At 38.3% G+C, this 72,089-nt stretch overlaps 1 long non-coding RNA gene across 1 annotated transcript; it reads left to right on the top strand.

Moving 5' to 3' along the window:
• Positions 1–26,785: 26,785 nt before the first annotated feature.
• Positions 26,786–32,672, top strand: LOC124873678. The gene is made up of 3 exons (XR_007039599.1): positions 26,786–26,805; positions 32,338–32,406; positions 32,572–32,672. It is a non-coding gene; the product is annotated as an uncharacterized LOC124873678 (long non-coding RNA).
• The last annotated feature ends 39,417 nt before the right edge of the window (positions 32,673–72,089 follow it).

The raw sequence follows: 72,089 nt of genomic DNA, 5'->3' as shown, positions 1-72,089 counted from the left end.
GAATGGGGTATGACAAACACAAGGAACCAGCCACAAACAATGAGACAAAACCAACTAATATACTGAGGGATAACAAAGGGCAGATAATCAGAGAAAACAGGGAACAGCTGTGACAAGGAGGCAGGGAAGCAGAAGGAACAGGTGAAACAAATACAAAGACTGAGGATGGGCAAAGTAACTAATAAACAATAAACAGAAACACAGACCAAGCAAACCTATAGACAAAGATAAATAATCAAATGGGGAATAAGAAAAGTAGAATAATCATGACTAAAGTAAACAGAAACTAGAGGGAACATAGGAACAACAATAACAACCTAAGAACAAACAAAGAACCCATAAAGAAAACCTGAATACAAAAGTAAACAAACCTAAGAACACTGACTGAAATAACTGGAAAGGAAACAGAAAATAAACTAGTAAACAAGAAGAGTGCAAAGAAACAAATAATAAAACACAATTAAACACAAAGATACTAAAGAGAAATAAAACTAGAGAATCCAGGGAAGACCAAGAACTATAATAATTATAATAACAATAATAATAAACCATACAAAGTAATAAGAAAACAACCATAAAAGAACTTAAGAAGTAAACACTAGGAGGCGGAAGAGGGAGAAAAGAAAACATGATACAAAAACCAAAATAGAAAAAACTAAGCAAAAGGTAAACAAACACAAAGCCACAAACAGAGTCCAAAAATGTCACTCCGTGACAAATGTAGCAGAGAGAGTGAAAGTGGTCATTATGTCCTCCAGCAGCCTAAGCCTATAGCAGCATAACTACAGAGATACCTCAGGATAACCTAAGCCACTCTAACTATAAGCTTTATTTAAAAGGAAAGTTTTAAGCCTAGCCTTAAAAGTAGACAGTTTGTCCATCTAGAGCCCACTGATGGCCATTGTTATACTAAAACCACAACGATTGGGATACCTCTCTCTGTCAGACTGATTATAACCATTGGAAAAGAGAAGGGGTCATACAGGTAGCAGAAATGGAGGTGTGTTTGCACCTCAACCATAACTGAGCCGGTTTAGGCTAAACCTGACTCCCCCTTACTCCAACCAACAGGGAGGGAAGAAGATGGAGGTTAAAAATAAAGAAGATAGCTCAGGATAAACTAAGCCACTCTAACTATAAGCTTTATCAAAAAGGAAAGTTTTAAGCCTAGCCTTAAAGGTAGACAGGGTGTCTGCCTCATGCACCAAAACCGGGAGCTGGTTCCACAGGAGAGGAGCCTGATAACTAAAGGATCTGCCTCCCACTCTACTTCTAGAGACTCTAGGAACCACCAGTAAACCTGCAGTCTGAGAACAAAGTGCTCTGTTAGGAACATATGGACCAATCAGATCTCTGATGTATGATGGAGCTAGATCATTAAGGGCTTTATATGTGAGGAGGAGAATTTTAAATTCTATTCTGGATTTAACAGGGAGCCAATGAAGGGAAGCTAAAATAGGAGAAATATGATCTCTCTTTTTAGTTGAAGTGAAGGATGAAGAAAAAATAGTTTGGATTGTTGAAAAAACATTTTGCTGAGGCACATAATTACAAATTTTTTGGTATTTAGATAAAGCTCAATCTGATTTTCAGCTCAGTCCTTCTGACAAAAGTTGTTCTTAAACTCAGAGAATCTATGTTTACTGTGGGTCACAGCAAACACACCCTCCATTTTATTTTTATTTCACTTATTTTATTTATTTATCATTTTGTTTATTTATTATGATGAGAGCTTTCCAAATGTTTGATTAAAATGTTTCCTTCTTTCATGAACATGTTCTGTTTTACTGCCATCTTTCCATCCTTCCATTCCACTTATGAAGAAACAATTTTCATTTGGCCTGCCAAAAATAATCCATAAAACATTTTACTACACAAAACACAGTCTGTCTGTTGTCCTCCACTGAGCCATTAGTGCAGTCTTTACTATTTAACTAATATATAACACCTTGGATCTTCCTTGAACTCTCCTCTTGTCCTCTTATCAGGACTAATATTACAGTTATTAATAAATGTACACATAAAGTATGTATTTATGTAATTAAAACTGTATCCTTGTTTAATGAGTTTAGTTCACGTAATATTACACAATACTTGTATTATTCAGAAAAATAAAACAGTTTACTAGTTAATGGTACACCTGTGATTATTTGCTATGATATATCTTTGTTTGTTTGTTTGTTTGTTTGTTTGTTTGTTTGTTTCTTTCTTTCTTTCAACCACCCAGGGCTGTATATTTAGAGTCAGCACAGAAAATATGAAAGAGAAGAGCGAGGGTTACCTTTGCACCGTCTTTCTGGCACCAGGAGATATTTTACTGGTTTATTGAGCAACACTTTTTCTGTCTACATGTAAAACTGGACTAAAGGACCAGCTGCAGCAATGAGATGCAATGTGGTGATCTGAAGGACCTTTTAATGTGTTTCATAACTTTAGGAGTAAATGCTTTGCTTTTTACTGAAGATATTTTCCCATCGTGATCCAGATCCAGCTAGAAGCTCACAGAGATGGTTCCCACTATTTTCTATCATGGCCAGTTCATTTAACTTTACCTGTAGCTCAGGTAAAAGTCGTTCTACTCTCTTTTCCTCGTTATAACCCTGACTAGTGAACCTTCACTTCATCTCTTGCTGGGTGAATAAGTGATTAGCAGTAAGTTACAATTAGACCATTCTGAGCCAGCATTCAGGTTACCTCTAACTTCAGTTTTGTTTATGCCACTCTGCTTCCACCGATTCCTGTGCACACACATGCACCAGGCTCCCATTCTCTGTTTTGTTCTGCAGCTGCTCTGTATTGAGCCGTCTCCCCTATTGTAGTCCTATTTGAGGCACAAAACTGTGGTTTTTCAGGTAATGAACGAATCAGGCCGATGGCCCTGTACTGAACAGCCAATCAAGACTTCTCTTCTCAAATTCTGGAGAACTCTGCCTGTGGGAGTAGTTGCGGTGTAGATTGTGTGAAAAATTTAAATTTTTTAGGTCTTCTTTTTCTGTTGACTCGTTTTCAGGTTAGGTGGAACATCATTACAGCAAACGGTGAAGGCTCGGTAGAGATGTGATTTTATTTGGGGGGTTATTTTGACTGGGTCAGAGTTTTGGGGGGTCATAACCCCTCTAACCCCCCCTGCAAATTATGCCCTTGACAATAAAAGAATGTCTGAAGTTATGAAATTGGCACACACACAGTGGCTGTGTGCAGGTTTCTGTGTTTGTGCTGTGTTTCTGCCCTCCTACATGGTGTGACTGGCAGGTGCAGCTGCACAGGTGTTTTTCCTTGTGCCTAATTACCACGGCTTATTAAGGAGCTGGAACCTGGAGGGAGGTGTCAGCTGTTGTTTCTACCAACGTGGTAACCTGACCGCGTTCTGCAGTTCTCTGCATTTTCCTAAGCCTGCTCTAAAATAACTTATTGTCCTGCCTTGCAGATCTTCTCATTCTGGTGACCGAGTCCTGATTCCCCAATCCTGCTCTCTGTATCATGCTCAGGCGAGTTATTGGAACATCTCCCTGCTGCTCCTGCTGTGAATCTCCCTTCCTCACCTATCTCCAGCCCTGCATCTCTGAGATCACCTTGTGGAAACATCAGACCTTTGCTCACCTGCTTGTTCACTCTTCAATGTCCCTCCTGCCAAACCAGGCGCTGTGGGAAAGACTTACCTCCTCCAACAAACCATCATCCGCTGCCAACAGTAAGCTGACTTTGCTCCTGTCCCAGATAATCGGTAAAGAATCGGTAAAACTCAACATTATGACAAAAATAATATTTGGCAAATTTATTAGCTTTTATCTAGCCCTAATGGTTATCCAGACTTCACCAGACTTTCGAAAAACCTTGTATGAAATGATCTCCACTCAGCCCGACAGTATTTTATTTGACCTAAGAGGGAAAGGTGATAACACATTCATTCTTTTTAGTATTGTGTCGATCGCAAACACAACAGCTCTTAGACCCAGCTCTTTGAAGTGATCGACAGGAGCCGCATAAATAATTCTAAAATACTTTTAACTTGAAATCTATTAATTCAACCATGTCGACATTCTTAGCAGGATCAGCCAGCCCATAGTGGGCGATAGTGCACCGCTTCCCCTAAGCCACACAAAGACAGGCCTGAACAAAGACAGGTGTCACTGATATGCACCATCTTTCTGAAAAAGTGAGCAAACATGAAGCATCCATGATGCATATGGACAGCTGCCTAAAACTGTCCGCCTTTGGGAGTAAACATTGCAACACATTTTGATGAGAGCTACAGAATAGCTGTGCATTGTCACAATGATGGGGTGAGCAAGAACTGCCATATCTTTGGCCACCTTATTGACTGTGTAAGGATCTGTGGCATGTTTGAGTTAGCCCTGCGAGGCAAAGATGAAAGTGTTGAGTCCAGCAAGCCTGGGATTTTTTCTTCTTCACCAGATTGTTACACGAAGACTGCCAAGGGCATCATCCACAAGATGGTACTTTAACAGCAGGATTGTGAGTAATGTCTATGAGAACCTGGACGACCTCATAAAGTGTTTTGAGACCATTACCTCAAACAGTTCATTTGACTACACCACCGTGAGGTAGGCATCTGGCTTCCTGAAGCTGCTGCAGGATGAAGATATTCGTTTTTACCTGCAGTTGTTTTATCAAATCATGTCTCATGTTGACATGATGGAGGCTACCAACAGCTGTAGAAGAGGGACATTGACATGGTGTTCATCAAACGTGCCCTGCAGAACTTCAGCATTTAGGCCATCTGGTGAGATAATACACTATAGATAATAATGATAATACTTATGCACATGTTCATTAATAAATGTCTGCATGATTGCATTAGTGAATAGGAAGTAATTAACAAATTTAGTCATCTGCATTTGTGTGCATCAGTAAGTTAATCACACCCAGAAGCAGTCTTATTTTTTCCAGCCATTTCCTGAACATTAAGCAACACAGAGAGTTTTTGTAACTAATACCAATGGTTTTTAAGACAGGAATTATTGATAATGACAATGAGGTACTTTCTCAATCATATTCAAACAGGTATCTGCATTCACTGCTGACCTATGATGCAGGTATTCTCAATTGTTGGAACCAAGTGATTAAAAAATCTCCACCTCTGTTTTTTGAGATTGATTCAATAATGGATATTAGTCAATATATTACTCACCCAACACTTGTCCTTCAAACTCACAAGAATTCAGTGTCTGCATGAATAACAAAATTCATACTTTGGAACTTTGAAACAGTAGATACAGTAAAACATGGCCACATTCATGCCAACACCAGCAGAATGTGATTTTTATGTTGTTTTTTTTTACTGTTGTGTGTTACTCATTATACGTTTCTAAAATTGTAACAGATCTGTGACACAATCCTGGGTCATACCAGAGACAGGTTCTCCTTCACCAGCTACCTTGTGGGTGCTGTGCTGCTAGATGGAGAGCCATTTGACCTTGCATCAGAAACAGTCCCTGAAGAGGCTCTGAATACCTATTACTCATTGAACGGGTCATCTTAGCCATCAACATAACATTTGCCTCCCCTGAGAAATCTGTCAGGAGCCGCCACTCATTCTTAGCATAAAATGCATAACGATTGTAGCAAGTGTAACATCATCATTACTTATGACAGCTACAAATAATCCTAAATGACTCACTTTTTGTGTACACAGAAAATTATTGTTCTCTGTTATGTACACAATTATTCTTTTACTTCTTAATTCCTTAGAGACTAGACTGTTTTTGCATAAACTAAAGAATAAAATTGTAAAATTTTGATATAAATGATCAACTAATGACAACATTATAAAGTCCTATTAATACCATCAGAAACAGAGAGGATTAGTCCGTTTTCTGCCGCCGCTCACTCACATTTCATAGCAATGCTTACATGAAAGTCTGGCATGTTGTATGGTATACTGTAGATTTGCTGTACTACACTAGCTAATGAGTTTTCATTCAAACACAAATAATCCCGTAAAGATGAAAACAAGGGATCCTTTCTGATTTCATTGTAAAAACATGTTTAGACTCATTGCTCTTGTTAAAGTCACTCATAAGAACAGGTATGCCCATCATGAATTTGACCTTAACTTAAGGAACATAAACAAAATATCAAACAAATAAGATAAATATTAAATATCTGAAATTCTTGTGTGAAACATCCTTGTTTTTTCATAATAATCTGGGACAGAGGTTCGACATCCAGCAGGAAGACGACCCTAAACATACAGCCAGAGCTGCAATGGAACGGTTCAGATCAAAGCATATTTATGTCATGGGTTAGACTTTATTTATCATGGTTGGGTAGTTTCTTGCATTTAGAGATGTCTTTGGATTCTTTTTAGTAGCTTCCTGTTTATTTTTTTCCTCACCACAATAGTCTGGCAATTTGTTTCCTGCGTTCTCGTTACTTTCTGTTTCTGAGTTTCCCATTCTCCCATTCTAGTTGTGTTCTGTTCTTTGTGCATTTGGATTCACAATATTTCTTGTAGGTTAGTGTTAGCCGTTTTCCCCTTGGTTTGTAGTTTTTTTTGTGTCTAGTTCAGCTTCCTTTATGTTAAATATTCACCTTCCCTTAGTCTGCCTGTTTCCTCTCTCCCACAGTGGTTCCTAATTCTCTAATTAACTCGCGTGCATTAAATGTCATTCTCCACTCTTCCCTCAGTATATAAACTCAGTGGTTGTCATTGTTCTTTGCTGGTTCTTCTGCTCTACACTGTCCTGTGTAATTCTGCCTTTCATTATCTTCCCTCCACATTCCTGGTTTGTTTTTGGGTTTACTTAGTTTCATTATCTTCAGTTTACATTTTTGGGATTTTTTGACCTTAGATTTGTTTTTGTAAGTTGTTTTATGTCATTATTTTTGCTCCACTTCTGCCTCTCTTTTGCGTGATTTGGTTCCCTAACAACTAATACACACTTTCTGTAACACTTTATCATTTGAGAGATTATGACATGACTTGAAAATTGCTGACTCCATTCATCCAATAGGACTTAGCATGAGCTATATTTGGAAAAAGAATGGGTAAAAGTTTTAGTTTTAAGATGTTTAAAGCTGGTATTGACATTCCTATGTAAGTTCTACACCTGCAGTGTTGAACTTACATGGAAAGACAAAAAACTTGGTTTTTATAGTTTTGTGTTGATCTTGCACATAAAATCCCAAATAAACATTTTAAAATTTGTGGTTATAACATCAGAATTTGTGAAATTGTTCCAAGAGGTGTAAATTTGTTTGCAGTTCACTGTAGGTATGGTTTCTCTTAATTAATGCCTGATGAAAAATAAATATTGTTGACATTCTTCTACTTTTTAATAAAAAAAGAAGTCAACCTCACAGAACATCAGACATCAGGTGGATTACCTTTATTTGTGTAGCAACTTATATTCAAGTAATGCTCTTTCTAACTTAGTTATTACTTTAGTTTATTATGTGTGCAAAAATACCAGCTTGAAACTATTATTTAATCTTATGAAGCTTAGAACTGACTTCACTTGTTAAATTTCTTGTTCATTTTTAAATTCCTTCTGCAAAAGAATCTACAGTTTTACGTGAAATATAGACGAGTGAAATAGGTGTCTGTGTCGTCAGATGGTCGCTCTTATTTTTGTGCCACATGTGGAGTCAGGTGTGTGTTTGGAAGCATACAGACCAGGTATGTTTATCCAAAGCCACTATCAGCTGCAGACCAAACATGAGGCTTACCTGCTTCTCCTTCTTTCTTCCTTTTCAACCCTGTCCTTCTTCCTACCCTCATATATTTTTTTCTGAAGAGGCAGTGTGCCACTAAACACCCATAGCCATCAAAGACAAAGCAGGAAAGCAAGGTGGACAGGCCCTAATGAAAAGTGGAGGAACCTGTGTGTGTGTTCTTGTACTTGCTGCAGAGTGAGAACAATTTTTTGTATTTTTTCAGCAAAGTGAGGACCTTTTTGGAATGTGAAGACATTTTCCTTTTCCTCACTTTTTTAAATATTGTTCTTGGGTTAGGGGTTTGGTTTAGCACTAAGGTGTGAATTGAGTTTAGGTTAGGGTTAGGCCATAGAAATTGACTGAAAATGAATGGAAGTCAATGAAAAGTCCTCATAAAAATAGTAAAACAGAGATGTGTGTATATGCGTGTGTGTGTGTGTGTGTCTGCGTGTAAGCAGCCTCAGAAAGGATAAACGTTTTCAGTACCTCATCCTCTTTACAAGGTTTGCAATGAATAAAGACGTTCCTGAAAGCAGTTTGTGCCTGATAAAATAATTAAGGAATAAACACAATAGTTTGAATAAAAAAATCAAACAAACAACAACAAACGTGCAGTTTCACTATTCCTCTGCGTCTGACTGTTAAATAGAAGCCATTTGCTCCAAGTCAGAGTGAAATGAATTAAGCTCTGTTATCAATCGGTTCCTTAGAGTTAAGTGATATTTTAATCACATTTATATATTTAACTCGGATAAGGATTTACATTTTACAAAGCAGAATAAAAACCCTAACGCACTTTAAAAAAAGTCCCAGCCAATCAGCAAACACAATATGAAAAAAGAAAGATTATTTTGTGTTGTGATTTTTCAATTGTTTACACGTGTTCTGTTAAACTAAACACTTTTACATTTTGGCTGTTTAGCATCTTTCATCAGCTGTGAATTAAAACATAACCAGTTACTGATTTGTAAAGAAGACTCAACATACCTGAACTGAACTTCACCAGATTATTTTCAGTTTCACTAAAAAAATAAAGATATTTTATGAAACTTGCAGCATGGTCCAGTTTTTTGTGGCCTCCAAGGAAGGGGGTGTTGGTGGGGACAATAGTTACTCCTAAATATGTCCCCTTCAGGGCCCTCTACTCAGACGCCCCCTGGTCTGACAGTCCAGTATGCAAATTTTCTACGTATGAATTTAATAGAGAAAATGAGAAGCTGTATGAGTTTGCGGCATTCATCTATTTATTAATTTATATTTACAGTGTATGCTTTCTTTCTATCCTCCTCTTAGCCCATTTTTAGGTGTCTGTCATCCACTCCTGGAGCCATCCTCAAACGATGCCAGAATCCCATATTTAGGGAAAAGTTGCAGCATTTTAAAATCAAGGGCACCACTGGTACAATTAAAGATTTTAAAATTAAGAAACTCATATATTATATAGATTAATTACACATAGAATGAAATATTTCAAGCCTTTCTTGTAATTAAAAAAATTATAATGTTTTACACGTATAAACAAAATTCAGTGTCTCAGAAAATTTGAATATTCTTGGAACAGGTAAGAACAGAGTTAAACCCTATAATTATTTAAGGCAAATAAATCCTTGGGAAAGCTGGTGAAATATTCTCTGCTGTCTTTGATTTGTTGTAACTTGTCGTATTCAAAGTTCAAGTTTCAAATATACAGTAAAAAGTAAAAAAGAGCTTCATTACTAAATATCTGCTCTTGGTTTCTGGAAAACGTTTGTATGCGGACACAAAAGCAGTCATGACTTTTGGAAAATGTAAGTCAGGAAAAGTATGGAAATCTGTTATAAAACATTTGCAGGAACTGTGGGAGATGTTTTACAGGATTTTAGCAGGATTAGACAGGCTGTAGTTTTAGCTTTAGTACATTCAAGTCCATAAACCTTTTTTCAGTACTTTTTCACCGCGTTTTTGTAGTAATGTTCTCTACCACCAGATGGCGACAAATGTTCAGAAAAAGAAGGCCAGCATTAATACTGAAACCCCGATAGTTTTCATGCCGTTGCAAGGTTCCTTGTATTGTTTTTACTCGCTGATTAATGGAAGTAGATATCTGAAACTTCAAATATTTATTTCAAATGGACAAATATTGCGAATCCCTATAATATTATTTCTCAGCATCAACTTGGAGGAAGAATGGGTAAAAGTTTCAGTCTCTAGGACTTTAAAGCTGGTATAGACATACCTCAAAAACCTGTTTTTGGTGTTCATGAAGCAGATATTGTTACCTGTATGTTGTAGGCCTCCGCCTTTGTCTGCAGTAGTTAAACTCCTCCCAGTCTTTCAATCGTCCGCAGTTGTCAGCGTGCAGCTGTACGTAGTTGCTCTCTTTGCTTTTGCGTCTAATGTACACATTGCATAGACAGAGGTACACAGGAAATGTTCTTGTTTTTCTGAAGCAGCTGCTGTTTCTTTGTGAGGATGTTAATCCCAGGCTAAAAGTGAAAACACACAATATCCATGCAGCACCTTAATCTATGAAACACAGCAAATATTTGCTTTTTAAAGGCTTTAAAGATCATTGCTGCTTTTAGTTTTCACTATAACAGCTCTAAGCTGTTTGTATAAAACAGCTTGACGTTTTTTTTTTCTCTTTTGGAAAAAAGACATAAGAAAAGGAAAGAGGGCTGGTTAAAGGGCAGTCTTGTTTTGGACATTTTGATGGATGGAACCGGTTTTGATTTCACAATCGTTCTGCCACTAAATCCCATCCGTGCGTGTTTTTTCTCCTTGGCAGACTTTAAAAGTCTTGAAAGGTTTCCTTCCTTTGTGGTTGGATCACCCACTCAGCAAGCTGCGATAATTACTGGGGAGTTCACATATTTCAATGACAAAATTAAAACAGCTGAGAAAAAGGATTATTCACAAGAGAATATGAAGTTAGGAGGAAACCAAAAAAGAAACTGGTTAGACTAGAATTTATTAACCTGGATAGCTCAACCCATAACACATGCTCTGGAAAATGTCAGCTTTATGGTCAATAATTTTAATAATCCAAAGTGATGTCTACTCAACCTCCCACTGCAGTAGTGACATTATGTGAGTTAAAACCCTTTCCAAAATGGAAGTGTCTGCTTAAAAGCTTGTTTTTGTCTTTTAAGGTCAACTTTACTATTTCATTGGTTATGTTAAACATATTTAGATACAGCAAGTTAAAAAAATATTTTACATCTACTTTCTTCATCCCAAAGGAAAATCAAATGTAGCAGAAACTCAAAATGTTTTACTGTCACAGATGGAAAAACTGTACTAAAAGTCACTTGAGTGTTAACTAATAAAAAGCATGTCTGATTTGTTTTTTTTTTTAATGACTAAAATGCATTTTTTGGTCCTGCATTGGCCCTGTTTCAGTAATGTCTTGTTTTGCTTTGGTTATAGAAACAGCAAACAAATAGTTTTTTTAGGGTGTGGAGTTGAGAGGTCATCACTGCGAGTGAATGGGATATTGATAGATGTCAACATAGACGCTTCAAACTGTCATTACAGTCTAAAAAGCTGATTAAAGGCCAAGTACATCTTGAATTTTAACAGTGATTCAGATGAAATATGAAAGTTAGCAATGGAAAGAAATGCAACTGCTGATAAAAAACAAAATATTTTTCCTGAACTAAGAATCCCTTTGATGCACCTGAAGACGAATCCTATCAGAGCTCCAGCAATGTTCAAACCAATAAGGATGCTAATTACCTCCGCCAAGCAGGTGTTTGTCCTTATTAGGATCTGTACAGGTAATCAGAAATGTTATTGTACTGCTCTATTTTGCAAAATATCAATATCAAAAATGACTGCTTGGGTGTAATACTTGACAGAATATTGCATTTCAAGTGCAGTGCTTTCCCATCTTGCAATAGATCCTGCCTTAGATGGTAATAGCAAAGATGTGAAAGCTCAAACAGTGATGGTGACTTTCTGATTACAGGAAAAATGGGAAAGTGAGGGTTTATTACAACATCATCACAACACTGGACAATGATATTGCAATAAAAGAGGAGAAAAGGAGGAAAATATTAAATATTTGTCCATTTGGGTTCACTGCTAAACATTTCTAACAAAAATATGATGGGAGGACATCTTTGTTTGTTACTTGACTTGTTTTTTTTTTTTGTCAAAAATACATGTATATTTTTTGAGCTCTTGATGGTCAATTTAACTATTTGAGATTTACTCAGTTATCTCACATATTTTGTTAGTTGCAAATATAGAAATATTATTTCATCAATACAAGATAACAAATACATATCTTTTTAAGCTGATTATTCTCAAATATGGAATATACAGGTCCTTCTCAAAATATTAGCATATTGTGATAAAGTTCATTATTTTCTATAATGTAATGATGAAAATTTAACATTCATATATTTTAGATTCATTGCACACTAACTGAAATATTTCAGGTCTTTTATTGTCTTAATACGGATGATTTTGGCATACAGCTCATGAAAACCCAAAATTCCTATCTCACAAAATTAGCATATTTCATCCGACCAATAAAAGAAAAGTGTTTTTAATACAAAAAACGTCAACCTTCAAATAATCATGTACAGTTATGCACTCAATACTTGGTCGGGAATCCTTTTGCAGAAATGACTGCTTCAATGCGGCGTGGCATGGAGGCAATCAGCCTGTGGCACTGCTGAGGTCTTATGGAGGCCCAGGATGTTTCGATAGCGGCCTTTAGCTCATCCAGAGTGTTGGGTCTTGAGTCTCTCAACGTTCTCTTCACAATATCCCACAGATTCTCTATGGGGTTCAGGTCAGGAGAGTTGGCAGGCCAATTGAGCACAGTGATACCATGGTCAGTAAACCATTTACCAGTGGTTTTGGCACTGTGAGCAGGTGCCAGGTCGTGCTGAAAAATGAAATCTTCATCTCCATAAAGCTTTTGAGCAGATGGAAGCATGAAGTGCTCCAAAATCTCCTGATAGCTAGCTGCATTGACCCTGCCCTTGATAAAACACAGTGGACCAACACCAGCAGCTGACACGGCACCCCAGACCATCACTGACTGTGGGTACTTGACACTGGACTTCTGGCATTTTGGCATTTCCTTCTCCCCAGTCTTCCTCCAGACTCTGGCACCTTGATTTCTGAATGACATGCAGAATTTGCTTTCATCCGAAAAAAGTACTTTGGACCACTGAGCAACAGTCCAGTGCTGCTTCTCTGTAGCCCAGGTCAGGCGCTTCTGCCGCTGTTTCTGGTTCAAAAGTGGCTTGACCTGGGGAATGTGGCACCTGTAGCCCATTTCCTGCACACGCCTGTGCACGGTGGCTCTGGATGTTTCTACTCCAGACTCAGTCCACTGCTTCTGCAGGTCCCCAAAGGTCTGGAATCGGCCCTTCTCCCCAATCTTCCTCAGGGTCCGGTCACCTCTTCTCATTGTGCAGCGTTTTCTGCCACACTTTTTCCTTCCCACAGACTTCCCACTGAGGTGCCTTGATACAGCACTCTGGGAACAGCCTATTCGTTCAGAAATTTCTTTCTGTGTCTTACCCTCTTGCTTGAGGGTGTCAATAGTGGCCTTCTGGACAGCAGTCAGGTCGGCAGTCTTACCCATGATTGGGGTTTTGAGTGATGAACCAGGCTGGGAGTTTTAAAGGCCTCAGGAATCTTTTGCAGGTGTTTAGAGTTAACTCGTTGATTCAGATGATTAGGTTCATAGCTCGTTTAGAGACCCTTTTAATGATATGCTAATTTTGTGAGATAGGAATTTTGGGTTTTCATGAGCTGTATGCCAAAATCATCCGTATTAAGACAATAAAAGACCTGAAATATTTCAGTTAGTGTGCAAGGAATCTAAAATATATTAATGTTAAATTTTCATCATGACATTATGGAAAATAATGAACTTTATCACAATATGCTAATATTTTGAGAAGGACCTGTATTTATTAAATGTGGACAATGTAACAAATAGCTCATGTTTCAGATCTTTAACTCCGTGGTGGAAACGCTATTATTTTATTATGGTTTTTTTTTCCAGAACCCCAATTTATTGGGTCCATTTGGTCTATAGTAAATACTTTTGACTAAAGAGATATGGGTCTAGTTTCCGATGTTCTATCAATCTCAGTTTTATCGAATAAAATACACATTTATATCCCGTTAAATTAGAAAACTGCAAGGTATAGTGATAGCTCGAACATTGCGTAATCAGAAAAGCTGATACATTTTAAATAATTTATGCTGACTTTCTTCTTGTGAAGTGAACGGCTTCTCACACATTATTTATCCATGAGGCTTTTCCTTCCACCAAACTTTGTCTCACTTTTCAAAATGCTGATCGCACGGATGAAGAGATGAACCTGGAGGCTGAAGCAGGCAACATGAGGATACATTAGAGGAGGTGATTAAAGATAATGGTTGTTAAGGAGAAAGAAATGTCTCCCATTCTCTTTTTGCCTGTCTTACCACCATCTCACTCTGGGTTTTCAATCAGTGGGAGCTTTCGCTTTTCTTTGCATGATAAATATGATGGTTGTGTGTGAGTGTGTGTGTGTTTGTGTGGCTAACTCAATCCAACAGTTCACTCCGATGTATGAGAGATTTGGACTGTTGCCAGTCCAAATCCTAGCAACAAGATTTGCTTTGGCCTGCTGAGAGGGAGAGTTGGCATGCACACAGTACAGGCATATGGATCTTTGTTTGGCCGTTTTGGACCATTTAGTCATTCTGCCACTTCAACTGGACTACTTAGTGAATTGGTGCTACCTCTGGTCCCTCCCCCCACCCCGAAAACTCACACACAGACAGAAACACACAAACACGAGCCAACTAAAGCTTGACTCTGGTGCTTTACAGTCTGTTACTGTTCACAGGCCCTGAATGAAATTGAGAACCCTTTCCAATTAATCCTTTTAACCAACATGTGTGATCCCTGGCCGTCGCTGATGGGGCCTTCAAGCTGAGCAGATCCACGCCAAGTCCAGTCAGATCATGGCCTCTGGGGCTTTTCCTCTCCAACACAAATGATCTGCCATAAAGTTTGGTAGCTCCAGCATTGAGTCCAATCTGCATCGGAGACTTATTGCACTGTAACCCGTTTGGGATTCATCTACCAATGGGTCTCTTTTCTCAAGTGCATGAAACATCTGAAAAAAAACCTAATCACTTTGTTTTTATAAATCAATATTACATAAAAGCAACGGGATGTATTTTAGCCAGTATTAGGGAAACAAGGCAAAACTCAACTGCTTTCTCATATGGGCTGCAGCAGTTACATTTTCTAAACATTTCCTGGAACAGCTGCACATCAAATTTAAATAAAACAAATACAAATCCACACGTCAGTTTATGAATACAGCAGGTATTGTATTTTAAATTTAAAAATCATACTGTCACGTACAAAAATTAGGACAACCCATGTGAGCCTGTGTGTTTTTCTAAAATATTTAGAGATATTGACACTTAATTATACTTAATATGAATATGAATAACTTTACAGAAATAAATCAAGAATAGAAATAAACAAAAAGAAATTATCTTTTAAAATCTTCTATAAAATATAATAAAAAATGCAATTTTGACATGTCTCACCTAAAATGGCCAAAATTACACATTGCTGTGTTACATCAGATGCACATGATTTAGAAGGGTTTGTTTATGCCTCAGACATTTAGATTGTGTGCTCCTGGCTGTTGAAGTGACACTTAACACCAAGCTGAGATCCACAGAGCTGCCTGATGCCTTCAGAAAGAAAACTATAGTAGCTTATGATTCTGGCAGGACATTTAAAGAGGTCTAAAAAAAATTTAAATCAGCCATTCCTTTGTATGGAAAACAATCCATAAATGGAAGACCTTAAAAAAAAACTGCCAGCACACCCAGTTCTTACACTCCAAGCTAGTTCACTCTGAAAGTAGACTGCAGGATGCCACACAAAGTATCCAAACCCCCTAAAATGTCTTCTGCTGCTGCTGATGTAAACATGCATGCCTGTGCAGTCAGAAAGGGCTTGTACAAGTTCATCTTCCATCGGATGTCTGAAAGGAGAACAACGTTGCTCTACAAGAAATACATGAGGGCCAGAATAGACATTCGAAATTATACAAAGACAAATATCCTTCAACAAACACATTCAGACAGAACTGTGATATCATTGCTTCATTTTATTGGTTATGGTTGATTCTTATTTCTCTGTATTCTTAGACTTTTACTTGAATAATTTTTCTTGATAAAGTTTTATATTTTTGAAAGCTGTTGTTTGTATTTATTCTGTGTTTGTGTGCAGAGCTTGCTGTTTCGAACACCAGTCTTTCACCGATTGTTCAATAATATATTGGGCTCATTAGTCTGGTATTCACAGGACAATACTTGACACACCAAACTTTGTTTGGCTAGTATATAATTGGCTAATATTACAATTATTAATAGTTGCTAATAGCCAAACCAATCTCTACCAGTGAGCTTTGGAGATGTCTTTCTGCCTTACCATCATTTTCACCATGTGGTCTGAAGATAAATGTGTCTCCTTATCTAGTCTTGTTTCTCCTTCCAGATCAGCTATTGCTCTAAAATTAGATATGGTCAAGCCTAAGTAAGTAACTACTTTCTTGCAGACATTTCCTGAATTATGAAACAAAGAACATACCTGAAAAGCTGCTAAGACAAATTGGCCTTTGTGACATGTCATATGCCAAGTGGAATACAATGTCACTAGTTAAAAGTTCTTACATTTTCTGATTAGCACAAGAAGTAAAGTATAAATGCAAAAAAAATGCTTCTCTTAGGTTTATTTCATAGGAATTGTTAGGGGTGCCAGAGTTCAGAAGATGCTCAATGTTTATCCTCAGTATTGTCCAAACTATTTGTTAAAGTTGGGTAGCATTATAGACTGACTGGGATCCTAATGGCTTCTGGTCAATTTGCCCACTGACAGCAGCAAACCTTTCAAACTAAATTCTCTCTTGCATTCCCATTCCCACATCTGGTCAGAAGTAATATAGTGAGAGAACGTCTTAGTATGGATAGTATGGGACAGTGATCACCCCCAGGATTCCAGCACATTTAAACCTCTACAAGAATTGAAGCATTTTCAAATTAGCCTCGTTCAAAAATACTCTAAATCTGTCATGCTTTAACAGGGTGTCACATTTTCTCCGATTATCATCATTACAGTAATTAATGTTTTAATTATTGTGTATGTTTTGAAATGAAACCCAATGTGTGTAAATAATATGGTACTAATATAGTGTGGAGCATTTGGTAATCTGGCTCCCACATGTCTTGGATGTGCCGAGTGGGATTTATCATGCTGTAATTTAGTTCTAATGCTGAGCTGCAGTCAGTTAGGAGGAAAACAGACTGCAGACACAAATTATGTACAAAATGTTGTACGTAAGTATTTTGGGTTTTGTTAACGTGCACCAGGCAGTGAATGTTGGCCTTATAGAAAGCTGTATATGTTTCTGCAGATGGAAAGTTTCTGATTTTTCAGATTTACTTTCGAAATACAATCAGTTTCTGCATTTTTTTCTTTTGAGTTTATGAATTTGTGAAAAAATTAACTTCACAAAAAGAAAATAGCCTTGAAGTGAATAAAATGAATAAGCCCTTTTCTGGTCACACAGATGGATCGCTAACTAGGTTCCAGTTTCACATAAATGACTTAATGGACTGCACTGCTTTGGAGATCCAAGTGGCCTTTTGCAGGCAGGCCTAGCACAACCCTTGTCTAAAATATCCAGTTTGTTGAAGCACTGTTAGTGATGATGAGGCAGCTGCTACATGGTACTTTTAAAATACAAAAAAATATGAAAACCTTGTGTCAATCCCTACATGTAATCTTTCAGCTGTAGAGATCTGACTCCTGCAAGGCTTTGTTTGGCTGTGATGTTGTTTCCTCCTCGTATTATGGATGCTAACAGCAAACCTTTTCCGCCACTGGCTTCACATCTGTCTCAGTTTCCCTCTGATTGGTGCCTAACAACTTAGGCCACGGGTCACAGGTGAATAAGATACAACACCTAGGCATGCAGACTGCTTCTTCATCAGTTGTAGAAGAATGGGTCGCTCTCAGGAGCTCACTGAGTTCCAGCTTGGTCCACTGATTGGATGCCACCAAGTTCATGTCATAAAATCTCCAAGATACTAAATATTCCACAAGCAATTATCAACATCATAACAAAGTGGAAGTGATCAGGAAAGACAGCAACTCGGCAATGATGTTATAGGCCAAGTAAAATCACAGAGCAGGGTGAGCAGATGCTGAGGTGAAATGTTATAGAGGTCGTTAACTATCTGTCAGTAGCTACAGACCTCCAAACGTCATGTGGCCTTCAGATTAGCTTGAGAAGAGAGGTAGGAGAGTTTCACGAAGCTGCATTCAAGCCTCACATAATTTAGTACAATGCAAAGCCTTGGGTACAGTTGTAAAAAGCACACTGCCACTAGACTCAGGGGTAGTACAGATGCATTATCTGGAGTTATAAACTATGCCTTGCCGTCTGCAGTGCAAAAGAGGAGACTTGGTTTGGCAGTTTCCGGGACAGCCATACTTGGCTGACTGCATTGTGTCAAGTTTAAAGTTGGGTGCACAGCCCCTTAGTTTCAGTGAAAGAAACTCCTACTGCTTCAGCATATTAGGACATCTTGGACAATCCTATGCTCCTGACTGTGTGAAAGGTTTTATGATGGCCCCTTCGTTTACCAACATCAACCAACATGCACAAAAAAAGATCCAGTAAGAGATAAATAGGCTTTTTTTGTGGAGGTACTTAACTGATCTCCACATAGTCCTGACCTCAACTTGACAGCACTTTTCAGATAAACTACAGCGAAGACTGTGAGCTGAAGAGCTGAAGCTGTCATAGCTGCAAAGATGGGCTAATGCCTTTGCATAAAAAAAAAAAAATCTTTAAAGTTCATGTGTGCAACCCTTTAAGCAATGTGGTGTATTTATACTACAGTTGACATATATAATAAAAAAACCAAACAAAGTGTGGTTGGTATAAATGCTAATTAGAATGACAGCTCTCCCAGCTGAGTGTGCCCGACTCCACCTGCAGGTGGATCACTGACTTCCTGTCTGACAGGAAGCAGCGCGTGAGGCTGGGGAAGCACGTCTCTGACTCCCTGACCATCAGCACCGGTTCCCCCCAAGGCTGTGTTCTCTCTCCTCTGCTCTTCTCCCTGTACACCAACAGCTGCACCTCCAGTCACCAGTCTGTCAAGCTTCTGAAGTTTGCGGACGACACCACCCTGATCGGACTCATCTCTGATGGTGACGAGTCCGCGTACAGATGGGAAGTGGACCATCTGTTGGACTGGTGCAGCCAGAACAGCCTTGAGCTCAACGCTCTAAAGACAGTGGAGATGGTTGTGGACTTCAGGCAGAACCCAGCCCCACCTGCCCCCATCACCCTCTGTGACTCCACAATTGACACTGTGGAATCTTTCCGCTTCCTGGGAACCATCATCTCCCAGGATCTCAAGTGGGAGCCAAACATCAGCTCCCTCATCAAGAAAGCCCAGCAGAGGATGTTCTTCCTGCGGCAGCTGAAGAAATTCAACCTGCCAAAGACTATGATGGTGCACTTCTACACAGCCATCATTGAGTCCATCCTCACCTCCTCCATCACCATCTGGTACGCCGCTGCTACAGCCAAGGATAAGGGCAGGCTGCAGCGTGTCATTCGGTCTGCTGAGAAGGTGATTGGCTGCAGTCTACTGTCGCTCCAGGAACTGTACACCTCCAGGACCCTGAAGCGGGCAGGGAAGATTCTGGCTGATCCCTCCCACCCTGGTCACAGACTCTTTGAGACTCTCCCCTCTGGCAGGAGGCTGCGGTCCATCCGGACCAAAACCTCACGCCACAAGAACAGTTTTTTCCCATCTGCCACCAGCCTGGTTAACAAAGCCCGGAAACCACCCTGACATTCCCCCTTTCCCCCACACCCCCCCTTTTTTTGCTGACAGGACACCTGTAACTCTATGCGTTACATTAACGCTCAGCTTGGACTCCTGCTTACTTGCACTGCTTTACTTGCACAATGATCACCTGCACTGTTGTATTGCTCTTGCATCTTATACTGCTCTATATTTACTCTCACTCACTTAAAACTGTGCACTTATATTTATATTATATTGTAGATATGTTTGTACTGTTTAACTTGTACTGTATTGCACCGACTATGCCAAAACAAATTCCTTGTATGTCCAAAAACGTACTTGGCAATAAAGCTTTTCTGATTCTGATTCTGATTCTGATTCTGATTGTAAAAAAAAATTTTGTTATTTTATAATAAATTATGCAACCATCCATAATACGTAAAACAATAATAAACACACTGTCACAGAAAAATGCATCAGTGTGGGAGGTTTTGTTTGCTTCAGAAAGCCGACAACCGATAAATGAAGCGATTAGCAAGACAAGGAGCTAAACAGTTACACATGCACAGGGAGCATTGCCATCTTTTTACAGCGTATTGTGGATCTGAGTTTACACAGGCGTGTTCCTAATAAATGTGTGACTCCAATAAACAGTTTTCTGTTGCACAGGCCTGGTAATGAGCTGTACCTTTGATTCAGGTGTGTTGGACCAGGGACCCATCTAGAAGTTGTAGGATCCGGTTCTTGAGGACTGGAGTTGCCCACCCTTGGGTTAAGGTGTAGAGGAGAGCTGTCCATAAGCTGTTTTATTTGTCAAATTACATCCTTTGTATTGACAGCAACCGACAACCATCAGCTCACTGTTCTGTAATAATCTGGCATTTTTGTTTTGGAAATGTTTAGAGACAAAAAAGTAAAAGTCTCTAAAACACAACAGAAGAAAGTGGAGGTTTATTGTTATCAAATGTAGTTTGTTGGCTCGGCTAAAAAACAATGTTTGGGATCAAGAAAGATGTCGTCTTCCTGTTTAAGTGACAAACATGCACGTATGTTAAGCCACTGAGGCTTTTATATGTTAAAAGCACTCCAGTGTAGATGAAAGTGAATTTAGAAAATTCACAAAAATACTTTCCTTGAAATTGCTTTCACTTTGAAACAATTATTAATAATCAGGTGAATATTTATAAGTCACTAGGTGCCTCTTTACCTTAATCGTTTAATTATATTTTCAAAAAACTTTTATGTTTTTAAAGACTTTCATCCTTTCAAAAACATTTTGTTTTCCAGGAATGCTACACCTGCATTTTAGGAATATAAAATCTAATCTCTAGTGTCTGTGGAAATAATGTATTGATTAAAAATGATGATTGATTCAGTGCTTTAATTATGATTCTTTTGCAAAAGTAGAGTTGGATGCCTACTTCTAACAATTTACCAGAATCCAGTACTCCATGCTATTTATATTTTTAGAGAAGCATTTTTGTTGTGATAAACGCTCATCTTCATGTTGTTTGCTTATCATGGTTCACAGCCGATTTATTTTTATTTAATATGTACCCAGACTTGCATTTAGTTGATAACCTTAGGCTGCGTAGTCATGTTTGGCTGCAGTGGAACTGGAGGAACATTACTGGACATGGTCAAGGTGAGAAAACCTACAAGTGGATGTTCAAAATCTTGAATTTATTTCAATGCTGTGCTGAAGCTATGTTTTAGTGAACATAGCCTGGAAATAAGAAAAAGGTTTTGTCTTCTCCTACATCCTTGGACAAAACTCCTCCCCAGTTAAATATTTGTTAAATGTAAGACAGGCAGAAAACAACCTTTATAGTCAGTGTACATCAAGTGAAATGTCTTTAACCAAGAAAACAGGAAGTTTCCAACCTCTGCATAGTTTCTCCTATACTTTCCGTTAACATTAGGAACATACAGTCACATAACCATGATTTATGTTTAGGATTTCTGCTTCTGAGCAATTAAAAGGAAAATGACTCTATTACAGCGTTATAGTTAACGTCATCTTTTTAAAGTGAAATTCTGCAAATTGCAGTTATTTAGGACCATATTTCTTACAGATTAACGGCATTGGAGTGTGTAAAAGAATCTGCTCAGCATTTTAGCCACCTCAAGCTTTTCTTTAAGACATTCCGAGAGTCTTAAAAGCTTCAATCAAGAGTGTGTGATGAATGACCTTAACCAACTGGGAAGTATGAAGAACATTGAGCTGAAATGTGTGCTGAAGCATAGGATGAAAGAGTCTTTTTTTTGGGAAACTTAGAAGAAAAGGTAAACAAGCCACTGCAGTGTACATCAAGCGGCTGTTGGGCTGATAAGCCACTGTTCCACTGTGCAGGATCAACCACAAACAAATTATTTAAAGTCTTTCATAAAAATCACTTAGAATTGGCTCTAATTTAGCACTACGCATTTGCATAATTAAATATATGATCAAGATATTTTTTTTTTGGTAGATGTGAGACAGGCCGTTGTGTTCTTATGAGTCAGCAGTGGTATTGGCCTTGATGTCGTCTCTTTCTTATTGTTGAATCATGAACTCTGACCCTAACAGAGGCAGTGAGACCTTCAGTGGTTTAGGTTTTGTTGTGGGTTCTTTTGGGACCTCATGGATAAGTCATTTATGCACTCTTGGAGTAATTATGTAGGCTGGCCTCTCCTGGAAAGGTTCACCACTGTTCCCGTTTTCTCTCTGTATGGAAAATGAATCTCACTTTGGTTCGAAGGAGCCCCACAGCCAATAAAAATGGCTTTGTAACCCTTTCCAGATTGATAGATGTCGAGGACTTTGACCCCTATCTGTTCTTGAATGTCTGTGGATTGGGCCATGATGTATTGCTCTAACCTCAGAGGTCAGATTTAAGTGATTTATTGATTCTACAAATCAGGCAGCAATAAAGCCTGGATGCTGCAAATGAAACTGAATTAAACCAATGTAGTTAATCACAGTTAATTCATGATTTAACAAGGAGGGCAATTATATTTTCACATGTGGCCAGGTTGGTTTAAATAGCTTTTTTTCTTACTGAATAAAAGCTTAATGTAAAAACTGTATTCTACATTTAGTAGGTTATCTTTGTCTGAAAGAAAAAATAGTTTATAGATCTAAAACACAAAAGTGTAACACAAAAAAACAGAAGAGGTGTGTTAGGGGTGGGGGTGATTTTTTCTCTTTACTGTACAGGTACATCTAAAAAAAAATTTAGAATATTGTGAAAGAGTTCTGTATTTTTTGTCAAGCATTTAGAAAGTAAAATGATTATATAGATTAACATAGAATCAAATATTTCAGGCTCTCATTTCTTGTCATTTTGATGGTTACAGCTTACAGATAATGAAAACCCAAAATTCAGTGTGTCTGAAAATTCCAATATTGTGGAACGGTTAAATATTGGAAACTCGTGGTGTCACACCTTAATCTGCTAGTTGACTGGACTGGACAGATGTCCAGAACACAGTCACTGATGGAGGGTGAGCTACAAAAGGTCATTACTTAAGATGCTGGTTGTTCACAGAGGTATTTATCCAAGCATATTTACAAAAAGTTGAGTGGAAGGAAAACGTGTGGTAGGAAAAGGTGCACCAGCAGCAGGGATAACCGCAGCTTTGAGAAGATTGTCAAGCAAAATCCAATCAAGAATTTGGGGAAGCTTCACAGGGAGGTGAATGAAGCAGGAGTCAGTGCATCAAAGGATCCTACACAAAGGCTACAAAATGACTTAAAAATGTGCTGGTACGAGTAGTTTTACTGCACTGTACCTTTTTACTTCCTTGAGTAATTCAATTCAATTCAGTTTATTTATATAGTGCCAATTCACAACACATGTCGTCTCAAGGTACTTCACAACAGTAGGTTCATACATTCCAATTAATCCTAACCATTGAACAGTGCAGTCGGAGTTAGCTTTTTATTCAAATTGGATAAAAAGTTTTTCTGTCTAAGGAAACCCAACAGATTGCTTCCAGTCAGTGACTTGCAGCATTCACTCCTCCTGGATGAGCATGTAGAGACAGTGGACAGTCACTGGTGTTGACTTTGCAGCAATCCCTCATACTGAGCATGCATGTAGCGAACAGAGCAGAGACACAAAGAGAACAAAGAAGCACTGATCCAGGAGTACTTTCTATGGGAAGGAAAGGTAAATGTTAATGGATGTAGCTCCTTTAGTCGTTTCACCTAGAAAGAAAGAACAGATAAACTCTGAGCCAGTTTTCAAGGTTAGAGTCTGAAAGAGAGCACATAGAGTTAGTTACAGTTAAGCTCGGTCAATCGCCATGTCTAGGAGAGAGAAAGGGTTAAACACTGAAAGACAGGGCCATGTGGATCATTGCTAGAGGGTGAGCATTAAGTTGTTGCCAGCAGAAGCTCGGACAATTCCCCTCTCCAGAAAGGTGTCATAGGTAGACACAGAGCCAGGCCAGGTGTAGCTTCTAGGAAGAGAAAAGAGAGAACAAGGTTAAAAGCTGAAATAACAGCAAATAATGCAAAATTGGAGAGTAGTGTCAGAATGTAGCGAAGACGGTGAAAGTGGTCATTATGTCCTCCAGCAGCCTAAGCCTATAGCAGCATAACTACAGAGATAGTTTCAGTTCAGATTATTTAGTTTAACGGCGCTTATTTAGAACAGTGTCGTCTCAGGGCACCCCACAAAGGGTCCCACTGATGGTCATTGTTATACTAAAAACCGCAAGGATTGGGATACCTCTCTCTGTCAGACTGATTATAACCATTGGAAAAGAGAAGGGGTCATACAGGTAGCAGAAATGGAGGGTGTGTTTGGACCTCAACCATAACTGATCCGGTTTAGGCTAAACCTGACTCCCCCTTACTCCAACCTGATAACCTAAGCCACTCTAACTCTAAACTTTATCAAAAAGGAAAGTTTTAAGCCTAGCCTTCGACCTAGCCTTAGGCTAGCCCTATTAGCCCTAATATTTTTGAAGTAACAGTACTGTTATCTGAATACCATTTCTGGCTACTCTACCCACCTCAAGATACTTCACTGAATGACAAACAAACACATTTTGTAAACAAGCCTCATTGTTCCGGTTGGATTTTTCTATCTGTTGAGCCTGTTGTGCCATTCGAAGGTCAACAGAACATACAGTGAACAATAGATATTGTCACCGTAAGTACCAAAATGAAAGGTTTTAAGTTGTGGAAAACTGAGATATGGTTATGTGTGATTCTTCTGCCCTCATTTGTTATTTTGTAATGATGAGATTTATTTTTACTCATTTGTATTTTATTATTTTAAGTACTAGAACATGCACATAATTTTATATTTTGTCATTATGATTACATCACTTCCGCTAATTAAATCAGATTAAACAGTCCTGTCCAAGTACTGGACAGAACTGTTTTGGATGACTTTTTTTAATATTTGAGTAAAACTTGAGTAAGATTTTTGGCTACTCTACCCATCTCTTCGAACAACTAAAAGTAGTCAGCATTTGTTTCACCTTTAAGCTGTTTTTTTTTTAAAGTAATTTCTCTGCTTCGCTGGATTTCAGTCTGACCATGCTAGGCTTCATGATGTTTTGGTCCTTTTCCTAAATTGTTTTGGGCTGAGTGAGCGGCTCGAGGGAGCGTAGCCTCGGCTAAGACCTGAGGAATGTGATGGATACAAGTGGGAGATGTGTGTTCGGGTTTTCAAATCACACGCCCCTCCTTAACACCCATCACACAGCTCAATGATGCGTCTCGCTCATTATCATCATCACACACACACACACACACACACACACACACACACACACACACACACACACACACACACACACACACACACACAGATTTTTTGGGCTCTCATAGAAAACACTCAAGAAGAAGAAAGGGTTTTCTTTTAGTCGCATCACTTCTATAACCCTGCTGTAGGTAATTAGGTATTAGTTCTAAAAATGTTCTAGTAGAACTTAATGAATTGAGGTGTTAAAATAATTAAATCTTAGTCCTCACACTGTATAAGCAACAGAGGCCAACTTGTAGATAAATAATTGAAAAATTTCCTCAGCTGTTTTGTAATTAATTAAAAAACATAGCTTAGGGGTTATACATGGATGTTTCTTATGATTCAGTAATAGTTTGAACATTCATAGCCACTGCTAAAAAAAACCTCTCCTTACACTTTTTTGTTTTGTCTCACCCAAACCCACATGCATAAAAGCACAGACACATGCACTTTCACATGCACTTAGCCACTTGTACAGGCCTGATTAATGGTACCTAATTAGCAATGGTAATGACCAGGTGTCTGAGAACCAGCCAGCTTCTTCCAGTGCAAAGGGGCCAAGGGGGGAAGAAGTGTGTGTTAAATGTGATGGTGTGTTCAAGGGGGGGCTCCCAGAAAATCTATTCCCACTGGCTGTCACTCCCTCTTTCCCTGTCTGACTCTCCCTCTGTCAGGGAACCACACATATACACAAACTGAACTCAAGGCCAAGATCAATTAAGCTTTTGGCCAACCAGGATGGGAACAGTGCTGGAAGGAGCCGATGGTTGTAGCGGGGGAGTGGGGAGCTGTTGTTAGTGATAATGTCTGCATCTGAATGTGGGTGTTGAGGCAGGGGTTGAACATTTCAGTCAACCGTATCTAACAGCACAACATGAAATAGGAGCAAAACCAAAATGTTTTATTTTTTGTAGCAACGGATAGAATTTGTACCGTTTTTTGTGTGACTCAGTAAGACATGCAAAGTGTTTTTCCCTTGTTTGTCTATCTTTCTTTTTCTCTCTTTTTCAGAGCGCAAGCAAAGGTAATATATTTTCAGTTTTAGACCATAACCATAACTACAAATATTAAGTAGTTTTTAAAGCCTAAACATATCACCAAAACTTAATAAACCTTTAGGTTTTAGCAAAAGCAGAAATGAAAACGATAACAGCAACAAAAAAAAATCTGGGTCTGATTTCTAAAGGTTTAAAGGTAAACACTGTGTTTAGTGCATTTAGTTTATCCACTAATGTCAGCTGATTTTAAAGCCCTTCATTTCCTTTGCAGTTCTACTATATAATCAGACAACTGTTGCTATTTGTTGCACCAGCAAAAGTTGACTTTAGTTGTTGTTTAGAGTAGTCAATGTCTTACCAGCAGTAAGCCAGTGTTAGGCAGCTTATAAATTACAACCATAGCCTTTAAAACCTGTACAACTGATTTTTTACATGGTTCTATTTTGCCATCAGATACAATTTGGCTCAAAATTCTTCATACCACTGGCAGATAAAGATTGAGGCAGTTTCACACCTGTTTGGTAAGTTTTCAATGGAACATAAATTGTTTCCTCAAATTTCTGAACGAATAGGCTGTTCCCAGAGTGCTGTATCAAGGCACCTCAGTGGGAAGTCTGTGGGAAGGAAAAAGTGTGGCAGAAAACGCTGCACAACGAGAAGAGGTGACCGGACCCTGAGGAAGATTGTGGAGAAGGGCCGATTCCAGACCTTGGGGGACCTGCGGAAGCAGTGGACTGAGTCTGGAGTAGAAACATCCAGAGCCACCGTGCACAGGACGTGTGCAGGAAATGGGCTACAGGTGCCAGCATTCCCCAGGTCAAGCCACTTTTGAACCAGAAACAGCGGCAGAAGCGCCTGACCTGGGCTACAGAGAAGCAGCACTGGACTGTTGCTCAGTGGTCCAAAGTACTTTTTTCGGATGAAAGCAAATTCTGCATGTCATTCGGAAATCAAGGTGCCAGAAGTCTGGAGGAAGACTGGGGAGAAGGAAATGCCAAAATGCCAGAAGTCCAGTGTCAAGTACCCACAGTCAGTGATGGTCTGGGGTGCCGTGTCAGCTGCTGGTGTTGGTCCACTGTGTTTTATCAAGGGCAGGGTCAATGCAGCTAGCTATCAGGAGATTTTGGAGCACTTCATGCTTCCATCTGCTCAAAAGCTTTATGGAGATGAAGATTTCATTTTTCAGCACGACCTGGCACCTGCTCCCAGTGCCAAAACCACTGGTAAATGGTTTACTGACCATGGTATCACTGTGCTCAATTGGCCTGCCAACTCTCCTGACCTGAACCCCATAGAGAATCTGTGGGATATTGTGAAGAGAACGTTGAGAGACTCAAGACCCAACACTCTGGATGAGCTAAAGGCCGCTATCGAAGCATCCTGGGCCTCCATAAGACCTCAGCAGTGCCACAGGCTGATTGCCTCCATGCCACGCCGCATTGAAGCAGTCATTTCTGCAAAAGGATTCCCGACCAAGTATTGAGTGCATAACTGTACATGATTATTTGAAGGTTGACGTTTTTGGAATTAAAAACACTTTTCTTTTATTGGTCGGATGAAATATGCTAATTTTGTGAGATAGGAATTTTGGGTTTTCATGAGCTGTATGCCAAAATCATCCGTATTAAGACCATAAAAGACCTGAAATATTTCAGTTAGTGTGCAATGAATCTAAAATATATGAATGTTAAATTTTCATCATGACATTATGGAAAATAATGAACTTTATCACATTATGTTAATATTTTGAGAAGGACCTGTAGTTACATAATCTTTTTTGCTTTGCACACATGTGCCCCCTGACAGCAACACAACCAACATGACTCTTCACAACAAGTAAATTTCATCATTACTTAATGGATGTTGGACTGGACAAACCTTGATGCAGCCTACCAAAAAATATTTAAACTGGATTACCCTGAGAGGTACTTGTTTCTACACAAGGGAAAATTACATTGAATTACATTAACACAATGAAAAACCCTGGTTAGGATCAAAAGTAGAAGGTGTCTCCAGACTAGATGATGAGAACTTGAGTGAGCATCCCGTCTTGAAGCAAATATGTTCCAAAACTTTCCTGCACAGAAGAGATCTCTTTTCACGATGCAGGCCATGGTAGCCTGTATACTACAGCAGTTAGGTAAAACTAAAGGTAGTCTCCCTTTAATTGCAGAATACTAGCTAATTTTATCCTGAGATGCATGTTATCTTTGTTCATAATGCAAACAAAATGTGTAAGCCAAAAATATTGCAGTTAGGAAGACTTTAAATAAAAGTTTACTGAATGTCCAGTAAAGGGAGTTAGCAAGCTTTACAATCTTATTTAGCCCTCCGTCATAAGTTCAATTTATAAACATTTTAAAGATATAATTTCTTATATTGTTTTGTTTAGGTTTGAAGAATTGCCAACTTATTACAAGGTGCAAAGACATAAAGCATAAAACATGTTAAGCCTCTGTGGAGGGCTTGTAAACACGGTGGAAACTTAGACTTGCCATAATACTGTAAATTAGTGCTTTTACTCAAACACCAACAGAACAGAAACTAAGTGTTTCTTAATGTTTCTGCTTGTGGTTCTTTAGTCCTGTTCCTTAGAAATTTTATCAATCCTCATATGGTTCTGACCATCTTATGTGGAACATTTGTGAGATTGCTTCGTTCATCCTGAGCTGCAGCTCTTCCCCATTTAGTTTTTTTGTTGTTAATTACTTTAGTATTTTAAGCTACTCATAAAATAAGAATGTTTCTGCCACTCAGTGGGGTCCACTGAAAACCTTATGCCAATGTGAGATGTACATGATGATGTCAGGTGCATGAAGTCTGTTAGTAAATTACTTAAAACAAGCGTTTCCATGTAGCTGGTTGTCTACCATACCTTTTATTAAACTGTGATTTGGAGCGTTGTTCCAGTTAATGTCATGCAGTCTGAAAATATTTAGTAAATACTTTGAATTTAGTGTGAAACACTTTGTTGAAATGTGTAGTGTAGCAATCACAGTCTGGCGTAACCCTATGCCCAGTCCTTGTTTGGTCTTTCTTCCTTGTGAAACTCTGATCCATATTTGTTTTTCTCGGTTGTGAAACGTTCCCTTTTCTGTGTTGAATTTTCTGTTCACTGAGGTTATTCAAACACTCAGAAATACAAATGAACACTTACACTTAGCCAGACACACAAATTGCCCATTTTGCAAACACACACGCATTTGAGCAAACTTGTACAGACCTCCTGCAGTGTAGAATTTGATGATAACTAGTGTTAGGTGGACAGGTGAGAGGGTCATATAGTAGCAGTGGGAAAAGCTGTTATCAGCTTACTGTGTTCCCACACACACACACACACACACACACACACACACACACACACACACACACACACACACACACACACACACACACACACACACACACACACACATAAGGTTATCACCCTTTCTCGTTCCCACACACTCACCTTACATCATTACCTGGCTGTAGGAGCCAATCAGCCAATCGCAACCTGAGGCTTCAGTCAGGTGACCCGATCAGGAAACTCTAGTAGCGAGATGAGGTTACACTCACCCCTGCTCTGATAACAACTCTCTGTCTATCCCTCTCGCCCTCTTTTTCCTTTCCCCTGCTCTGCAATTTACAGATTCAGTTTCACCTTTGCTTTCATGCTAAGCTGTTGGATCCCAAAGTCTGATGAATCTGTGTGTGTGTGTGTGTGTGTGTGTGTGTGTGTGTGTGTGTGTGTGTGTGTGTTTGCTGTTCTCGGATTAAATACTTTGACATGTGTGAACAGCCAACAACAAAACTTTGCTCCTTATAATGTTTCTGAAGCCCTTATACTAAGCTTTATTTTCAGATAGACAAAGTCAGTCTTGACATGCAGACAAAATATGACAGTTCAGATCAGCGTGGGCAGCATTTTGTTTTCAAATGGTCATATAGATTTAATTTAAGTAGTTAATGTGCCATACACTAAATGGAAAAGAATATAAGACCTTTTGAAGCATAGTTGAGATGCTAGTTCTGCTTGAATGCGAAGATAATCTCTTAGCATGTAAAACTGAACTGACATGTTTGATAAGTTATTAAAATGTTCACGCGTGGCTCATTTACTGTTGATTCTCTCTTCAGGTGGATCTTCAGGTCTGGATCTGCTAACATGAACTCGGTTTAAATGAACTCGGTGACTAGATAAATCAAACTTAGTCGGAGCTGCTCAACCAGCAACAAACCTATAACCTCTGTAACTATCTGTCAGTGCATGTTTGTTTTCATTCTTTGCTGGATCAGTTTGGAAGTATAATGCAGTTACTGCAGTTACAGACGATTTACTTTCTTCCATTTTTATTCTTCCAAATTCTACATGCTTTACAATGTAAAACATTTTTTACTTAAGAGGCGTCTAATCATTTGGATAATGCATACAAATTCGAAATTCCAATTGTAAAAATACACAAAATTTATGTGATTAAATAAAATGTATTAAATTATTACTTTGAAGTATTCACAGAAACCTAAAATATGCTACATTTCATCCGTATTACAGGTCTAAGTTAGTGTGATTGTGTCCTATTTTTACTTACTCACTCATGACTTTCAGGATTTCTTTTATTTCTAGAGTCTCTTTTATTTCTGGAGTCTTGAATAAAGGTGCATCTTAGTCCTGGATAGGAACTGTGGATGAGGGCCAAGTTTGCTAAGTTTAATTAGCTTTGCATGTCAGGATTTGGGTGCCTCCTCCCTGTGAATATCATTCTAATGGTTGGAAATGTTTATTTTATTTGTCAAAATCCACAACATATGACACAAATCATAGGGCCCTAATATTTATTATTTATTATTATTTAATATTTGTATTATTTGACAACAATAAATGATTACAACATATTCAGTTGGTTCTATTTGTTTGTGATCATTCAAAGCTGAAGTTAAAAGTGAAAATCTGTATGAGATTCTGTAAATTTAATTTAAAAAAAACATTTAATTACGTAAAGTAAAAGTCCTAGGACTGTTCACAGTTTCCACAACAGTCATTTATTCTATCCTGAGTTTCTTTGATTTAAATTGTTTGTTGGCATTTGAGGACATAAGGTAAACTCAGATTGGCTCATTTTGTCCCCATCGGGTCAAACATAGAAGGAAATCATAATGTATTATAATGAATAATTTCTATTCTAATCAGCCTTCATAATTCTTTTTTCCAACTATTGTCCATTAGGATTTTGTTTATTTGTTTTGGGAAACTTGTTGCTGTGACAATATGTACAGTAATTTGAGACCTGCGCTATGCGTTCCTCAGGATCTTCTTGCATGTAACAATTATGAGCATATCAAACATTTTCTATCAGTCAGGGGTCAGTTAGCACTAGAGGGAGACAGAGGATGAGTTTGGGAGAAGGAACCCTTTAAATCTAACAGTAGCAGTTTGGGGTTATTTTATTCACATAACATGGTCTAAAGTGTTATATGTTCACAACCTGACAAAATAATAGACCAGAAAAAGAAGCAAGCCCTCTAGTCTGAGAAATAAATTTTCTATCCTGCTTATTTTGAGACATTGCAGAATCTTATCAAAAATATCAAAAAGAAAATGAGCTCCTTGACAAATTTGACTCAAAACAAAGGAAGTTTTGTCTTTGAATAAATTAAAGGTATAGCACTACTACCATAATATTTTAAGAACATGTTGTGTTTTCTGTCTAAGTTAACGTTCCTTTTACACCAGGACAGCCGAACTTCTAGTAAAATTTGGTTTTCTTTCTGGGAGCTTGGAGGCTCTAGCATGGCCATCATGTGCATACAAGGAGAAATGTTGTGTTATGGGAATACCTTGTACCTTACAATTCAAAATACTGTAATAGAACAACTTTAATGATGGATTTGACTGTAAACTAACTTTAAACCTACTGTGATTTTAGATGTTCTGACAATATTTGCATTATAGATATCTTATGTTCACAATTAGGTAAAGATTTCAAGACTTGCTGTATATCTGACGAACATTTTTTTAAGTGAAAAATAAAATAACTTCATACAAAAGGTTTTGATGGTCTTTATCTATCCAGTTTTTTCCTCTCCATGCATCTTTAAAGGAGATGAAGTTTCACCAGAATCTCTACTGTCATCCTCTCAAGGTCAGTAACCTAATATTGATCCATATTCCTGAATGTTTGCTGGTTGGTGGAGGTGCAGGTTGCAACGCTGAGAGATTTGTCACATAGGTGAAGGTTATGGATCAGTGCTGTGATCTGCTGACAGTGAGTGACAAGACTCCTCTCCTGTCTTATTATGTGTAACAGGACTCCAGTACCTGAGCGTAGCCCTGACCCTAAGACCTCTGACCCCACCTGCCAGGTCATTCTCATGCCACCTTAACCTGCACTGAAACCAGAGAGCGCTGCGGGGGAGAGGAAGTGAGTCTGCATCAAACGGTTAAATCCAGGTGTAATTAAACTTTTTTCTCTTGTTCATCACTGCAATATGGGGTTGGATTCAGTTAAAGGGACATAAAAGCCAACATGTGCATCTGTGACTGGAAAAGTTCTCCTTCATCAAACTCCAATGAAAGTTTATCATAAATCAAGTGCAGCTGTTGAAAAGGTACTTAAAACCATTATAAAGTATTTAAAAATCAGTCTCAAAATCCATCCAAATCACTTGTGTATTCAGGATTCTGACATTCTCAGTGTGTTGGTGAAGGTGAAAAAATAATAATACTGCTTATAATAAAATGTGTTGCTGCCTACATTAAACTTATAACTTTGCATAATTAGCAAACAGTAAAGATAATATAACATTTTCATATTGATATATTCCTATCTATATTATATTTATATTAAGTTTAGACATTCCCCGAGCAGTGTTCTAATTTTTGAGTTACAGAAAAAACCCCAAGACACATTATACTTCTCAAATATGCTGACAGTATAAATGTCAGTTGTGCTTGACACAATTTGGCAAAACTGATACAACTGGTTTAGAAATATTTTTTCTTGCAGGAGAATCATGATAGGAAGATGATTTTACAGTAAAAACAGTCATGATATAATATTTTTGACATATCGTCTACACTAAGGTGTTTCTCCTAATGATTTAACCAAGTAAAAAAAAAAACACACAAAAAAAAAAAAACAACAGACAGATAATTCCACAGACCACCACCACAGCTAAGAGGTGGGGGCTTTTTGACTACAAAAATTTGTTTTACAGTATTATCTAAACTGATGGTTGAATGAAGGTTTAACCTTTATCAAAACATTACCACCCTCTCATGGGTTTAAAAAAAGAGTTTTTTGGCCAAGAATTTGAGAATTTAGGAGAGAAAAACAGGAGCAAATTGATGTTTCTTAAACACCATCAATTTGTCCATTTTGCCAGCACCAGAAAACCACTTTATCAAAAGAAGCAGAATGCCTTACTGTGGTCCAGATCATGGTGTGTCATCTCTCTATGGACAAGACTGACTGTCTTGACCTGTTCTCACAGTCCTGTTTCTAAGCTTGGAAAACCTTGCCACAGCAGCTATTCAAAACATGCTGAAGATCACTATATGGCAGAAGAGATCAGATAGTATGTTTGGCCCAGGTTTGTGGTTGTTTTGGATGGCCTCCCACCTCAACAATCTTAAAAAAAGTCACAGAGTTTGCTGGAGGTGTGGAGGAAAAACAAAATAAAACTCTGCAGTTACTTAACATAAAAAACAGATAAACATAGAAAAGTATAAATGCAAACAAAACATTTATAGCAAACACATCTAGGAAGTAAATAGTTTTCAGTGAAAGTCACCACCAGCACTTTTTCCTGATTGCTTTTAGCTATCCTTAGTTTTTACAGGGAACGTTTCCTTTGGGGAGTTTCTGGTGAAGCAAAGATCAGTCTGCTTGAAGAACTAATCTTTTTGGCTGTTGGTGCTTAGTAGATCTACTTTTCATTAATTTAGTATTTCTTTTGCAAATCATTTTGCCCCCCATGACCCTGCAAGGAGATGTGGGTATAGGCAAATGGGTGGATGGATAAATATCTTTGCCAAAAGTACTGCTGAAGGAATCCCTGTGCCAGGACCAGTTGTGCTATTTTGTTGATGCTCTTTACTGTCAATGGCCACAGTAGTATGACATATCAGAACTGTCTTGTGTTAGAAAAAGAGCTTTTTACCAATTTCAACTTGTTCACATTCCCCTTTAGCAACATTTCACTTTGTCCCTTAATCCTTCAAGATTGACCTTGTGAGACCATAACCAAATATCCCCTGCAGGTAAGATCCCTTTTTTAGGATGACTCTGTGAGGTTGAGAACTAGTAGAACGGGTAGATTTGGTTTCAACTCCTAGCTAAAAAATAGAGAATAAGAAGAGATTTTAACTTGAAATGGGGCCCTCCTGCTTTTTAAATGTCCACTTTTTTAGCTTTTGGATGGCAGTTTGGGAAGCTATAAATAGTTTGTTGTCAGCAAGATGCAGAAGTAAAATGGCATCTTGCACGTTGAAAAAAATACAATGTTTAAATGATTTTTGACAATCCTGGGGTGAGAAGCAGCTGAATGTCTTGGAAGGAACTGTTTGCGTTAGCTTAAAATACAGAAATTGGTGTGGACAGGAAAAGTCGGGAACAAACAGATGCACAATATTTTTTCTTGGGTGCTGAAAGATTGAATTAAATAGACAAATAGAGCGTGCGTGTTAGCTTCAGTGCATGAGGTAGAGAAAAATGGCAGCCAACCAAGGTCGCTTACCCGTGGTGTTTATCAAAACATGCTGGATGGCTCTGAATGTAAGAGTAACCTTGCTGCTCGCTGAAGCTGCCAGCAGGAGATGGAAGATTTGTCTCTCAGAGTCACCAAGGACCAAGCTGTTGAATTCATCCTTGTTTTTGTATTTGAGTGACTGAGTGGGGGTCTACAAGGATGTCTGCCTCTCAGTCAGATCAGAAAGTGCTTCTGCATTTTAATTAGAGATGCAAAAATGACAAATATTTTCTACAAAGCCCTGAATCTTGCACAGTTAATCACGGATGGGAATGTTTTTATGTGACGCACGTTTCAATGTTGTGTGAAGAAATTGCTTTGCTTTAAATGCAGTTTGCATTGGCCTCATCAATTTATTGGCTGAATGTTTGATCGTGTCCACCATGGGAATGCACAGATGTTAATGACCTGTTTGCAATGGGCATCTTTATGGGTTTAATACCATATAAGAATGAGACAGCTGCAAGTGAGAGAGGAACAAGACCAGAGTGACGTTTCGTATCGAAAATACTTTAGTTCTCCTTTTAAGCATAAATGAGTAGCAGAGGTTGTTTTTGCTTATTAAACTGTCTTTGAACAAATAATCTTTGCTCCCATGTCTTTATTCTGAGGTTGGGTGGAGGGACATCTTATCTCTTTTGCAGCACCAAATCAACATTCAAAGAACTTGTTTTACAAAGACAGATGTATCCTTTTTAGTACAATTTGGAAGTCATTAACTGACCATTAACTGAGCAGGAACTACAAATAAATTTTGCGAACAAACAAAGTTATTTTTCCTTACATTTGGTAAATTACTTTTCCTTCCTCAGTGAATCTAAAATGGTGAAATGTTGTTTTTTATTGTTGATAAAAGCTGTTGTCTCTAAGCTGGTTTTCGCCATTGACTCAAGATGTGCTGCTGCTTCACATGTGATCTTTCACACACTGAATAAATCACTGCTGAATAAATCAAAGCTTATAATTTGGGTCGGGTATTTAAACTGCAAAGCATCCTGTTGGACTCTGCATTTAATGTGCTGCTTACCTGCCTACCTGCTGCTGTTACTGCAAGCTTCTCCTTGGTTCACTTCAGCACCTTCACCACCCTAGCAGCCCCTCTTGGGCTCTGAGGTCAGAGACCCCCGTATGACCTCTTGACACATGGAAGACATGTTTAGGTTGAGCTAATCACTCCATAACATGTTGAACATCATGGCCATGGAGTAAGAGCGGAGCATAGAGAACAATCTCGAAATTATACTACATTGGCTAATAAAAAGTTATCTGATTGAACTACGTATATTAATCACTTTACTTGTGATGATTGATCATTATACAAATATTTTTTGACCCATTTTATCTTGCTAGCAAGCACGGTAAACAAGATGTACAAAAATGTTCTAAGATAATAAATACTGAGAATTATTACAGTATGTGGAAAAGCTCCTCATGCTCACTGTTTGGGATGATGAAGGATCTGTGATGCTGTGGGCTTGTTCCTTGTCCAGAGGCCCTAGAAACCTTGTTAGAAAATATGGCACCATGAACCCTTTGAAATGATTAAAAATCAACTACTCAAAATCTCTTGACCAATTAGCATTTTATCATCAACTGAGTTTGACAAGAACTGCATCTGACTGTGACTGTATGATGTCACTGAATTCGAATGAGTTCGACTGATCTGAATAAAATCTAGGCCAGTTTCATCCTACATAGCTAGAAATTAATTCAGTCTATTTTATTGTGAAATGGCTTGAGATGTAAACTGGTGTTAAGTGAATAAACTGACCTGAGTTGCTCATTTCTTGCCCTCCAGTCATAGAAGGTTGATGAATAAAAAGAGACATAAGTACAATACATTTGCAAAAATATATGAAAACAATAAAATAAGAAAATAAAAAAACTTACATTATCACTTCAATGTGTATATTCTTGTTGTTTTCTGGGACAGGACAGCAGCCCAAGCTTTTATGAGAATTTCCCTCTGAGTGAACCATTTTTTTCTTGATGTTTTTTCTTGAAGTGTTTGTGTGTTTGCCACAAGGGTTTCCTGCCCCACTGACCCCAATGGAAAAATAACATGATATTATCAGGACTGTTCTCGCTTTCCCCGTCTCCCACTCAAACCTAACCTTCCTTCTTCTCCATTTGGCTGTGCATGGTTTCTGCTGGTCCGATCTGTCCTTTGTCTCTCTGTAACTAATATGACGTATAAAAGAACGCTGACAAAAGGAATGGTGGCCAAAAATCAGGCTTTACCTGATACCAAACCTTTACTCATGTGCCCCGGGGTGTGCGCACCTTCACTGGGAAGAAGGAGGAGTAGGAGGAGGCAATCATAGCTTACTTATCTTTTTCATGTGGCTTTTTCATTTTAAGAAGCTATCAGACTCTGTCTTCAGTAGTTATTCTCTTCAGGAGGATGTTTTGTTTGACAGGAGGAAAGCTTTAATACCAAGGCCCTTGGGGTTAATAATAGGTTTGACCTGACAGATAAACTTGTGTGTATGAAAGTGTTTGTACATGACTGTGTGCTCTGCCTCTTCTCGTCTTTAAGTTAAAAGTATCTGTAATAACTTGTTTTACAGATAATGCCAATTGTCTTTGACTGCAGAAGCTCTGCGATAAGCTGCCAAACATTGACGTGACTCTAATTGTTCTGCCTGGCTTGCTTTGGTACACATTATAGTTACGATTAAGGCTGGATACTGTTGAGTGTTCTCCCCTGTCAGTAAAGGGTAAAACAGATAGTACTTTCTATTTGTCAAATAAGAGGCTGAAATAATCTCTATGTTCTAGATAAATTAGCTGAAGTTAGCCAACATGTTAAAGAAAAAAATGTTGCTCCCAGAGAATTTAAGAGGATAGAAGTGATAATTGTAGTCTTGAAAAAATGTACAACGAGTACACATCCTGGCTAAAATGCAAGGTTTGTGATGATAAACCATTTAAAACTATTTCCAGACATTTATTCGCCACAATACAAGGAAAAACAAATTTATTAGGGGACAATTGTCAGAAAACCACCAGTGCACCCCTTAAATAATTTGTTGAAAAACCTTTTGGTTCAATTTCAGCACCTGGTTTGTTAGGATCACACCTGCCAATATTGAATCAGCTATTCTGTGGGATTTTCATGACATTTGGGCCATGTAAGTAAAGCTATAGTTTGCAGAGAAGTTACAAAGGACTTCTGTGCAAAATGATGGTGCAAAAGCATCAGTCAGTTGAAGAGTTAAAAAACAGAGATGAGACAGTGAGATCATAAAACCAGTCAAGATGAAAGTGGTCAGGAAGGCTGCCAAGGCGCTGATGGCAAAACTAAAGGAGCTAACAGGATTTTCTGGAAAGCATTGGTTGTGCTCTAATGTGACAGTGTGACAACGATTGCATGGATACGCTGTATTTCAGGACTAATAAGTAGGGTTGAAAAACAGAAGCTTTTTCCTCCAAATGAAATATTCAGGCCCTGTAAAAATCTTGCAAAATCTTCTGGAAGAATTTGTTGTGGTTTGATGAAACCAATTTCAACTTTAGGACAAAAAGTCCTTAAGCTGTTAAGGACAAAAAAACATTGCACATCACTGAAAAATGTCATATCCACATTTAAACATGGTGGTGGCAGCATTATTATCTGGGGTGACTTTTTGTCAGATTGAACTGGTTTGTTTTTCAAGGGGGGTTAAATTTTAAACATTTTTTGTCACAGACTATCTAAATTAACAAAAGGATGGCTTCATAGGAAGAAAATTATGTTTTGGAATGGTCTTTCCAGAGTCCACAACCACAGGATATATGTGTGGTCACCAGAAGAGAGCTGTAGACAAGAAATGTCCTCACAATATGAAACATTTCAATAACTTTATGTTGGTGGAGTGGAGAAATCTTGCCAAGTCAATGTCTGGGATGCTGATAGATGCCACAGAAAGACCAAATTTTGAAAGTGAATCAAGACGTCAGCCTGTAAAGCTTTAGTTTAAGGGTGTGCACACTTATGTATCCAGGTAATTGCTTTTTGAAACCTTTTAAAATGTTTCCCCTCACAGCAGTTTGTATTTTTGGTTCAATTAAAAAAGGTAAGTTAAATAAAAAACAAGTAAAAAGAATGTTCTCAGTTTTTTACACCACATAAAGCTTGCCTTTCAACAGGGATTCAAATGGTTCACTTTGGAGACCAAATATCACAAAATCAGTGTGCACAAAATTAATAACACAAAGATTTAGGATATAATCCATCGTAAAATGTTTTAGAAAGTAAATCACAGGTAAGGCCGTGAAGTCATTAAGAAACTGCATGTTTCCAATGAACCCAAAGCAGAAAGACATTTACACTGTTGCGTATTTGAATATTTATTGCAGGTTATATTGTTAATACCTAGCTGTATTGCATTTGGCACATTTTCCTAATATGGGGTAGCCCCATAGTCAAAACTGCCAAATAAACATCTGCATAGATCCTTGAACCCAATTTTATATTTTGGTCTCCCAAAATCCCATTTATGCTAAGTGATCATTTTAACCTAATAACAATGTGAGAGGGCCTTATCTGTTTTTCTTCTTGTCTTATTAAAGGTATGGAAAGCACAAACTGTACTCAATGCTGCGATTTAATCCAACAGTTCTTGGAGTAAAAGGATCACATCGCTGTCATGGTTCAAAAAATATTTTGGCTGTTCATTTTCCAAACTTGATACCAGTGTAATCCACAGTCCAAGCAGCTGAAAAATACACACAGACACGTTTGGTGAGCAACCAAATGAGGTTTGCTGGTGTTTGTCTCTGCTTTAACCTTTGGGGAAACAGTAATGAGGTGCCAAGACATAAGTCGTGTTATTTTAAGTGTGTGCTTGCTTGTGTGTTAAGTTGACACTGAGGTGGAGAGCTGAATCCTGTCCAACTGTGATAAGGCTTTTGATGACAGAGCCGCATTAACTTACCTGACACACACTCACATAAACACACACATACGGCTTGGTTTGGGAGGGAAAAGGGGTGTGTGAGAACATGCTGTAAGAAGCCTTGGTTCTCTGCGTCTGACACTAAGTCCCATTCATGGCAACAAACACACTGACAGGGCAGTAAGACTGAGGTGGAGGTACAGAGAGGAGGTTTATAACACACCAACGCAACATAGTGTAGGAGGATGAAGGGAGGAGAGTGTGACACACACTTGGCTGTCATCTTTATACCAGAAACAGCAAACATGATCATTGTCCAACTGGAAACTAAATATCAAACCAGGTTTCTAAGAATTATACCCAACCTGTCCTTAATTGCCATGTTGTTGCTTCAGGTGACTTTGCTTAGCCACAATGAAAAAGAAGAAAAAACAACTATGGTTAGAGAGGAGAATGTTTTTCCACCATAGATTTACACACTTGAAGGACAAGAGAAAGTATTTTTTATATGAATGTAACCTACAGCTTTGCCACTAGATGTCATTAAAACTTGTCTAAATGATCTTTAATAAAGAGGATGAGTCACTCTCATGTGTTTTTGGCAGGTATTGTTATTCCCCATATGGTGCAATGTTAACAGCTCCACCTGCTCCACTGAATGACTTGCCTCAGGCTGTCCCCTCCTATTGGTACATGTGTTGTGTGGATGTGTGGGTGTGGTGACCAGTTATCTATTTCACTTCACTTCTTACAGTTTGCAAGTGTGTAGAAAAAAAAAACAATTATTTTCTTTAATATCACTACTTTTTAAACTAAATACCTTATAAACGAAGCAGTCATGTAATTATAGAAGTACACACACGTGTATGTCGACTAAAAAACGGGAAGTATAATTCTATATTATGAAATAGCAGAGCTAAAGTAAAAACAAATATATAAGACAAATATGTCAAATATGAAAAAATTGCGTGCAGAACTGAACTTGCTTTTCCTTCACCTTTTATTTTGATGTACCTTATTGTTTAGCTTCTGCAGAAAACCGCGTTTTGTTATTGCCTCCATGTTTCTATCTATACGATCAGAGACAGGCAGGAAAGCCACTCAGCTAAACAGCTGTGAGAGACGACAGTTGCCAGGCTTAAACCTGAAAATCTCCTTTTGCATAATTTAGCCGTAACGGTCTCTCCTGCCATTATAAATATCAACATTTGGCTATGTCTGCATTTGTGCAGCACAACTGTTAGTAATATTATCTCTATGGCTTTTTGTTCATGTACAGTAAATGTTACTTGCAGCAAAGCTACAAATGTAAAATTTGTTTAACATTATTTTGCACATCGAGCATCCAGGAAACCATTTCCTTAATAAAGCCAAAAACAAATGATCAGATTATCAGAAATTAACAAGGTATTTTGAAAGGCATAATAACAGTTTTTGCAGTATTTCAAAATGTATTATTTTCATAATCTAGAATGAATGAGAATGAGAAACAAATACTGACACATTCTAAAAAAATATTTGTAACTTATGATGGCAGACCTACCAATGTCACAAAATCTTCTTTTTCCTGCAAAGTTGGAAGGTCATACAAGACAGCTCTTCAAAAAATGTTGATACACTAGTTCTTAAACGTTTTTATACCCTTTAACTTTTTGTCATTTTGTCTTTAAACAACCACAAATGTCAATAGTGATTGTGAGTAATATACTAATAAATAGTAGTGCGTTGTTCTAAAGAGGAAGCAGTATGATAGAGAAGGGAATGCTGTTTACATCAATTTTAAAACCTCACTACAAATTCTAAATTGGATTCAGGTCTGGACTTTGACTAGGCCATGGCGCAAATGTGCTCTGACCTAAACTACTTTATTGTAGCTGTACGTTTAGAGTTGTTGTCCTCCTGAAAGGTAAACCTCCAACCCAGACTCAAATCCTTAACCTCTAACAGGATATCACACAGGATTACCCTGAATTTAGCACCATGCATCTTTCCATCAACTCTGGCCAGTTTCCCTGTTCCTGTTGAAGAAAGCACCCTCACAGTGTGATGCTACCACTGCATATTTACCTATGAAGATGGTGGGTTCAGGGTGACGTGGTTACTTTTTCCTCAACATTCCTCCACCAAAAGGTTTCTGATCTCATCTGACCAGAACATCTCGTTGGAGATGTTTGCCGTGTCTCCTTTTGCAAACTGCAAACAGGACTTTTTTTTGACTTTCCTCTAACAATAGCTTTCTTTTTGCCTCTCTTCCAGAAAGGCCAGATTTGTGGAGTACATGACTTCACAGAGGTTCAATATATGTTCAGGGGACTTCTAAAGGCAGTTGGTTGTACTGAATTGTTTATGGGTATGGGATGTAGGGGAGATAAATATAAATGTTTGCCACATACTCCAGATTTCTATTGGTAAAATATTAAAAAACATGCATTTTCCACTTAACAGTTATAATATACTTTATAATGGTCTATCGCATAAAATCCCAATGAGTTTATGGTCCCAAAGAGTTTGAAATAGTTTAAAGGAAATTAATACATTTTCAAGGCGATTTATGATTCCAAAACAATACAAAGGTCAGTACAGTAACGCCGACTGAACACAGAAAGAACAAATTCTGCATGAAGAACTTTGGAATAGTATTCTGTAAAGTATCATTGTAGAAAGTAGAGCTGCCAGGCAGGGAGACATGACCATCCTTCAAGTATCAGACAGAGCTCTGTGACCAACAGACCTCCCCTGAGACCTACCATTAAACACACACACACACACACACACACACACACACACACACACACACACACACACACACATTTCTGTAAATGAGGAGGTTATCCTTGGCTATAGGCTGAGGGCTCCCTGTCTACAGATACCTGAAACTGCTTCAAAGCTGAGGCGAACCACCCCCTGGCCTCTGTCTCCCTGTGCACACACATTGGTCTTAGACTAGAACTGTTCTTCCTTCAGTGACAAAGTGAGACAGTCATTCATTGTCCGCAGATTTGGAAAAATAATTTCAAATCAGAAATATGGCTTATAATTTTCCCATATTATCAACATAGGCCTTGAAGTATGATTTGGATTTTTGAAAATGGGCTTCCATGGACTTGTGAATGGCAGTCAGTATCTTAACCACAGTAGGAGGCACTGAGAGTTGTCTCAGCCTCGGAGAGTTCAGCTTACAGCTGGGTTGCAAACAGACTTCTGTATTTCTATATCATTTCCCATCAAAAAGTAATCGTAAATTAGTAAAACAGAAAACGAACAAACAAACAAACAAAAAAGCGCAGAAGGTGAGACTACTGCCCCCTATGGGCTAGAACAACAGTGGGTTACCATGGAGACTCTGGAGGCAGGCTGACCAAAGAGGCCTAGTGACTTTGCACATACAAAAATAACAAACCATGGTTCACATGTGACCTATGGCCCTGTATAAGCAGACCAGGAACAAACTTACCAAGAAGATCGGAGCAGTTAATGACTCTTTTCCATTCACTTTTCCAGCAACACACGACTCTACTCTGCTCAATCTCACTCTACTTCGCTCAATCTTGCCCTAGTACACTTGAGAGCTGTTGTGTTTCCACTGACTCCGACAACTGGAGTTATGGCTTGAACCCCCAACTCCAGCCGTCAGCTTTGTGCGCTGTTCCATGACATCAGAGCGGCAATGAATGCTGGGAGGTGTAGTTACAGTCCATTCCTGCAGTAAGATGGCCCCAACAGCTTTATTTTTCCGTCTTAACAATCATTTGTTAAAATGCACACAGAAAGGTCTGAAAGGTATTTAGTGTTGCACATTGGTAAATGGTATAGAGGTTATATATTGTGAAAAAAAATAAAAATAAATATATATATATATATATATATGAATATATACTTGGAGATTTTATGATGCGATTTCACTGGTTTGCAGCTAACCTAATTTTCAAAAGAAACCCAACAGCTTCTTTGATCTCCAGCCACACTACACCACCTATAACTCTCACCCAAAAACTCAAAAGGGCTTTGCTCAAGAATCTTTTCAAGGCTGAGGTTATGTTTGTGACTTGTGCATCTATTTTACTGCATTTTTTCCTTCCACTCAACCTTCCATTAGCAGGCTTGGAAACAACACTCTGAGAGCAGCCAGCTTCTTTAGCAATGACGTTTTGCAGTCCTTAGACGGGTCGTCACTGTCATGTCAACATTCTTTGCCACAATTGCGTAACATGGTCATAACATAATTGGTTTGTTTGAGACCCGTGTTATTGGTTTGATGTAATATTCTAGCTGAATTCGAGGTTTTCATTTGCTGTAAACCCTAATGTTCAACATTAACAAAAATAAACACTATATCACTCTGTGTGTAATAAATCCGTATAATGTTTGAGTGTTTCTTTTTGATTAGAATCAGCGAAATAAATTAACTTTGCACCTACATTCTAACTTAACGGGATACCCCTGTATGCTTTATCAACTGTTTTCAGAGCTTTAGAATAAGAGTCTTGAAGACGTCATCATACAAGTTCATCTTCAGACAACGACAAAGTCCTCGTAAATGAACAATGCTCAAAATGTAAAAGCCAAATGTTTATCTGCCCCTCACAGAATAAGAGTGAATGCACATTGCGACGTCCTCAGTGAATCATTTATATTACTACAGCTAAGTTAAGAACACCAACAGTTCCTGCTATTAACGTGTTGTACAGAAACTTTTCTTGTTGAACGGTTCCAACATTGCAACATGTAAAACTCTATTCTTTGTATGTACTCGTCACTTGAAATGAAGCAGGATGAAAATACTTTTAAAGGGCATTAAACATAAAAGTGCTCCGCTGACTTTTATTGACAGGAGATGTTTCAGAAGTGCTCCAGGACAGATACACAGAGTTGGTGCCAAAGGTTTCAGGAAATATTACTTATTGGTTTAAACTGTTGCCACGTTCCTTGTGTGATGATCTTACAATTACAGAGAATTTTTCCTGTTGTCGAGTTTTTCTTCCTCCTGTTCTGTTTGTGCCAAGTCTCTGATGGTAATTTAACAAGTATGATTACAACAACAGCCTCCTTAAAACGAAAGCTGACACCATATTTGGCAGTTCTCTGGCATTGTGGCCACCTGTTACACATAATTAGGAGTTAGGAAAATTAAGCTGTGCTAACAATGTCCTTTAAGTGGTAAACTTGTAGCAGAGTCAATCCTAATGAAGGCACAGAGGCACTGGTCATAAATACATGCTGTAATTGCATGCCAAAGATAAGCTCAAGTAAAACATAGTGTCATTTTCATTGGAATACAATCGCTTGCATGCATCTATAATAAATAAAATAAGTTTTAATTGATGCACACTCCATGGGATGATGTCTAACCCTAACCCCCTGTATACGTCTAACAGTGGATAACTACAACTACTCTGTAATCAGATTGCTCAAGACTTTGTATCCTTGGGCGTTACTGGTCAGGGTTCTGGTCCCCTTCTTCTTTTGCCTAATTTTTTTGTCTCATTGCTGAATTTGTGCCATGACTATAACCAAAGAAGTAGAAAGATTGTCCAAAGTATACCGGTATACCCCTCTGACTCCTTTATTTCAGTACCACTTACGCATTTTTATTGTATAGAATACTTAAAATTGTTATTTTTTTCCCAGCAGTCTATTCACAAAATAACCAAAATTCATAGAAAAAAATATAGTAATGGTTAAAATTTAATTTTTTAGCACTTCCAAATGAGCTCTGGTGTAGGCCATTTTTATGAGTGATGGTTGGCATGTTTTTAGGGACATTTGCACCTTATTAATAGTGTTTAATAATATTCATACCTGTTTCTAATAGTTTCACCCTATCAGATTATAGTCTGCAAGTACAGATGAAATAAATTTACATCACACAGTCTTTGTGGTCCAACAGACAGTGGAGCGAATGAGATGAGTAGAAAATTGAGCCATGTGGCCAAAATTACAAGAAGTGAAGTCATATTCAAGAAATGAGGCTCATTTGTCAGATTAAAAGTACCTTTTGAAAATAATAATCTTTGAGCAGGTATTATACATACTTTTCATTCAAGACCACATTTCTATATTAAAATGTTTTTTATTGGTCTGATGTAATATTCTAATTTTAAATGTCGTGTTTTAATTAGCTGGCAGCAGAAAACCATCTTAATTAACAGAATTAAAGGCTCAAAAATATCACTCTGTGTGTAATTAATCTCTATAATGTTTCATTTTGTGAATTGTGTTACCAAAATGAATTAACCTTTCACCAATATTCTGATTTAGTGAATGGGTCTGTAATTAGGACACAGTTGTCCTGTCAACAGAATGTTCTACTTGAGGTGTGGATCTGCAGTTCCTCCAGAGTTACATTCAGCCTCTTGACTGCTTCTCTGAGCCCTCCTTCTCAACAGCTTTATTCCTGACCTGTCTGGTGGGCCTTTTTGCCTTCATGATGCTGTTTGCTCACTAATGTCTCCTTATGTCTCTGCCCACACTGTTACAATAATGCAGGCTTAAGGCATGACCTGCTTTCTGATTAATTGAAATAAAACATAAACTGTCCTGATGAAATTGGACAGTTTATGTTTCCAAACTTTTAAACTATTTTACACAGCAGAGAAGTATAAAACAACACACATAGTTGACAGACTTGACAGGGTAAAATTTCCTTAATTTCCAAAACGTTTTTTTTTTCTTAATACCAACATACAGGGCAAAGTAGGGAACAGTTTAACAAACCTATGGGGCTTCAATGGAGCTATGTTTATACTGAGTTTAAATTACAGACAGATTACTACTGATGACAAATATATGCACTGGATTTTCTTTAGTGGTATCAGAGTAACTGGGGCTGAATACAAATTCACACCATACTTTTTAGATTTATATTTGTGAAAATGTGTGAAAACCACAGATCATTTTCTTTTGTGCTTCACAATCCTGCACTACTTTGTGCTGGCCAATCACATACAGGTACCTCTCAGTAAATTAGAATATGCATTCTGATGAGGCCTGTTTTTCAGATTAAAGTACCTTTAAAAATGGCCTCTTAGCAGGTATTAAACATATTTTTTATTAAGCCCAAATTTCTGTATTAAAAATATTTGTTTCTGGTCTGATGTGATATTCTAATCCTAAATGTTGGGCTTTAATTAGCTATAAGCGGAAAATCGTCATAATTAAAAGAAAGAAAGGCTTGAAAACATCACATCAGTCTGTGTGCAATTAATCTATAAAATTTTTTTCACTTTATGAATTGAGTTACTGAAATAAATTAACTTTTCAATAATATTCTGGTTTATTAGGATGCAGCTGTAATATCTCAGTAAAATAAAACGTTTTTAACATGAAAAATTTGAAAGGTTTAAGGGGTATGAATACTTTTGCAATGCACTGTATTTGTAAAACAGACTAGAAAAGCCCTGCTTTTTGTAAATAATGTTACCAGGATATTTGCTGTTTCATTTCACTTGGGATAAATGTTAATATTAATAAAACCCAACCTAAAAAATACACATAAAGCAGAGCATTACATTCAGTCTCCATGAAGTATGAAATAGTTAATGTCTGTCTTGCTTGCTGTGATCTATGTCCTCTGCCTCAGGGGAAACACAATCAACAGTCAGTGGATCCACCCATCCATCCTTCCATCGTGCCCAGAGGCCCCCCGGGCCACTCCTAACCCCAGAACACTGCACCCTCCATGGGATGAAACCCAGCCGCATGCCTCCTCTCCCCTCCCTGGAGCCACCAAGGAGCTGCTGGCTTTGACTCGTCTTACAGGGCGTCGATTCAGCCTGAAATCAAACCCTGGTGGGAGAACACATAGCTGGACGGCCAGACAGATAGATGGATCCACAGACAGTCAGGTGGATACGTGAGGAGTGGATGCTTGGACGCATCCAGGCCAAGTAAAAAGAACAAGAAGATGTCCACAGGGACAAACCCTCATGAATAGAAGAGGGAAGTTTGTCAGTTTCCTGAGAGATGATGGTTTTGCAACTTCCCGGTGGTCTCACTGTATCTCTTCTTTTACCAAAACCCTGAAAACTGGTACAAAACAGTTCAGTGGGGGGAGGAGAGAGGGGGAGTGGAGACGTTCTGTTTACCAGCTGTTGCTTCAGCGAGCAAACACACACACACACACACACACACACACACACACACACACACACACACACACACACACACACACACACACACACACACACACACATGTTTATCCTGAGGTAAATTTTTGTTTCTGGAAACTGATGATAAACATTTCACTCAGCTGTATAACCTCATCTCCATCTCTTTGATGGGTCTGACCAGCTGTACTTAGGATTCTGACCCGCACCCAGAAACCCTTTGACTTCTGGTTGTGAATTTATTTTAAATCCTAAAATTTTACATTTATTCTGACCTTTTCTTTCTGATCTGCCCTTAACTTCTGAGTGCCTCTCTTCTCTTCTCTTCTCTTCTCTTCTCTTCTCTTCTCTTCTCTTCTCTTCTCTTCTCTTACCTTCCCTTCTCCTCTCCTCATTTCAAGCATCCGTCCAGAAGTTAACATGAAGGGAAATCAACTTTGAAGCTTTGCAACCTCCAGGCACCATGGGAGGACAGCAAGAAATGCAGGTAGATGAAGAGGGAATGGAGAAGAGGAAGACTTGTTACTCAAGGTCTCTGTCCAACTATCAAGTGAATTTTACGCAAACTTTAGAAAAGTCTCAGAAAGTAAAATAGAAATTGGGCACGCTTCCATCGGTGAAAGTGGAAGTTGATGTGAGTGAGTTGTTTGGATAGAAGATGGAAATTAGAGAGCAGATTTGACTTATTTTACTACCTTTTATTCTAAATCCAGGACTTGAACAAGATGTCAGCCCCACCATCTGTCTACGTTGCTCTAGCTAAAATCTTCCAGCTCTGGCTGCGGTATTTGGTTTCCTGACATTAGCAGACCCTGTGGCGGCTGGGAGGCTGCTGCTCTTTGAAGCTTCGGCGGTGCTGCTCCGGCTCATTTGGTAACAGGTTGGGAATGGGCCGCTGGCGAAAAATGAGACCCTTGTTGCCTTGGAAACGGGTCCCCTCCACCCACTTTCACGACGCGCTTCGGAGGAAGCACACGGTGACATTTAGCCGGTTTCTGAGAGCAGACTGAGGACAAACAGGTAAATTCACAGGAGACTAGATTAACGTAGAAACTGAGTTCAGGATAGGCTTTAATAAATTCACTACAAAAACTATATTCTTGGCCTTTTTTTTTACATTTTTAACATTCTTCGCTTTTGGTTTCAATGTGAGCATCCTAGAATCAGGATTCAGGCCCATTTGGGGTTTCAATCAGTACTTTCGCAAAGTTGTTTAAAGGCAATTAGCTTTGGTGTAATAGATGAGTCTCCACTGAGATACATGGTCATTACTGTGTCACGGCACGGACCTAAAAGGGGCTACTGAGTGTTTAAGGTAACAGGCTTCTAACAACTGACAGGTATCCAGTTACTGAAAATAGGAGCCCGAAGGTACATATGTATTTCTGCAAGGCAAACTGCTTAAAACGCACAGATCTTATCATCCTACATCATGAATTATGTGAAATTATTTGCTTAACCCATGTAATTTTGGTCACAAAATATTTACTATGTTATCTTTACCAACAATCTCTTTAATTTAGTCTTATTCTGATTTTGCACGTTACACATTTCTTTCTTTAAAAATCTTTTACATTTTTGAAGAAGAAATTATTTCTTTATTTATTTTCTATTCATACGAACCCTCTTTAAATCTTTTGTATTTCCCTAACATTAGAAACAACTAAGTGTTTGTTGGAGACGATTTTAAATGCCTTGTTTCATATGATAGAAATGATTGGTCATCCACTGAAATAATTATACCTTCCTTTCTTCTTTCCATTTTAGAATTGTTTATTGTATTTTAACGTCATATCTGCTTTGACCAACACCAGCTGTTCTTAAATGTTCTATACAAATAGATTTCACTTGAAATAAGTAAGTATAAATGAATAGCATTTAAAAAATCAGTTATTGTCAATGCAACGCTGATCATAAATGATTCATTCTAACTCCTGGTTTAATGCTTTACGGTGAATTTTTTGGCAACATGTTTTTCTGCACAAACACTTCAAACACTCATTTCTGTTCTCAGCTGCCTGACACGACGGGTTCTGAAGTACTTTGGCAGTGTTGTGACACTCATAAGACTTTCTCCTTTAGCACTTTGAGTGAAATTAAGTTTTTCTGCATTTTAGACAGTTAATTATACTCACAACTAATTATCAACTGGCAGTGCCACTGAGATAAACTGAAAGTGAGTGGTAGGAACAAATCAGGAACATTTTTTCTTCTGCAAACATCTTTTCCTGGCAGCAATCAAGCGTAGATCAACCTGATGCATTTAAAGTAATTTACATTACTGCCTATATCCTCTCCCTGATCATCTTTCTGTATCAGGAACAGTTGAGTTTCTTTCTTTTTTTCACCTGTTTTGCCTCATCCCCGTATATATCCACTTTCTTTCCTTCTCTGTGCTGCTGATTAAGAACACAACCTGTTGTTGTTGCACCTCTTTCTTGATTACCTGCTATTTTTTTCCTCCCTTCTCCTTCTCCTTCTCCTCTTCATCTCCATCTCTTTTTGGCCTAGCTGTTTGCTCAACCACACATTGCATGTGTGTGTGTGTGTGTGTGTGTGTGTGTGTGCATATGTGTGTGTGGTGATGCATGGCGGCCTAACGAGTTTGATGGCTGTCACCTGATCTCAGTGATGAGGGGCTGCTGTAGTAGCGAGAGGAGAGTTAGGTTTCTCCGCTGTAATTAGTTTTCCCAGCCTCTAATTATATGAGACGGAATTACAAGCCTGATTGACTGTTCTTTAAGCATTTTAATTCACAGAATTACCCTTTTTCTCTTTTTTCAAAAAAAGTGGGAGAGTTGTTGTTTTGACAGGCGGGTGTGTTGGGATGGAATTCATGGTTTAGATGGTGACCATACATTTTAATGGATGAAAACACACCTTTTATTGCAAAACATGTTACTCTATATAACAATATAACACATATTCTAAGCTAATAACCTACCAGGTGAATCACAATACCGAAAACACAACTTTAATTGTAGACTGTCTTTTAAAAAACGTAAAAATAATAAAACATTATTTCTGCAGTCAGAGCAGATTGGAGGTGATGGCAATGCAGAGTTGATTTGGTTTTCTCTTCAATGCCAAATCTCATTTACCTTTTGTCTTACTTAATATGAAAAAACTTTAAAAAAAAAAGAGAGGTACAGAGTACTCATTAAAGTAGTGGGTGAAAATGAGAGGGATGAGAAAATAAGAGGAAGAAAGATTTTCCATTGAGAGTGTTTGGATTTTCTGTCTGTACAACATGCAGAGTGAAAGTACGTTAAGTAAGTTAAGTCCTCCACTTCCACTCTGGCTGCAGCTAATGCTAAGTCAGTTAATGATGACCTGACTGTATTCACTCATCAGAGTTTTCTGGTCTGTTTATCTGTTACCAGCTTGTCAGATTTGTTGGACAAGTGGCCTGTAGTTGATGGTCTGCTATTGTACGAGTTTCACATAAATGTTGGAGCAGTGCATCTAAGTGGAAAGGCTAGGTAAACCAGTGCAACCAGTTGGTCTAGAGCACTGTTATAGGCTAGCTTGCTAAAAAACTGTCACAGGCAGACGTTTGCAGCAACAACTGGATTATTATGATTACACCACCAGTCGTGAAAAGGGTCTGTCATATGGGTTTGGTCTTGATGTTGTCTGGTCTTGGTCTTGACATGGTTTCGGGTTAGATGGTCTTGACTATAACACTAGATTTAGATCTGGAGTTTGACTCAGTCATACTAACACATTAATATGCTTTGCTCTAAACCATTACATTGTAACCCTGGCTTTGTGTTCGTTGTTGTCCTGTTGGAAGTTGAACCTCTGCCCCAAACTCAGTTTTTTTTTGCAGCTTTCAACAGATTGTGGATTTGTTTTGTCGTCTATGTAACTTCCTCCATCTTCATGTCAACTCTTTAGGTCAGCAATCCCACAGCAAGGTGCTGCCACTATTTTGTGTCACTTAGGAGATGGTGTGTTCATGGTGATGTGCTGCCTGATCCCTGAATGACTTATGGAGGCAATACAGCCCATGTAACAGGACTTCTTTCAACAATGACTGTATTCTTGCTACTCTTTCATAAAGGTGAGAATTGTGAAGTGCAATACATTGTTCTCTATGGGGTAAGAACGTTGTCAAAAACAATGTGTATGTAAAGACGGAAATGTGTGCATATTACTCAATAGTTGTGCATAAGTAAAATCCAAAATAGGTATTGTATATTTTCTCTATAAGAATACAAAATAAAATGTTACAGCTTCAAGAAATTACAAACACAAAGTTCAAGTTTACAGTTGTGGTTTATTCTTTATGAATACAATATGCTATAACAGTTTGTGAATACGATTTATTTTCTATGAGAATACGAATTTACATCAGCGACTTGGTGTCACGTGATCTCAGGCTCAGAATATAGTGGGTGGAGTTATACAATAATGTACAGTAGGTGGCAGTATGCACCTTTGAATTTGTTGCGAACCGCCAGCAGAAGAAGAGCCTGAGATCACATGACACCAAGTCGCTGATGTAAATTCGTATTCTCATAGAAAATAAATCGTATTCACAAACTGTTATAGCATATTGTATTCATAAAGAATAAACCACAACTGTAAATTTGAACTTTGTGTTTGTAATTTCTTGAAGCTGTAACATTTTATTTTGTATTCTTATAGAGAAAATATATAATACCTCTTTTGGATTTTACTTATGCACAACTATTGACTAATATGCACACATTTCCGTCTTTACATACACATTGTTTTTGACAGCGTTCTTACCCCATAGTTCTCCCACCTGAGCTGTGGATCTATGTAGCGCCTCCAGAGGCATCTGGGTTTCTTGACTGCTTCCCTGATTAGTTTTATTTTCCCAGCGTGTCAGTTTAAGTGGATTGCACTGTATTGCCAGGCTAGCAGTTTTGCAGTATCTTGTCCATTTCGGGTTGATGGTTTGAACAGTGCTCCATTCAAGGACTGGGATATAGTTTTATAACTGAGATCTGTTTTAAACGTCTCTACAACTTGTTCACTTACCTGTCTGTTGTGTTCCTTGGTCTTCATCAAGCTGTTTTTTCACTAATGTTCTCTAACAAACCATTGAGGCCCTCACAAAACACTCATATTTACATGAAGATTACATTTCACACAGGTGGACTCTGATCTAAAGGAAATTGGTTTCAACGGATTACATTTAGGGGAATTAGAGGAAAGCGGGTAGAGTACAAATGCACAGCAAACTTTTCAGATTTTGTTTAAAAAATACTTTGGAGAACCATGATTTGAAACTATCATTTGCCTTCCCTGCATTACATTTTGTTAGTCCATTATATTCAATTTAAATAACATGAATTTATGTTTGTGGTTGTTAATAGCTGTGTTTCCATTACAAATGTGTGCAAAACCTTCTTAATATTCTGCCAATGTCAACATGTTGCTCCTGAGTTCATGTCTGCACTTTGGTCCCGCAAACAATCTACTAAACCTCACTAGGTAACACAATAAAATACTGAAAAGTTTAAGGGCTATGAATGCTTTTGCAAGTCTCTGTATAACATTTCCAATGTTTTAAGTGCTTTGAGTCAAACTGTTAATGACACAAAATCGGTTATTTGATCCTCTTCCTTTACAACAATCAAACCTCAACACGCTGGCGTAAATGGGTCAGGAGCCTGTTCGTTGGCCTGTGTTTCACCTCAAAGATTGGATCTTGATTCAAAAACAACAGAAATTGTTTTGACACCACAAAGAAATGTTTTAAAAATTTAGTTTAAAAGGAAAGGTTTTTCATATAATTTTTATTTTATTTTATGCAATTAAAATGGAAATTATTCATTCCCTTACCAAAACTTTTTTTTAGAGATTACAGCTCATCATCATAATTTTCTTTTTTATTTGTGTGTTAACTAAATAAAGTGTTTTGTCTTTGCCTTGCTGCTTCCATGACCTGAGAACTCTCTGATCTCATTAACAATCCGGCTGACTGAACTGAGTGCTCTTACATCTCTCTCTCCCCTCATCACCCTTTCTCTTATCACGTTCTTGTCAGTCTTTTCCTTTTCTGTTTTTCTTTTGTTCTTTTTTTGTGCTCCATTTCTTTGCTCTCCATCTTGCTCCTCATCATCCCGTCTTTCTGTTTCTGCTGCTTGTTTCTTGCTCTCCGTCTCAGCCTGTCCTCTATCTTCTCCTCAGTCTGTTTCTCATTCTCGCTCCCTGCAGACTTCTGCCTCTGATAGGCCAGCAGCTCCTCAAACTATTAACTCTGCAATCCCTTAATAACAATCTCAGTATATCCCTCCCTCCTTGTGTCTTTCTCTGAAGCCCCTCACAGTTCATTTGATCACTTTATTCGAACCTCCCATTCATGGGGCTTAGATCACACAGGGGCTGTAATGACAGCACATTTATTAATTAATTGCTTGTGTAATTGCTAAAATTAAGTTTTAGAAACTTGGTAATGATGTGAGGAATTACAGGGACGGATGGAGGGAACAGGCTTTGAAGACAAGCCCCCCTCTAGTTCTTGTGGGGCTGGAAAATGGGGAAGGCATGGAATGATGGATAGAAAGGGAGAGATAGAAAATAAAAGAAGGGGGAGGAATAATCCAGGAGGGGAGCCGCACTGTAGGGACCGATCAGAGCCGAGAGTTTTGTCTCTGGGCTAATCTTCTCCTCTGAAGTGGTGTCATGGCCGTTACTCCGCTCTTCCTGGCAGTCCGACGATCTGTCCGTTGTGTGGCTGCAAATACTCTTCATTGATTCAGACTGGGCCACTTTAATTAACTTCCTTCCTGAGATAATGGCTAGCTCAGAGGAATCAGCTCGTCGCCAAAAGACTCTGAGAAAAACTTTTCCCTGCATCTCCAGAACGGCTAAGGCAGCTCCTTCTGCTGCAGAGTAGTTCATTTCTTCTTATTGTTGAGACTTTGTCCAAAAAATTAGATTTGAACAATAGTGGTGAATTGTTTATTGTCTGGGGTATTCTGGAGCAGATGTAAGTTCTGGGTCCCTCTGTGTCGAGACGATAGGAACAAACTCCATTATGTGTTGAGTGTGTAATTTGACTGGATGGACGTGTGGATTGGAAAAATGTCCTTAGAGGGATACATGGTTTATCATACATGTGAAGTGCTGAAAAGGAGAGTGCCAGAAATGGAGGGAAAAAACATGAAAAACAAGAAGAATAGAGGTGTAAATAGGAACATGTTCTGCTCAGACATACAGGGCTGTGCAAAAGTTATGGAAATCAACATAAAGTGAGATGCTTCTGAGAGTAATTCTTAAAAAACTAGATCCTTAAATTATTTGGCATAAATAAATTATGGAAATTGCACCGTGAAAACAGCATTATTAAATCAACAATTAGTGTTTGTAACGCTCTCCTTCCAATTTGACTCCACAAGATGTTTAAAAGAGTTAAGGCCTGCATTGTGTCTTAAACATCCACACTAAGCAAATGTAACAACAAATTGTTATATCATATTAAGTTATATTAAATGTTCTCAATTTCAGCTGATTTCTTTAAGACCAGTAAGAGCCACCGTGGACCAGTTCAAACCCACAAGGCTGCCTCTAGGTGATGACCAGCATCAACAGTTAAAATAAATATTTCTGTAAATTATACTTTTTCACAACTCAAACCCAACATATAAGGTATCGAGATGAGGAGATAACCAACATATACATATCACTGAACACACTCATCTACAGTATCTTAACATTACTCTCTTTTAGAATCCATCTTAGATAGTTCTGTAACTCAGTTTAAACACTGGACTAAAGGTCTTAACTTGTAGGAATAGATTGGATTTTGGTGTGGTTTTCTTGAGAGGTTGTGAGCAGTTAATAACCTAACTGTCATGTTCAACGGTTGCTTAGGGCCCAAATGGCAACTGGACAAAGGCAGATGCCCGATATAGAGTGGAGAGCAAGATTTAATGATGAAAGAAGATTAGGAACATGAAGGAAACTCAGGAGGCGGAAACCAGGATGAGTGGAGAGCAAGGCAAAGGAACTGAGGCAACTAATGACAGTACAGAAATATGGAATAATTACAAGTACAATCAAGCACTAAGAAAACAGAGCAAAATGCAGGTCAAGTAAGTCAAAAAATGAGATCCAAAATACCAAATGAGATGACTGTAATCATAAAGTCCATTGGATGATTACTACCTGCAGTACGCAACTCACATTTTCTTCATTTTGTACAAATGCAGATTAGTTTCATCCACATAACTTATTTATTTTTACATTTCCTTCTAACATGTTAAGACCAAAACATTCATTTTCTGTATCTTATTCCATAGTGGGTTACGGGGGAGCTGGTGCCTATCTCCAGCAGTCCACAAGCAAGAGGCAGGGTAGACCCTGGACAGGTCGCCAGTCTATCGCAGGGCAACAGAGAGACACACTGGACAAACAACCATGCACACACCCATTCACACCTAAGGGCAATTTAGAGAGACAAATCAACCTAACAACCATGTTTTTGGACTGTGGGAGGAAGCTGGAGTACCCTGTGAGAACCCACGCATGCACGGGGAAAACATGCAAACTCCATGCAGAAAGATCCCCGGCCAGGAGTCGAACAAGGCAAAGCAACAGGGCTACCAACTGCGCCACTGTGCAGACCAAAACAGACTTCCATTTTCTTAACACAGCTCCAGTCTCACAAATATTTAAGCAGTTCAAAGTGAATGCTACTTTGTGAACACTTTGATTACCATCACATTTGCACTGCATGGTTTTTGTGTAGAAGTCTTTGGTTACATGGTTTCTTACATTGGATATAGGGTTTAGATGTGATGCACTGCAAGTTAACTCTTTAGTAAAATACCTTTTTTTAAATTATGGTTTAATGATAAGAAAATATAAAGCCTTTTTACAATGATGAGACACAACTCCATGGATTGGGCATAGCAATATAGAAACATGTCCACTGAAAATTGCTCCAGGGAAGGAACAGCAGTAAACCGTTGAGGCCTCTTGAAGAAGGGAGGCTGAGATGAGCTACTGTAACCCAACTGATGAAAAAGTGAATACTAGCTGTGCTAGAAAATATATCGTAATGAACACTTCAAGTCAACTTGTTGCACATAGTACTGCAAGGCACAGATCTCTCTCTACCTGTGTCAATTATGATATGTAGAAATAATGTTTTATAAAATTTGTGACCAGAGTTAAAAAGTACCCCTCTGCAGGAAAAACTGGTATATTTGTCCGAAACCGAAGCACATTTAAAGATATGGATTTCAAAGAAAACCTCACAATATTCAAATTTATTTGTAATTTTATTATATACGCCCTTATAGACAGAAATATATTTTCCATTGGAGTCAAAATTGTACTCATACCATACAATAAAATAAATAGTCTGAACGACATTTGCTCTTGGGGACACAGATAAGCATGGGCCTAATAATGGGGCAGCCAGTGTTGTTTTATTTGTGATCATGAACCTTGACACATCTCCAAAGGGAGACAACATCTCATCTCTACCTCTCTGTTTTCACTAAAAGCCACAAAGAGGGGGCAACTAATCCATGTTGGTGAGAAGGGAGGGGGGAAGGTAAACCCAGCAAGCCAGACAGCCACTCTGACGTGAGGGCTTGTGATAGCAGAGACACTTGATCACATTTATCTGCAGTTTACACCTTCCTGTCTTGATCTCTGAGGTATACAGGGGATCAGCTTTCCGTCAAAAAAAAAAGGAAAGCGAGCGCGTAATCGAGGGTAGGGGTGGGAAGTAGGGAGGATGGATGGAAGAAGAGAAAAGAGGCCAGGGCCCTCTGTGTGAATACTGGTTGAAACTGTAAAGTGAGCTGAGCGATGACAGCTAAATGCACTAATTTTCTGCTGGGATGCCCACTTTTGTCTCACAGGGAGGGCTCAGGCCGGGATCCGCGACTCTGAGGGATCAATAACTTTCAAGATTTCAATGGTTCCAGCTATGACTTTGGTGACTGGATTTAGGCCTTTCATAAAATGCCTGATGCATATCAGATTTCTGCCAATAATGGAGAAAACTGTACTGGAGACACATAAGTGCGGGATGTTAAAAAAATCTACCTCAAGCTCTAGAGACCTGTTCCTGAGTTTAAGAAATTATCAAAGCAAAGTGTCATTTAAATGATGTCAGTTTGATGATGCTTATTTTTTACTGAGAGAAAATAAGTGTCATCATGTATACAGGGCTAATATCCAAAAAAGTGGTTTATGTAAACACAGCAAATGAGCTCAAAGTGTAGGGGCAATTGGAAGTTGACCCAAACTGAAGCTGTAAGCAAAGACTTTGATTAAGCAGATAATACAGTATAGGAAAATAAAATGATGTATCCCAAAAGAAAATTGTCAGTGATTGCCATAAGAGAAAAAGGAAAATATAGAGAGTATGATTTCATTTGTTCTTGCTCTGAAAACAAGATTGCCTTTAAAATAGATATACTATACTGCCAAAACTATTAACTCGCTCACTTCCATGGGTACAGGTGAATATAATCCAACATCCAGCCATACAGGCTGTTCCTCCAAAAATTTTTGAAAGAATGGGTCACTCTCAGGAGCTTGATGGATTATGCATCATAATTGTGGATGGCCTCTCTTTGTTCAAACATGACATAGAAAGGTCCTAAAGCCATTGGTGAGCAAGCATTTGTGGAAGAATATCACTGGCCTGCACAAGGTGCTGACCTCAACCTGATAGAACACCTTTAGGAGGAATTAGAGTGGAGATTGAGAGCCATGCCTTTTCATCCCAAATCACAAATGTGCTTCTGGGAGGATGGTCAAACATTCCCATGAACACACTCCTAAACCTTGTGAACAGTTTTAGCTGCAAAGAGTGGGGAAACATCATGTTAAGTCTAATAGATTACAAATGGGATGTCACTCAATTTTGAAGGCAGAGGCGAGGTTACAGTCAGTGTAGCGTATCTGGATGGTAGCAGGTGCTGCTTCTGAACTTAAGCATTAGTGATACCATCATGATGTATCATGATATCATGATAGTGTGGCGATTGCTCTAAGACTGCAAGGGAAGCTCAGCTTCCCCTAAAATGTGATCAAATACATACTGTTGTGTATACATGTCATTGACTAAATATGCGCTACAACACGCTCAACTTTTGTTCAGAATCAGCTTGTTATCACTGGTAACGACGCGGCTTTCCTCTCACTCATTCCCGCAGCTTCACAATGCTTTAAACAGTGAGTTCAATAGCGAAGCAAAAATGCCGGGCTTTGTCCCGACGGTCAGCTTCTGCATGATGATTGGATGATCTGTCTGAGGCTGACAGGTCTCGCAAATGTTATAATGACTTCTTGGTACCATGATTGGATGCCATTTGTGCAATAAGTTTAGTTTTAAATTTTCCTCCTAACTAGAAATTCCATCAACTGTTGGTGATTTTATGACACAGTAGAAGCAATCGAGAGCAACAGCATGTCATTCACTGGTGGGCCACATGGGGCCTGAAAAAGCCAAGGTACGCAGAGTTCGCCAAGTTTCTGCAAAATCAATAGTTAAAGACCTTCAAACTTCATGGGGCCTTCAGATTAGCTATATAACAGTACATAGAGAGATTAATGGAATGGGTTTCTATGACTGAGCAGCTGCATCCAAATCTTACAACACCAGCTGTAGTGCAAAGTGCTAATGCACGTGTGTAAATCACGGCATCACTGGACTGTAGAGCAGAAGAAACGTGTTGTCTGGAGTAACAAATAGCGCCTCTTTATCTGGCATTCCAATGAAGTGTCTGATGCTGGGACCCACAGCCATGGATTTCAACATTAAACTCCGATACATACTTTTCTGGAACTTTCAAAATAAATTGCATTTAACAGACTTTCAGCACCACTTCAGAAGGGGGAAGGGGGGGTAACAGAGGACTTCTCATTATGCCACTGCCTGCATAAAACCCCCCACCATCCCACAAGTCTTTCTCTCCAAGCCTGTTGACCATCAGGACAGGAGCAGGCCAAGCGCGCTGAGGTCTTTTTGCTGGCAGAAAGACATAAACTCTTCAAACTGGATCCAAGAGTGTCATAAGATCACGCGATCATATGCACAAGTTAAGTATGAGCAAAGCACTGTTTGTGTACCCGGTAATTTCATTCATAAAGAGGGGAAATTAAGGTATAAGCATTGCTGACTTTCTCTCCGAGCCCTGCATAAGCAAACGGTGTTCGAGAGAAGCCCCTGCAAAGACGCGGTCTCCCAGTCTGGAAGGAAGACAGCAGAGACCGTATTAACCCGTGTGGTCAGCGGACAGGAAGGGCAGCCCAGCTACAGCTCCGGAGCTAACCCTTTTGTTCACAAAGCGAGCGCACCTTCAACCCCTGCGAAGCTACCGAGGTTAGCTGAAAGTTAACCGCTTGTTGACTGTGGACGTTTCTTCAAACTTCGCCCCTCGGACAACATTTCCTCACCATGGTCAGAGGTTAGGTTTGGGCAGATTAACAGTTAGGATTAAATGATCTGAAAGTTTTCTTTCTATGAAGTTTGGTTTTGTTTGTGTGAAACTCGGCTATCTTAGTGCTAGCAGGCTATCTGCAGCACACGTGCCCTGTTTGTGTTCTGTGTTTGTGTGTTTTTAAGTTAAGTCAATCTTTACTTGAAGGGTGATTTTAAACACAGAAGATTGCTCATAACGCACCGTCCGCGCTTATGCATTTTAACCCTTTTATTAATGGTATTTTTAAAGGTGTGTGTTTGATTCTGGTGCTAAATAATACTTACCCAGAAAGGTTTAGTCTTCAATCCAGTAAACAATAGTCCCTAAACATCATTTACTAGATTTAATAACTAAGTAAACACCATTAAGCCCCATTTCTCCAGAAAGATTTGGCTCGTTTCCAAAAATACTCCCATAATAATATTTCTTCAAATATTATTTCAATAAATAAAGGCAGCTAATTAGGCACGTTAAGAATTAGTCACCCAGAAGGTTGGTTTTATTCAGCAGATCATTCTTAAAATATTATTTTATTAAAATAATATTTTATCTGATCTTGCATTGTGAAGGGTTGTCTAAAGGTATGCTGATTATTGCCTAAGTTTGTAATTTAACTTCACTTCCAGATTCTTCAAGATAATCCTTGGTTCTCAGACATAAACATTGCATGGTAATGTTGCATCACTCTTTTGGTCATAATTTTCAATCATCTTTAACCAACTTGTTTATATTGTACATAGCCCATTAGTCTTCGTTATTCTTTAATTCTGCTTGGTAGATTAGTTGGATTGTTTTAGCATAGTAAAGAGTTTGTTGATTGAAATGTTTGACTTTGAGTTGACGTATTTTTGTTAATAAATTCTTGTATTTTAAGAAATTGTGTGAATTCATTCCATATATGTGCAGAGTTTATGCTGTTCAATAATGTCAGAGCTCATCTCACACCTTTCTATTATGTTCTAATACCATCACCTTACTGGGCTGGTATTCACAGGACAACCCTTAACAGACCCAAATATTATTTGATAAAATATTAAAATATTAATATTAAATATTAAATAATATTCTCAGATTCATAATCACAACACTGAGGTTGCAAGGAGAGGAGAACTTGCCTCATTGCATTGCATCAATTGCAAAGTTAGGTGCAGGGAGGTATTATTGTGTGGGGCTGCTTTCACATAACCAGAAATTTTAGACAAATTCATGCTACAAACATCTTTGTGGATGGCCTCTCTTTGCTCCGACATGACATAGAAAGGTCCATAAAGCCATTGGTGAGCAGCAAGTTTGAAGGCAGAGGAGAGGTTACAGTCAGTGTAGTGTATCTGGATGGTAGCAGGTGCTACTTTTGAACCTAAGCATTAGTGATACCATCATGATGTATATATACTGTAAATATATCTCCAGGTCTCACAATGTTATAATGACTTTTTGATACTTAAACGGATCATGTTATAAGTTATGAGCATTTATTATGAGTAGTTTTATTTAGAGATACTTCATTTATACATGCTGGAGACTTGTCTACATAATCAGTAATTGAGCAGTACACAATTGTTTTACGACGTGAAAATTCGTAGTTTCAGCATTTAGAAGAATTTCTCAAGTTTGAGCTGGAATTTCCACATTTATTTATTTCATTTTCCATATGATGTGCTGTAAGAGAAGAAAAAAAATTATTGAAATAAAACATGCTGTTAAGTGTTTTCTTGCTCATGCATTTGCTGACATATGGTTTAAAATCTATTAACACTGTGCCCCCAAGGCAGAGGAACCACTGAAGATGAACCACTGAAGATGATGAGATTAAGCACTGTCATTCACAGAGAAAGTGCAGAGATGCCAGGAAATGAAAGAGGTGCTTGTTATGGTTTATTGTTATTTGTAGCATCTCCGCTACGGTGCCAGCCAGAATGTCATATTGAGTCTGGGCTTTTGATTATGTAATTAGGCTGCTAATTTTACACATTGAAATGTGCAACTTTAATTAATTTGAATTACAAGAACTGGGTTCAGTGTGAAGTTAAAACTGATTTTTTTGATCAACAAAATTACAGTGTTATATATTTATACTCACCCCAATATTTATTGGGTGAAAAACTTGCCTGAGCAAGATGCAGAGAAATCACATAATATTTGAAATCACCAACAATGTCCTGGCATAATTCTCATCATCATCACCTTTTTTATTAAAAGTGTGGCTGTGATTTGGTTGATTTCCTGGCACGGACAAGCATACCATAAATTCTGGATTATAAGCCGCTACTTTTTTCCCACACTTTGAACACTGCGGTCTATACAACAGTGCAGCTAATGCATGTTTTTTTTCATGCCGCCTAAAATATTTTGCCTGGTAACAGTACACCAATCAAATTGATGAGTAGTTCAAAGAGGTCCAATGAACTTGTGCGATAAATTAAGAGCGCTTTCACAATTCAATTACCCGTATTGTAAATTAGACATTAATATTCACCCTCATCAACATGGAAAATCACCAACGGGTTTCGAAAGGCTGGACTGCTGCGTGATGAAGGGGCCTGGGTGCGCTCAAGTGAGAGCGTTAGCGAAGAGGCTGAAGTGAGTGACGAGATTCTGAGGCTGTTCAATTCAATTCAATTCAATTCAATTCAGTTCAATACAATTCAATTCAATTAAGATGTTTCCCTGCTTCAGCACACCTTATTTCCACCTATGGCTGATTAACAGGCATTTGCCGAACTGCAGTCACGCAGGACACTGGCCTTCAAGGACAGACTCTGAACAGCCCTGGGTTAATGGCTTCTTCCTCTCTGAGTAGCTTTTCAACTTTTGGAGTCGTTTCAGTGTGGCTAATGACACTCTTACTAGCTTAAACCAGCTTTTTACAAGGTATTTTGTTTTGAGGTTGTAACACACATTTTGTACTAAAATGTTTTCATCTTTATGACACACAATCTGCTTCCTTCCTGAACAGAATGATGGTTGGATACTTGCGTATCATTGTATGAGCAGAAGAACATGGCATCTTCCGTCATCTGGAAATCACACCCAAAGCAATTTTCTTCCTGATATCTCGGCAGATTGTTTTTATTTTCCCATGCTGCTATATTATACTCCAGTCCTCGAGGGCCGGTGTCCTGCAACTTTTAGATGTGTCCCTTGCTCTACACACCTGAATCAAATAGCTAAACTGATTAACTAGCATTCAGTCAAGCTCTTCAGGGTTCTGCTAATGTTAGAGCTAATATTAGAGTCAGGTGTGTTGAAGCAAAGATGTATCTAAAAGTTGCTGGACACCAACCGTCGAGGACTGGAGTTTGAGATCACTGTGTTAAATAATAGTTTGTTTAAAGTGTTGCCTTAAAATACAGCAACAGGTGTAACTCCATTTAACTCAAAGGTCGAATTGTTTATATGTAGGCCTAATAATTTAAATGTATATATTAATATTAAAAACACCCTGTAATTCAGTCATTATGCAAATAGAAATATTTTGGTAACCCCTACTTACATAAAACACTAAAAGTTTAATCTAATTTACTGTTCAGACAGTGAGGAAAAATGGTTTCATCTGTAGATCGCGGGGAGATTGTAGAAGAAAATCTTTTACTATGAAATAAACTATGTTTTAGATTCAGGTTTTGCACAGTTTCAGCAGTAGTTTTAAAGCCATCACATTTGATAATGACCAAAAAAAAGCAGCGAGAAATCTGCCAACTTGCAAAGTTTTAAAGGGTTTACACTAAACAAAAAAACCCCTAACAGGTCCACCCAGAGTATGCAGAGGCCATTTAAGGCTAACAAAATAATTAGGCACACATCCATACGCATAAAAAAAGGGACAACGTAAAGGACCAATAAGCGATGATAATTCTCCAGGATTCTTCATGGGAACAGGCTCCCGTTGTTTAAATGTAATTATCCTCTAATATGGACTCTGATGTCGTCTCTGTTTACCCAGACACAATTCCCCCGTCACGTACACATGCATACAGTAAGTTTTTGTGCACAGAGTTTTTCTGTCCTGTGCACACATCCATGCACACATCATTGCTCTGTGCATCATTACACTCATTGTATAGCCTTACACAGGTAGAAACCTGAACACCGTGTTAAGCTGTTTAAGACTCTTTTAGCTTCATTAAGGCAGACGGAGCTTGGTCAGACAAAGTAGCTTTCACTGAGGTCTGCAGTCTGAGGCATTTGGTCATGCTTAATTTAACTCGGACCAAATGTCAAGTCATTTTTTACTTTTGCTTTGATTCTGCTCTATTCTTTCTCCACCTCATATCATTCTATTCCACTCATTTCTATAATGCAAATAATTATCACACAAATATAACGCAGTTATAGAGTACAAATGTGTTGACATGGACTTGTTCTCCTATCTGGCTGTCAATGTCAGTCATCTTGTCTGTGGAAATCACACCTGATCCCAAAAACTACGCTGCAAGTGGTTTCACATGACTCTATTACACCTAAAAGAGGCTGATTGAAGACAAGAGCCCCTCAGAGGGACGTCAGAACATAAAGCTGAGGGAAATGATCTGACAGAAAACGCCTCACGACTTGACAGAGGTGGGTATTTTCTGTTGGTGCGGTTGCTTTAATGTGGCTTCACAGTCTGGTAGTACATTAAAGCAGATTGATGCAGACTGAAGCAGTTTTAAAATGAGAGTGTACTTCCTGTATAAGATTAATTATATTAGTTAACTCAAAAATAATTTCTTTCCTTATGACACATTTATTCAAGCTTGTCAACTGTTTCTCAAATGTGAAGAAAATAAATTATTTCTGCGTATTTCTTTCTTATCCTGGATTTTTAGGAATAGAACTCCAACAAGATACTTGGACCTTTCCTCTGTTTCTACAAACTGGAAGTCCACAATCTGTTTTTAGAAACAAAGACATTGAAAGATGAGACATTGATTTGAGAGTTGTTGGTTCAAACTTCTGCTGTAATGATAGTCTGTCACCAGGGGGCACTGCTACTTCATGTGCCCTAATGCATAAAGCAAGAAATGGCTGAGTGTGGTGACAGTTTCTGACAAAAAAAACCAAAAACAAACTAAAACTATGATTGATGGGAAACAAATGTGGGACGAAGCTGTAAAGCAAACTGATGTATATAAAAAAAAGAGAATGGCAAACAACGTAGGGACAGAAAAATAAACATGCTGATCATTTTTATTTGACTTTGGGACAAAGTGGAGACTTTCTCTGGCCTTTGGCTCCATTAAGACACACTTGTCCTTTTGCCTTTAATCCTCAAGCTTTCTTATGGGGGTGACAAGCTGTATGACATAATACATTTTCTTATTTCTTTCAGTCAGGGTTTAAACTGCAAAAAAAATTGTCTGCACTGACAAAAAGTTTCTTTTTAATATAATTTCTAATATGATTTATATGTATGACGCATTTCTCTGGCTTTTACCTTGGACTTGACCTGTAAGTTGCTATGCCAGCTCTGTCTGAGTAACCTCAGCCCTCATTTAGGAGCGACAAACAGCCTGCTGTTGCAGCAACAATGACTTACAATGGGTAAGACTGCACAATGAGCTGAAAAAGCGAGAACATCTACTTTGTGGCCCACAGCAAGGGAGGTCAGGGGTCAGAAACACAAAGCCCAAAGGGAAAAAAACAGAAAAGTCAACAGTTTGCTGTAGTATTTAAAATGTATGACTAAAAAGTTAGAAACAGTGTACAATGAGGTAGAAGTGACCTTAAAAGTCTGAAAGCAAACATGACAGAAAAGATTAAGAGTTTAGTATAAGTTAGAAGTGCTTCATACAAAGAACAGAAAACAGTTTCAGATGGTAGTTTAAGATATTTCTAGTCCTAATAAGATTGTTTTATTTCTAGATTTTATTCCTAGAATTTAAGGGGGGACCTATTAACTTTTGTGAGAGAACCATACTTCTTAGAAAATATATGTTAAAATATTCAACGTGTCAATATGTTTTCAGCAAATATTATTCTAATGTAGCTATTGACATGGAATCACACCAGATGTTTGGAGTCATTGTCTCACTGAAAATCCCAATCCCTCCCACTACCAAGGTTTCATCCTTTGAGTCTGATCACAAATGCCTCGCTACATTTTTCCCTTCTAGCAGTTTATGAACTTTATCAGTATTATATGCTAAAAACCTGCCTCACTCCTAAGTTCACGTGCAGTTAGTGTTATTCATCCTACAAACATTGTGTGTGCAATGGCATTGCCATTTTTAGTCCCATCTGATTGAACTATGTTTTCTCAGTATTTTAATGCTTTGTCTAAATGTTCTGCAACAACCTTCTAATGAGTTTCACAATCCGTTTCTAAAGCGGTGGAGTGTTGTGTGGTGAATACAAATAGATGCTGTTGGGGAAGGGTGCATCTCTTGCTAGTTTCATAGAAAAACGTTACCTACGAATTCCAGGTCTTGTAACATCATGTTACAGTGGTCATTTGTTCTTGGACAACTCTTCTAATTAGTATTTTGAATCTTCTCTCAGAAATAATGAAAGGACCATCTGGTTATGCACAAATCAGCTGACATTAACTGGCTCTAATAGGTAGCGGGGTTGCAGTCTAAATACTGGCAGGTTTCAGATGGATTCTTGGTTTTCTTTCCCAGCTTTTTCATGGGTTCAATACTTTTTCCCAGTGTCATTACACTTATTACACAAAAGGTTACCTATGGAAAGACCAGGGGTTGTGTGTCTCCTCTCACACTGAGTCAGGTTCTGCTGTAGATTTCTGCCTGTTAAAATTGAGTTGTTCCTTTCTACCATCTCAGTATTGCTGCAAAGTTAACAATTTGATGCATCATCTGGTTTGAAACCCTTTTTCCAATGGTTCTAATAAACAGAAATTCCCTGCATTATATTATTACTAGCATAAAAATACATTGAATGTATGATTGGAATGATCTGATTACATAGACCTATTTCTGTACGTAAACTGGATCTGTTTGACTTTTAAAATGCCATGAGGTGATAATGACTGTGAATTGGCACAACTATTGTGAAATGTTTTCATTGTATTGGTAAATTACGTCCATTGTTATCAATTTCTGGTATATATTTCAAGTCAATAACCAATGAGAAATATTTCTACAGACAAAAACATTTTGTTCAGTACTTATTTTTCCAAGATGTATTTCTTAACTGTGTCAAGAAACAAGAATATTTTTTTAGCTGCACTATAAACATTTGGAAGAAGGCCAAGCAAAACTGCTGTTTAACAGAAAGATGGAGAGGAGAGCATAAAAATAGCCTCAACTAGGAACAGAGACTTGAGTCAAAAGCTTGAAAGTGTTTCCTGAGCCTTTATATGAATGTGTGTGTTTGTGTTGTGTGTCTGTTCCGGGGGTCCTACAGGAAGAAAAAAAAACATCTGTGGCCACAGTGATGACATTGGCAAAAGAAGAGCAATTAACAATTGCACACACACAGACACACAGACACACAGACACACACACACACACACACACACACGCACACACACACACACCAGACACATAGAGGAGCATGGTGTGGGATAAAACAGAGCTGTAAAAACAGGACCAGCTTGCGGCCAGTCAGACCGTTACCCAGAGTGCCGTGGGCCTGGATGGTTGTCAGTAGGTTCCGGTCGGCGTGGCAACAAAGCTTATTAATCTGCTGATGGAGGGCCAGCTGCAGAGGTGGCAGACACACACACACACACACACACACACACACACACACACACACACACATCTAAAATAAGCACAAGTGGCTTTTTGTTGTGATGAAATTTGCAAGCATGCACTGCTCTCCCAACACATCCTTAGCGCTGTTGCTCACTTCTTTATCCAGTGCTGGTTTGATGCTTAGCAAGTCCTTCAAACACATCATGGCAACATGGATCACTCACTTTTTCTCTCTCAGTATCATTCAGCATTTCTGATTGGTTTCACAAATACCAAGAGAAAGGGAGTAAGCCTGAAAGTGTGTGTGTCTTTGTGTGTTTTTCTACAACTTTAATGCTATTCCCTCAGCATATCCCTACTGGTTGCCTAGAGACAGGGATTTGAGCGAGGCCCCTTCGTTCATTCCCACACAGTCCTCTGGTCTGTTTGTGCGTGTGTGTGTGTGTCTGTGTGTGCATGTCTGTGTATATGTGTGTGTGTATGCATGCATGTTGAAAGGATATTTCTCCCCTTTGCCTTTTGATTCATTCTCAGTGTGAAGCGGCTCCCTGCAGAGACAGTATGGGTGGGCAGAGGAGGAGGTTAGGTGGAGGAGGTGAAGAGGAGGAAGAGATGGAAAACAGGGGGAAAAAGAGATGAAGAGCGGACAGGAAATCTTGAAAGTCAAAGAGCAGGAGGACGGCAGGTTAAAAATGGGTGATTTAAAGATTGAAAAAAAGGAAGAGCTGAAACAAGGAGAGAAGTTGGGCCGTATGTCGAATGAACGATGGAGAGCGGAAAAGAGAGAAGCAGGAGGGAAGGAAAGCTTTTGGTCTCACTTCAAGGCCTGGAAACAAAGAAGTCCAAACTTTCTCTCTTTTTTGTCCTCCATCTGTCCCTCCATCCCCAACAAACATAAGATTCTCTTCCAACAGGACGAGTACATTTTTCCGCAGTTTAAAAACCTGACCTAATGTCACGTGAAGAAAACGTTTTAACAGTCTTGGTCAGAATAGTGAAGTGTTTACATCTTTGTATGAATGAGTATCTTCAAGGACAGTTTTAGGAATGCTTCTAAATGATACAAATCTTTTTCAGGAAACGATGATATTGTATGTCACTATATAAATTTTTTGAAGGCATTATGCTATTTAAGAAAGGATGTCAGACAATTGTTTTTAATATTTTCACCAGAAGAACCTTTCAGAAAATAAACAACTGTATTCAGTCTATTCCTAAGGTCACGAAACCATTCAGTCCAGCAATATTCAGAACATTAGCGAGAATTAAGGGGTTCGTTTCTAGCTGTTCACTTTAAATTCATAATCTGTACCTGACAAGGCAGAAGTTTTAGGTAAGGAAAGGTAAATTGCTACTGGTAAAGTCTTGGTTGCATATGATGCCTAATCAGTATTGGCAAATTAGTGTCAATTAGAAATTGATGTAATGTCACAAAAGTGTTTGTGGAAAGCAAAAAGTTACAGTACTCAAATTATCCACTTTACAGTAAAATCTATTCTCCTGGTTAAAAAGAATTTATAATTACACTATGACAGATGCACTAAACAGAAAATCCCACTATCCATTACCCAGGTGCAAACGTTCTTTATATCTGCTGATTCAAAAATGTTTAGTTGATTTATAAAGGTAATGACTGACTGATTGCATGAGTTTACCTTTTTGAAGAGCAAAAAGCATGAGTAGGTACAGACATAACATGTTGCAATGCATCAACTTAAAATGCATTGTTATCATTCTGAGAGTCAAGATGATACACTTAGGTTTCCACTTTGGTTGTTTTCTTGAGCCACTTGAAAGTACCATTGGAAGGATATCGACTCAAAACATTTGTACATCTAAACTTTACACCTTATAAAAGCAGCCAATCATCTGTGAACGCCTTTTTAGAAGGTTTTATAAGCTGAATGTAAAACGTTTGTCACGTATTCTTTAGAGCAGAGTCAAGAAGATGAAATTTTGTCTTGCTGAAATGTTATTCTAAAGATTCTGAAGGATAAAAGTTAGGTGGTTTATTCTGCATTTCTAGTTTTCTGCATTGGAGACGATACAAGACTTCCAAGCAAGGTAAAAGCAATAAAAGCTGCAGATTTACTTTAGATAAACATCTTTGACTGGAAAAAGTACCACCTGTTGCATTTGTTTTTGTTTTTAGCTGACCTGTTGAAGCCCAAAGTGTTAAAACATCACACAAATAAAGTTTCATCCTGTTGATGATGGTATGGTAACAGTGTCCTGCATAAGTATTCATAACTCTTGTACTTTTCTGCATTTTGTTATGTTAAATGACAAACTTCAATGTATTTTAGGAAATTGTATGTAATAGACCAGAGGTCCCCAAACCCCAGACTCCACTCCAAATCTGAATCCACAGAGCGTTTTTGTCCAGGCCTCAAAGTATTTTCTCATTTACTATGTAGATAGATTTAGACATTTTATTCCTGACCGTTGCAGTGTCTGACTTCTGAAAAGGCACGACGGGCAGCTATGTAGGTCAGCCACATGATCTGATCCACACCAAGCCAGTTGGTGGCGGTAATGCACCACATCGTTGTATGCCAACTGCCAGAAAACGACAAAAAAGAAGAAGTCATGCGGGGTCCTTGAACACGGTTTAAGTTACTAGTTTGGGAGCTCACACTTGCTGATAGTACATTGACTTGGTGGTGTACAGATGAGTGAGTAAAAGAAGACGGCTTTGTCAAAAATACGTGTTTAGACACAAAAAGCCTTTTACTGACTCTGAAGTGATCAAAGAGTGCATGGAAGTTGTGGTAGAACACTTTTAGATGGAAAAGAAGAACAACTCAAGTAAAAGGTTAAGCAAATAGCCCTGCCTGCCACAAGCACAACAAGGACAGCAGAACTTGTTCTACCAAGATGTACTGACCCAGCTCGACTGTGCCATTCAAAGTCTGTTTAATATTGGTACTTAAATTGGATTTCACTTTTCTGTTCAGCAGATGATTTCATGGGCATATGAATAATTTAGTTACAGTAGTTACAAAACAAAAACTCTAGTGTTAATTAAATTTTAAATAAAAATAAAATAAAATATTTTGGTCAGTTGATTTAAAATGTTCGGACGCCAAAGTGTTTGGATGATCGAGGTAGTGGACCTCCTGCTATTTTAGTTGGGTACCCCTGTGATAGACCATCACAAACGCTAATCCATGCTGGATCATGGTGGTTCTCCCAGACTTAAAAGCTGCATATAAATAAATAATAATATAAAAACAGGGAAATCCTTGGTCCACTTTGTGTTGTTTTATCACATAAAATCCTTGTAAACTACTCTGAATTGTTTTTTTATTGTAACTAGAACAAGTTCAAATACATATTTTGTAAGTCACTTTATTTTCCACAGTTTTACAGCTACAATCACATTTAAATATTTTATGTTAACTGAGAATATCTTTTTTTGCTGACAATACTGATTTTTCCAACAATGTGAACCATAAAAAATTACTACTCCAGTGGCACTAATAACAGCTATTTCAAATTACAATGGAAGTTGTTATCTTTGTTGTACTGTCACTATGTGAGTGACTGAAGTTTTAATTTCCACAAATGTCTTCCTACGTCCATCAGTCTGTTTTTTTTTTTTTTTATAGGATTAGTCATCTTCTTCCTACACTGCACTAAGAGAAAAAATGACAATTTAATTTACTTATTACACTTCTGAGAATCACAAAAATAACCAGGATGTTAACTGCCACGCAGTATTTAAATCTCAGGAGACAGGAACATTGCAAACTTATGCAAGTTGGCTAAAAACAAATGCAGCACAAAGTTATAAAACAATTTTACTGGAGAAACAAAAACTTCATGTTGAAAGTGTCATTAACTTTACACAACTTTATAATTCTAGGTAGTTTTCTTGCTTTTGTCATCTCTTGTCACTCATAAATTGTTTCCCCTTCACTTCTTCTCTTTATCCTCCTCTTCCCTCCTTCATGCTCTCCTCATCATCACTTCCACAAAACTTAAAGCCGCCTGATCTGAATAAACCCCCCTCTCCC

The sequence above is a fragment of the Girardinichthys multiradiatus genome, chromosome 9, assembly GCF_021462225.1.
Source record: "Girardinichthys multiradiatus isolate DD_20200921_A chromosome 9, DD_fGirMul_XY1, whole genome shotgun sequence".
Lineage (NCBI taxonomy): Eukaryota > Metazoa > Chordata > Actinopteri > Cyprinodontiformes > Goodeidae > Girardinichthys > Girardinichthys multiradiatus.
This window is presented reverse-complemented; position numbering and strand designations above follow the sequence as displayed.